The following is a 72,089-nucleotide window of genomic DNA, read 5'->3' as shown; positions in this document are numbered from 1 at the left end:
TGCCTTAAGAATACCTTACTAAGGCCAGCATCCATAGCAATTGTTAAGGTAGGTCTTGCAGCATAAAGGTTTTCATTGATCTCCCGAAGTGTCTAGCATTTCTCTTCAACCAAATGCCCCACAAAAGACCAAAATAAATCCCACCCAGATTTATCCTTTGAAAGTTTATCCCTCTCAATTCTCAAGTTAACAAGGCAGTGATATCTAGTTCAAAAGACATGAAGCAAGGCCTAACAAATTTTTACTATACTCAACTCTATTGTCTACTGCTTTTGTAAGGAGGATAATTTCCCTTCTTTGCAAAAAAAAAAAATAAAAAAAAATTCCATTGAAGTAACGCCTAAAAAATTTCAATACTCCCCTGCACTTTTTAACACTCTTATATCTATTGTATAATGACTTATTTGGTCCAAAATTGTAGCTTTGGATTGCCTTGGAAAAAAACATCGTCTGGAATTCGGAAAGCTACTCAATACATTAATTTCAATTACTTCCATAAAGTAAAAATTCATATTGCAGGATAACAAAAATCACATCATCTAAAGAAAAGCAAAGTAAAATCCACAACATAGAACCCTATAATTTAATTTGGAAGATGAAAATAAGTAAAATTTGCACAAATTACAAAATCCACCATATAGCCTAGTAAAATTCATCATATAAAACCCTAGAATTCAAATAAAAACACGAATTACCTTTATTTCAATTGGTCCTCTATGATTATTTCTAATGCGTGTAAAGAAAAGTGAAAAACAGAATAAGTAAAATAAAAATTGAAGAAAAAAAAATTACCTGCAGCAGCTTCATTTGCATGACAAATTTCCCATAAAAAAAGAAAAAAAAATAGTAAATTAAGAGAAAAAATTAGAAAATAACACCACAAAATTATCACGATATTGATTATAACACCACAAAAAAAAAAAAAAAAAAAAAAAAAAAAAAAAAAAAAAAAAAAAAAAAAAAAAACCTTTTATTATAACACCACCAAAAAACCAAAACTTTTGATTTCACCACCACTTAACTTTTCCAATCCAAAAAACCGTTAGTGGGTCCCACATTGTACATATGTCAATTATGTTTGGATTAAAGAAAAAACAAAAAAAAAAAAGAAAATTTAAAAAAAAAAAAGAAAACCCTTAAAATTACCCGGCCACCATCGGCGCTGCCGATTCCTACCGCTGTTCTCCAACCCAGCCTCCACCGCCGTCACCCAATCCCAACCGACCACCCTCGACCCACAAAACCAGCCAACCGACCACCGTCGACTGTCGAAATCAGCCCAACCGTACCCACGAAATAACCAGCCCCGATTTGGTTTCAGGTGAGGGTGAGAGGAGTAGGGCGGTTAGTGGGTTTGGGTATGGGTGTGCCGGTGTGGATCGGGGTTTCGGCAGTTCAGCGACGACTTTGGGTAGGGTATAGGAGTTCGGCGACGGTGGCTGGGCTGGTTAGGGTTGGGTTTGGGTGGTTTGGCGATGGATTCGAGTCGGGGAGACGATGATGGGGGCTGGCTGGTTTGGGTTGGGGTATGGGTGGTTCGGGGACGATTTCAGGTTGGGGAGACAGCGATGGTGGCTGGGTTGGGGTGACGGCCGTGGTAGGGTAGGGTTAACGGTGGTGGGAACCGGCGCCGGTGGTGGTGGCTAGGTTAGGATTATAGGGTTTTTCTTTTTTTTTTAATTTATTTTTTAATTTTTTTTAATCCAATAGTTGATTAACACGTGTACTGTGTGGGGCCCAATTAACGGTTTTTTTGGATGGAAAAGTTAAGTGGTGGTGAAACCAATTTTTTTTTTGTTTTTTTTTGTGGTGTTATAATATTTTTTTTTTTTGGGTGTTATAATCAAAATCATGACAATTTTTGGATGTTATTTTCTAATTTTTCCAAATTAAGACAAGCGAAAAAATGAGTAAACTGTAGACACCAAATTTTGATCTTATTGTTGTGATTAATTATTATTATTATTATTATTGTTATTATTATCATTATTATTATTATTATTATTATTATTATTATTATTATTATTATACCATTATAATTGTTATTTTTGCAACAATTATCATTATTTTGCTTCTTGTTTTTTTAATTATGTGGTAAGTATATGCTAAACTATTTTCATAATTTAATAATACTTTTTTAAAAAAAAAAATATTTAAAATGAAAAAAAGAGCAATAATAATGATTTTATTTCATAATTTCCAAAATACATGTTACAATTTGTACTTCTAAACTACTAAATTACAAAACTTTGAAGTACAGCTAACACCACATGTTTTTTTTACCCTGCTACTTTGAACTAATTTCGGGCTTCAATTGTGGATTAACAAGTAAATTAATGCAGCCATTAAGAGGACCACTAGCCCCACAATGTACATGAAGTACACCCGTATCATCCTCATGTCTTCCTCGAAGGAGAAGACATGCTGATCTTTTGGGTTATCTTGAAACATGGTGGCCGAAATTAATGGTGGTTTTGTTTGGTTTTTTAGGTAAGGAGGGAGATAGAAGAAGCTAAGAAATAAGTGGTGAATGGAGATTTGGATAAGGGTAATCTACCTTTTAATACTCTTCTTTTCATAGTAAAAAGTGGGTATTTATACCGTATTTTTTTGTATACGTATAACAATCGTATAGTATATAAGTACGATATTTTTTTTGTCTCGTCAGGGGAATATGTCATTTTCATTATAAACAAGTATTGTTTAACTCTTTAAAAGTATAGTAAGTATATTGGTATGTTCATTTAGAGTGTTAGAGTACTTTTTATTTTATCTAGTGTTTTTTTTTTTTTTTTTACAATTTGTGCAATACCCCATTATTTGGTAGACTTACCTATAAAAAGTCCACTAATCTAAAGACTCATGACCAACCAAGGTAGGAAAATGACAAATATTCCTTTTTCTGCAATAAAGCTTGTCACACCTAAAAAAGTATTACATGTCATAGTATTAAAGGGACCTCCTTTTATATACACTTGTTTTACCGCAGACCAAAATAACATTGTTTTTTTTTTTTTTTTGTCCCACGGTTAATACTTGATCCAATAAATATAAGTTTGGACCAAACACATCAATATTTACCTAAGGATAATTGAGTATTGTATGGACAAAAGTAAAGGAAAAATACTTGTAGGATATTTGAATACAACGGTAGAAGAATAGTAATAAGTATGTATATGGGAATAGTGAAATCAGCGCAAGAATCGGATCTTGCGTTTGATCCGTTATTGCGCCTGATCAGTTACCTTTCATGTATTAGTGACTTTCCCTTAGTCTTTGGTGGAAAGTGTAAGAAGTTGGACTTTCTGACTTTTTTTTTTTTTTTTTAGTTCGGTTTTGTTTCGTCTTTTTTTCTTTTAGTTTTCCATTTTTTTTTTATTTATCTTATTTATTTTTTATGTCTTGCTTATTTCGGTCTAGCTTGTGTCTTTCGTCAATTTTGATGAACAATCGTCAATAGTGAAATAATGCTACTTTCTTTTATCTCCCACGGTTAATATGGTATTTAATAAATTTCAATTTGGACCAACCGTAAAAAAAAAAAAAAAAAAAAAAAAAAAAAAAAAAAAATAAATTGATGATAAGTGAAGCAGCAAAGTAAGTAAGGATATTGGTGAAGCCTTGTACGTATACCATACATTTTCCTCCTTGCGCCACTTCAAGTGCTTTTATCATTTTATGTCAGCTAGAACTTAGGACCTTGTTGTTTTGTTTATCCTCTTTTTCACTCCATGGTGCACTATAGGTACTGTGGCACTACTTATATTTCGGTTTGTTACGATTGTCAGTAATAATAAACTTCTTATTGCTGTCAGAATGAGTTGCGGGCAAATTTTATTTGTACCATGCATTTTACTGATACAGCCCTAATAAATATAAATTTGTCTTTTAATAGGGTAAGATAATTTAAAAGTTTATACTTTTTAAAGTTTCCCAATTAAGCGAATGATTTTTACTTTTAACCTATGACGGATCTTCTGCAGGGGCCGTTAGGGGCCTGGCCCCTGGTAGGAGCCCAACAATTTCATTTTAACAAGCCCAAAAACTAGGAAAAAGTTACAGGGAGTAAAAAAACTCTAGCGAAACTTAAGTTACTAAGCTACCTACATGGCCACATTACACATTTACACGCTTATTGCTTTTGCAATTTGGATGAACCATTTGACATGTTTCCCCAAATGTCATTTAAATTTTTCTTTATTTATTTTCTTAGACAAATATCATTTCTACTTTCTAGGTTTTATTTTTCTTTTTCTTTAGTTTAATAAGAGTACTCATTAGTTTGTACTCCGTATTACAGAGTTCATAGTTCTATTCCATACTATAGCAGTGTTATCTTTTTTAAGTATAAAGATGGTTAATAATTTCATTGAACTTTTTTTTTATTTATATATATGTTATGGAATTAGTATCTTATTTTTTTTTTACCTTCTGTTACAAGATTGATTGATATATTAGTTTTAACATAAGTTGTTTATTAAAGACTAAATTTTTTATGTGACTTTTTGAATACTAAAAATCAACTTACACTATATACACAAAATTGATAGAAAATCCAAAATTATAGTATATATATTTTTAAAAAAAAAATTAATATATTGGCCCCTAGAAGAATTATCTTCAAGATTCGCCACTGCTCTTAACCATGTCAACTTTAGGTTGTATGGTTTCACATAGTTTTTTTTTTTTACTTTGACCATGTCAATTTCATGAATTTATATAATTTACTTTACTTTATACTTTTTTTTAGTAAGGATCATTGTTTATAATGCTCGTGCGTATAAGATTTTGTTGTATGGTTAGATGTTCTTTGGTAAATTTATGTATACTGTCTAATAAGGGCAAAGGCAAATTTTTGTTTTTATATATAAACTCTGAAAATATTTTGTCCAACCCTACTAGTACTGTAACCTTAGGTTTTTGAGTAACTTTCAGAGCTGACATTTTAGGGAAATATTTATTTTATAAGTGGTGAGCATAATAATCACTTAGTAGGTTTAGGTACTCTGTCATACGTATACCACATGAGTATTTTTGAGTTTTGACATGACTTAGTTATATACATTTTTTTTTTCTTTTTGTAATGTCGTGGTATTTTAGAACCTTTTTTTTATATCATTATTAGAGTATGATTTAGTTACGATTTTCTTTATTTTATTAGTTTAAGTGTTGTAAAATTGATTAATTAGTTGGTTACATAAAAAACAAAAGAATTTAATATCAAGATCTTTATTATCACCAAAATCTTGATATTTACCATTTAAATCCTTGAATAACCTTTTATTTATTTTATTTTATTTTATTTACAAATCAACCCCTTTATTTTCCTATAAATACCCCCTTAATTTTCTCATTTTAAGACACCAAAAAAATCCTACTAATTCTCTCTAAAATTTCTCTCTAAAAAATTCTCCTCTAATCTTTTGCTTTAGTAAAAATATCTCTAATTTAGCTTTATTTTTAAGTTATTAGCTTATAAAAAGCATCATCTAGCTAAGTTGTTATTATATAATTCCTATAAAAAAAACATAAAAAAAAAAAATTTAAGTTCAAATATTATTGTTATTTCTTATCTTTGTTTAGACCAAAAAGAAATTAGTTTAATTGCTTAAGTGTTCCTAGTCTATATTAAAACCAAATAAAAATGTTTATCTCTTAAGATTTAGTTTTATTAATTCAAGTTTATTTTCTCTAATCAAAAATCCAAAAAAAAGGGTTCATTAGTTTTATTTTCACTAGCTTCTCTAAATATCTCAAAATTCTAAAAAATATCACTTAGCCTCTCTTATTTCGTTTTAATTAAGGAAGACTCATCTTTTAATGCTTGGTAAGCAAAAGAAGTCATCTAAAAAATAGCTACATCTAGCTCCAGGCATTATTTTCTACTTTTCTCAATTTCCTTAATTACTATTATTATGCTAACTAATGTGTTTGTTTTCATGTGATGTTATCAACAGGAGTAATGACGATATTAGGTGCTAAATTAGCCCAAAATCTTTCATTACTCCATATTAGAAAGCCAAGCGTACTAGTGAGGTGATAGGTTATAAAAAAGGGGGGTTAATTGCATTTCATTTTTTTATGCATTTAAAATATAAAGTGTTAATGCATTCATGTGTTTGTCTAAGATATATATTAAGAATAATTTTCTTTTTAAGTGAGTCTAAAGACCTAAGGAAGTAAGAGTTTATGTAAAGAATGTTCAAGGATAAAGTGTAACTTACCACCGTCCTAAAGATGGTCTATGCAACAGCCCTTACGCCCAGAAATAGTTCCATTTCTTTATCTCAAGTGATAGAATTTTTCAAGAGCTTTCCAACCATATCTCACTATAATTTTTTTTCGATTATTCTATGATTTTTAATGATTTTTTTTGTTCAACATATCTAAAACGAGAAAAGGCACGTTTTTCTTAATTACCTTCTTTTAAAAATTTGAGTTAATTTCTTTTAAGAAACTAATGGTATGAAACCTATATTACACTATAATATGTAATTTTAACTTATGGAACTTTAATTATTTTTTTTATTATTATTAAGATGTCTTAATTTAATCTAAAGATGACTTTCGAAATAAAAGAGTTTTAAGGAACTTTAATCTAGAAATGACTTTAGAAATAAGAGTTTTAATAAATTTTAATTTTCGTTCTTAAATGATTGTTTTTGAGGAAACTTAATCTTATATTAAGATGATATCGGAAATAAATGATATTTTAAGAAACTTTAACTTTATTTTAAGCAATTTTAGAAATAAAAACTTTTATAATTTTATGGACTTTTTTTTTATCTCAAACCCTTTTCATAACACAAGAATGAATCATAACTTTGCATACTTGTTTTTAATAATTAATTATAGTTAATATAAGGTTATGGCCTCATTTCCAAACATGAGGTTAAAATTAAATTAATTATTTAGTTGTATAAGGTTGTAACAATATATAGTTTTTAATATTTGGTTATTTGTAATTAAATTTTGATAATTGATATTGACTAAAACTAAGAAATCTCATGCCAATAGTAATAAAAACAATTTCTTAAATATTTTGTGCATGTCTTTGTCTCTTCTTACAAGTGGAAGATTATTTTTTATCACAAGCACTATATAATTGATGACAGATAATTTTTAGACCTTCGCTATCTCTTGTGTGAGTATGATTAGTGTCGAATCCATAAAACTAATTTTGAGAAAGTTATATGTTATTACCACTTTCATTTAACACCCATAGAACATAAATACACTCCATATCACTTGCTCCCCCCTACCACCTTTACTTCTCTTTCCCCTATTCTTTTTATCTCTCATTCTTTTATGGTTTTGCAAATTTTAAGTCTTTTAATACTTTTGTTTATTGTTACCCAATTTTATATTGACCTCAAGTGCTCCTTATCTCTTTCTCTTCTTTCTCTCGCATCGTCACCATCTCATTTTCCCTATCTCCCTCTAGTCCTTTTGTTCCCTCATCATTAGTTCCTCCCTTACCTCCTCTTGCTTCCTATTCTTCTCTCCTTTTCACTCAATAATCAGTTCTTCCTAATTGCTCCCTCACCCTTCCTTGCACCTTTTTTCTATCTCATTTATCTTATATGGTCATGGGTATTAAGATATTCTCCTTTATAATTTATATTTTTGTCATGTCATTAAAAAGATATTATGTTCTATAACGGTCTCCTAAAAGAGCTGTAATTGTCATGACTCTTCTCTGCCTTGTATGAGTTGTATCCTTGAGGACCTCGATCATTCTTTATCATCTTAGCCATCACATAGTCATTTTTTTTTTTTTGCTCTCTTTCTTATTCCCCTCTCATTCCTTCATTCTCTCCCTTTCCCCTTTCTCTTGATCCTTATTCCCCCCCCCCCCTCTCTCTCTCTCTAATGGTTTTAACATTTTTAGTAAACGTAGTCCTACGTACGCCCCCCCCCCCCCTCTCAATGAAATGGAAACCCCTTGTATGGCATGGAAATTGAGTTGAATTCACGTTAAATATTAAATGCCTCGATTCAGGGACAAAATTTCAGTCTAAGTGCATAAATAAACAATACCCAGATCTCATAATTCAAATTCACCAAAATAAATACCAAAAAAATAAACATGAATAATGGACTAAACATAAATTTACAAAAGTAAGATAACAGCCAAAAAATTCAAGGATACCGAAAACTGAATGCCTTAGAGGATTAAGAAACTCACTTAATGCTGCAGTTTCTATGGCTGTTAGCCTTCTCAGTTTAGCTCCGAACCTTTTCGCCTCAGCTTTCATTCACTTTCCATCTTCCCTGGTTATTCTCTTCAAGAAAAAAGCAAAAATCATCGGAAAAAACAGTCAAAATTGGATTTTTACATGAAAATAAATTTCAGCAAAATAAGCAATAACCCACATCGTAATCAGAACAAAAATCTAGATTCTGTGATCTAAGAGAGAGGGAGGGATACCATCAAGGCTAACAGAAGGGTGAGTAATGTTACTAATGTCCGAAAAGTTTTTACAGGATTCGATAGTCTTACGGAAAGCTTATTCAACCCCAGTGATGGCCTTCCTTAAGCGTTGATCCGATTGCATATCATACATCTATTAATTGAACAAAATAATTACAATTGTAAAGAGGAAATATACGAAGTGCATAGATGAGTAATTACCGGCATTATTTCCAATTCGATCAAATAGTAGCCAACCTGAAAATATACGGTATAAATCATTTTCACTCATTTTGGTTAATCTAAAAGTCACGTTCAATGGTAGAAGATAATATATAGAATTTGTAGTATCACACCATCACATGCTCGTATTCTCAAGTCTTGATAGTCATTTAGATGAGAAATCTATAATATCAACTGATCACAAGAGATAAAACATACAATAATAATCTATTTTCAGTGCAATACACCTAAGGTTCCAATGTAGCTAAAATATAAATAACAAACATTCTCATTCAAATCAAGAGATAAATCAGTAAATGCTTCGGCAAAAACAAAATGAGGATAGCTTCTAAAAAATTCATAATATCAATTGTTAATGAAGTATTATTAAGACACCAAAAACACCAAAAAAATAAGAAGACCAAAAATACAGCAAATTACCTTTCTCCATGGACCTTGTTTCAATGTTGATTGGGATAAAAAGTCAGCCTGCATATACCAAAACCTGTAAGTATATCAATCTATAAATGCAAAAAAAAATATAGAACTTCAGCATCACTACAAAGAGGTGAGAGCACCACGTCAAACTTGTCAAAATTATGTATGTTTAAATGGCCATGAACAAATTTATCAAGATTACAGGTGTCATAGTTGCATACTATAGCTACCAAAAGGGTAAAATTTACCACATGAAGGGGCCTTCAGTATGGCACATCAGTAGAGACAGCACTTTTGGTTGACATGTCAAGTTGGCATTTTTTAAAGCAGAGATGTGTCAAATAAACATTCAAATAATGAAGGAAAGTCATCCATATTTCCAGATTGTTGAATCCTGATCAAAATTGATAGCATCCTTGATTCCCCGGCAAAAGAAGTACTACATCTTCCTTTCTCCCCACCCCCTTAAAAAATCAACTTATAAGCAAGACATAATGCATATATATGAATTGGCCTATCCGTTAAGTAAAGCACACAAGCAATTAAACTCAACAAAATAAACACATATTACCTGATGCATTCAATGTCAGCATATATGAGAGTAAAATTAAACAGCCAGACATATTAGACATTTATCCTAAACACGAAGCATGTGCTCTCTACAGTATCTAATTTATTACATTTTCGGTCTCATATTACAGGTTAGTAGGCTATCACAATTCCTATCTACAACAAATTAAGGGCGGAGAAACTGCAACAGCCTTCCACAATGCTGATTCAAAACCTGAATGGCTGGCATGCAAGGAAATTTCCTTTGGGAAATGAACATGTAATGGAACAGCGCAAGGCTATGATTATTTTCAAAGAGAAAGGAACCAGGTAATAGAGAGATTGATTAAACATTTAAGATACGACCTTCAGAAAATACATAGTTAGTAGAACTTGTCTGCAACACCTTACAAGCGGGAAGATCAATCCTACTATGACTTAAGGAAAACAGCTCTATAGATGCAAATTAGGCATAAAAGCCTGCTGAACTTAAGCATGAGAAACCCAAAATATATTAAAAAAAAAATGAAAACATACATTAATTTAAGAAAGCAACATAACTAAAGCCCCGCCTAAAGTGAGTAAAGCATATTAAATGAGCCTACGTATAGTTAGCTATGCCAGAATGTGACCCAAAAACTTTAAAGGAAGAATTCCTACAGAAAATATCTGACCAAAAGTAGGGGAGTCTTAGCAAGAATGCATCCCTTACATTGCCTTTCTGCGCTTAGAAACGGTTTCAAGTTCACCCGAAACAGACAAAAGCGACATAGGATTTCCTACTTCAGCTGTTTATTTCCAAGAAAGCAAAAGAGGATAGTGCTTTGCGCTTCTTAGGGGCAGCAGGAGAAGAAGATATAGATGGAATCCTTGCTGCTTCTTCCCGTAGGGTAATACACCATTCTTCTATTAAAAATAGCATCAGTTGGCTATCATCAACCTGGCATGTTCGCCTCTCTTTCAAAAGTCAAATAAGATTCCCTTTCCAAGGCCATATGAATACCTTCATAGGGAGAACGACTGTAGTTAGCATAAAAAACCTCAAAATTATAGATGTTTATCAAGTAGTAAATTGCCTTCTTTTCTAAATTTTGCTCTGCCAGGTCTGGTGTGTCACAAGAGTCCCCAAAAACACACTCTACTCCATTGAAACCAAGCAAGCAAGTTATGCAAACCCAAGAAAAGAAACAGTTTTCAAAAAAGAAGAGGATTTTAATGTCGGTACGGATAGCTTTGGTCTCCCGAGCAACTATTTTCAATAAGTCTTTGTAATTAATAGCTACCAACATCAACCACAGTCAACAGTTTGACGCCCCAAAATTAAACTAATCAAAAAATTCAAATGCATAAAGAGATAAATCACACATTCAGTATACAGAACATATGCTTTTTTATTGGATAAATATAAAGTGTGTTAAGATTTTATTGTTATTTTGGCTTTCATTTTGTTTATTAGAAGGAACAATCACAATTCTAAATACTATAAATTTTCAGCTAAGAAAAACAAAAATTTGCTGTTAGTTGTAATCAATGATACAAATTATACAACCCAAATCAAGTTTCTTTCAATTTCCCCCCAAAATCCCAGAACCTAAAATCAAAAAGGAAAAGGGCATAAATTCTCCAAATTGGAAACCAACATGTTGACAGGTCATCTATTTAAGCAAATAAACCCATGGATAGAAACAGAAACAGATAGTCATATGTCATTCCCAACATCACCAAAATGATGTACGAATCAGCATATCAATGAAAATCTAAACATACCTCGGTTAGCTTGTCCTGCTAGGAAACTCAGGTCCATATCATATGCTACATCCAAAAAGGAATGGAGTAGGCCGTAGGCGGCGGCAAGTAAAGTGCATACTATTTGCTCACATAGAAAACCTTAAATCATATAGTTATGTAGATAATGACCTCTCTTTACAATTCATGTCTCCACACTTCGGGAATGATTCCACTAAAGCAAGCCATGAGTCACTAGGGAAAATTATTGAATCATACCTTTACTTTTCCTAGTTCTGACCTTACAAAATTGTAAGGAAGGGCTACTAACCCAGCTCGTGGCTAGTAACTAAAGGTTTGGCTGCATCAAACACCATCAATCTCTCGCACAGGAGTATCATGGGACAATAAGTTTGTAACACTCTAGAAATTCCTTTCTTTTAAAATACATGTTTTGCCCTGTTTAAAACCTTAAATAGGAATATCTAAGACATTACTGTCACCGTGAAAACGACTAAGGCGACTATCAAAGACACACAGCGGAAGACTAATTTCAAAACCATTCAAAACAAGTCAACTTGAAAAGACAATCATCGAAAGTAAAGTCAAACGAAGTAAAATAAAATCAACATACAACTTGGAACTTTTATAGGCTCTTATTAAAAACCAAACCAAACTCAAAACCTTTGCGTTAGTCATGCATAATAATAATATCACAATTAATTAAAGCAATAAACACATCATATACTTATAGAAACTAGCATGATTCGCTGTTTACTCATGCCCATTCATGAAAATGCTTTATCACCTGAAAAACTTATCTCTACCTATTTCCACTACTCTCCATTAAAAATGGGTCATCATAGGGCAAAGATAAAGACAAGGCCAACAAACACACAAAACACACAATCAGCAAAGTTGTGTACATAAGCGTAATTAACACACTAACACATAATTTTCTACCAACACACAACTTACCTCGTTGCTCCTGTTTTTCAAGCATACAACATTCAATAAAATTTCTCACTAGACAACTACATAATTTATTTAGCGTTGATTACACATCGAACGGGTTTCCCACTCAACCTCCCCCAAATAATTTGAGGTTACTGACACGGGAGCTAACCGTGCCAGCATCAATAACCACACATAGTTGGCGGAATTCCTGCGCATAGTAATAATAAAAGGAATATACAGCGTCCTGTACTCCAGTAGAAGTTATGGTTAAATGTAAAACCCCATAATTCCCCCCATATGTTCATACTCAAGGTATATACGTTCCAAGAGTTTTGGTGCGTAATCTCTTTTACTTTACGTTATTTACATATTATTAAAATTGGTGATGACTCTCAACCATAATCATTCAATCAACAATAATTATTCGAACAATCAAATATACCAATTTAATTCTTGAATAATTAGTGACCACATAATATTTAGTGTTGAACCCTTTTTAATTCTACCTCGGTGCCAATGACACCTTAAACGCATAAAGCGCCACAAATCCTATCCCTCGGTGTTAAAAACACCTTAAGTCTTAAGTGCACTAAGGCACCAACATACAATTTATTCCTCGTGTACATGGACACTTATATAGCTCTTTCCTCATGCTTATAGCATCAATAAAAATTATATGAACCATAACAAAATTCCTTTTCAATATTCCAAACCAAATTAAACATTTAGTTTAATTAAACATGCTCTCTATCATGCCATAAATATATATGTGGTTCATAAATAATATTTCAAGCTATTATTTTCCATTCAATAATCCATTACAAATAAATCAAGCTTTATAATCCAATCACCAAGAACATCCAAATCATAATTTCTATTCCAAACCCAGCATGATATTACTTGTAATCAATCAAACACATTTAGCATGCTACTACATCAACATAATTATGCTAAGTACGCGAACGTACCTCAAATAAGCCCTTAAAGTAGCCGATTACACTACAACAATTCCCGAATCAAGTCTCCTACATAAAGAGACAATAATACTATATTAATTCTCCTTGTATACACAATTTCCAGCAACTTAAATTTACTTTAGACTACTTAAAAAAAATCTGAAAATTATTTAAAAACCCCTAATTAAACTCCTTTTTAATGGGTAATCACACCCTTTTCATTAAAATCACAATTATACTACTTTAAATAAAATTCCAGCATTTTAAACTAATCAAAAACCTTTTAAAACTTCATCAAAATACATCTTTATACTTAAATTATCCATAGAAACATTAAATTATCTCTTATCCTTTAAACTCAAGGATAAAATTTAAAGCATAAAAAAAAACTTCGTTAAAAATCAAAAACTGCTCGAAAATCATATTTAGAGGCTGAATTTGGCCACGAGAGGGTGGTGCTCACTACTAAAGGTAGCGAGTCTTTTTTAAAACGTTGTTTCCACAAGGAAAACACTACTTTTTTTTTTATGAAAATCGGATGAGTTCAGAACCTGATCGGGATTAAAACGGGATTAATATTAACGAACAGAAATCTAAAAATTAAAACACGAATTTACGTGTTCAAAATAATCTGGAATTAAGTTAAACTAATCAGTAGTTATAATCACCAAAATTTCAAACATCGTTACTATAAAAGCCCTAAATCAATTGTTCGTAAAAACCCTAAAATCGTGATTTTCAATAATTAAAAACCCTAGGTTATAAAATTTACAAAATCTGAAAATTATGACAGTTATAAAATCTGAAATTATAAAGTTTAATCATAAAAATACAATTTGATACTAATTAAATTAATTTCAAACAATAAAATCAAAACCTATTAATCAATAATTATAATTACACAAATTAATAAAACAAAGGATAAAGAAAATAAGATTAACCTTTTTGTGTGGGAAATTTTTGGGGATTCATGGTGTATTTATAGAGTAGAGAGTGTAGGGTTAAATTTGGGCTTATAAAAATGTGGGCTTAAGTTATGGGTTTTGGAATGGGTTATTCCAATAAGAGTATGTAGGAATAATTTACATTAAATTAATAAATGTTTGGCCCAAAATATATTTTACTTTTATAAAACCTTATATTTAATATACTTTAACCCTCTAAAATATTTACTTAAAATACTTGAGCCCTTAACAATACATTTTATTAATACTTAAATACTTTATAAAAATACATAAAAATACTGGGTATTACAAAGTTAGGTAAGCAGCATCCGTGTAAGCACCATGTTTTAACAGCAACCACATTTATTAAGAAAGAAGATATTTTTACTTGGAACCAAAAATTAAGATCTTCATTTTGCTAGACACTCATTAAGCATGACCAACATGGGATGCCTCCATAAGTTGCTGCTATTCTTTGAAAGCCATACCACCCAAATTCTCTAGACCCCCCCCCCCCCCCCCACAATCAACAAGGAATTCCACCATTGGAGACATAGTTGCCTTTCGACGAGATTTAATAAGTCCTCTCTATAGTTGAACCCTTAAAGACAATCCTAAAAATGACACGGATTCCTCATCATCTAACATTGATTCATGTTGTTTTCGGCATCTCCACAAATCATTCGACTAAAATGAACTTCATATCAAAGCCTTATCATACTGGTTATGATTAACCTCATATAATTGAATCATCTCCGACTAAAAATTTGACTGAGATGATTCAATTATACCAGGTCAATTCGAGTGTATCTATTATCCCTGATATTTGACAGGCTAAAGTCGTATCACCTAATCAAAATTAATTACCTAAGTCCTCTAACTAAAGTAGATAGGGAAGTAGGGTCGAATCCACAGGGAAACTGGTCTTTCTATTCCTAATTAATTATTATAATCCAAATTATTAAAGTAACCAATATTTGTTGTGATTATAAACTATACTACGAAGATTATGAGTAAAGAGAATAATTAAGGAAGAAATCAATAATAATAAAGCCTAGGGCATAGGTTCACTAATAAACAATATTCCAGGGTAAAACACAATAATCAATCATCAATGCATTAATTAATCAGATCATAAAGGGCTTTCGCTACGTATTACAATCACATAATTAATTTACCGGTATTAAATCTCATCTCTCGAATCTCGACCTAACCATTTATAAATTAATCTGCCTATTGAAACTAAGCCTAAACATCAATTCTCATCTCTCGAATCTCGAATCAATATTGCTAAACTCATACAATTAAACCTGGCCAAATCTAATTGCATAGCATATAAACAATCAATAGGAAATCAATTAAGCATTAATGATCAACAATCATAAAATTACCCTTTCATATTATTTATTAGATCCCCAAAAACCCTAGAAGGAAAACTACTCAGACATAATTAAAACTAAGCAAAACATAATAATTAAACAAGACATGAAAGAAAAATAGAATGAATAAAATACCGAGATTAATTAAGAGAGAAATCGTACCAAGACGGCGGAATTACAATAGAGTTGAGGAACAAGAAAGAGAATAAAAGTCTAGAGAGAGAAAGTTGAGTAGAGAGAAGGAAGAGAATAAAAACTAGAGTAAGAGAATTATGAAGAAGTCTACAATTTTGTCTCCTAAAATTGCATTAATACTAAGCAAGAAGATTTCCGCTAAAACAAAAGTAAAACGGAAAACTAAACTCCCTAAAGAAAACACGCGCCCGGTCGGGCAGTGGCTCGCCGGACCGGGCCCGCCTTTTCCTCTTCAAATGTCTTCTCGCGCCCGGCCGGGCAGTGGCTCGCCCGACCGGGCCCGCCTCCCTTGCCTTAGATATCTTCTCGTGCCCGGTCGGGCGCGTGATCCGGGCGCGGGTCCCTTCAAGGTATTGCTCCGCCCCGCCCGGCCGGGCGCGCCTTCGGGCGGAGCTCTAGTGGTCCGGGCGAGGCTTCTTGGGCCTCGAGGCTCTTCCTTGGGCTCACCAACTTGGCCCAAACGCCTCATATCTCCAAAACTGAGCCCTTAGTCACTGATTTGCTACCTCCAATCGGTCTTGGGCTATCGAACGTGGTCGCGGTCTTTCAATACTTGTAGATGCTCCTCGAAAAACCCGGGAAAATGCTCCAAGTACGCAAATTCCTACAAAACTCAAGCAAAACTACCAAAGCACTGGAAAACACAAATTAGTAATAAAAGTGGCTCGTAGGAGCCAAAAACACTACTAATTACGACCAAGGGACGGGGATAAATATATATATAAAATGAACACATCAAACTCCCCCAAGCCAAACCTTTGCTTGTCCCTAAGCAAAAAGCTCCTCAGTGAACAATAAAACATGCCTCACCCCAATATAAAAATCAAGCACAAACGATTCAAGGAAAATCAAGTGAGCATGCTTCAAAACCAACCAATCCTATCCATCTAATCGCCCTTCCTCCCCAACAATTGTCAAATAGAGCAAACCACAAGAGCATATAGAATTCAAGACTAGTGCTCACACACTCAACTCTCATTTATGTGGCGAGTAAAAGATGTACTCGATCGCTCTCCATCCCAACCCCTTTAATGTGAACAGTGCCCTCCCAAACTCACAACACTCGTGTGTTTGAAAAGACATACACTCAACCCTATAGTCGACTCGGAATATGTCAAATCATAACTTGCATTGATAAACAACACTTTCACATTTACACAACTCTATGCACAAGGTCGGAAGGTCTTTAAAGCTTGTAATGTAAGGCTAGGGTAAAGGGTAAGATAAATTTGGGAATATGTGAGAGAAAAGCCTTGCTAAAAGGGAGCCATATCCTAATAAACCCATGACCAAATATAATGATCATACACATCTCCAACAAAATTAACTCCAACACAAATCTGTAGGAGATTATAGGTACTAAATGCGGAATTAACATGAATCATATTCATATAGCACCAAACCAAGGATCTCATGCATAACACATAAAGAAGTAAGAATTATACCTTTGAGGCGTGATTCCACGGCGATCGAGCAAGAACAATAGGGAGATAAAGAACCTCAAATGCGATTCCTCTACTTGGTCCACGGGCACAGATTAAGACCTCCACTAATGCTAGTTAGTCGCGAAAGAACACTTCTATCGACCTTCTACGGAGATGGACGAGCGATCAACCAGGCAAGAACCACCGCGCAACACCACGTGACCACTAGGGGTGGCCGGCCGTGGGTGAGAGGTGAGGTGAGAGGCGTGCGTGTGAGAGAGGGAGGATGAGGGCCTTTGGATGGTGGTTGCTTGATTCACAATTCACTGTATTGTTAATTGTGTCTCTCATTCAACCCTAGGCAAGGCTATTATTTATAGATCATATCTCTAAATAATAACCCAAGTCCAAAACCAAGCCCACTTCCTAATCCCACTCAAACTATACTTAGCCCACTTATGCTTATGACTAATTGATTGCTCATGAGGCCCATTAATGGGCCTCTAACTTGCTTAACCCAATACCCTTGTGTGTGACCAATATAGGATCCATTCTAAAGGGCTTTGGGCTATTTGACTAGCCCAAAGATCATCTCTCATAGTCTAGCAACAGAGGATGACGCCCCAATAGAATGAACTTATTATCTCCATAATAGTGATCCTTGATATATCTAGTAATTGCACTTATCGAAGACATAATTCCTTCAATCTCCCACTTGTCTGAGACAAGTGCGCAATATTCAAATTCCTTAAGTCATTTTGTGTCGATTTGATAATATGATTGCATCTTATGCGATCTATATTAATCTACAAATCGTTTCTTGAAATCCGAGTTAGAATTACAAAACAAATGGTTACTATATAACTCATTTGAGCACGGCCATGCATTTTCTGAATTCTCCCTCTTCAAGAGGCCAAAACATGACACATTCCTAATTTAATAGGAAGACTCTATCCAATCTTGTGGCAACCAAAGCTCCCACTCAACTTCTGAAACAACCAGGAAACACCCTTTATAATCTCCAGTTACGGGAAGACGTTTGAATGTACCACAGTTATTTCATCCATTGAATGAAACCAATGTTCCACTCATGTCAAAGGAATCCACTAATATATCCGGAAGTTCTATACTCGAACTTCAAAGTTTGGTCTATAGTTCGATCCTGCATTATTCATGCATATCCATGTGATTGACCGAGCCTTATCACTATGCTCCCATAGCCCATGAAACCGAGCTATCCAATCAATCTTACATGCTAGTCCATTCATTGAAATCATTTATGTCCACTTTAATGATTTCGAACTAGGAACTTAAATAATATATTGATTTTGTTCACCTGTGGGGTTTCATACACCAGGTCTCTATCGAATAGATAACCTGATGAGCCCATCAATCCATAATTATTTTGGACATTTTATTTAATATTGAAACCACAATTAAATAAGAGAAAAGATAATTTCTGATTTAAACATAATTCTGCAAATGAATGTATTACATATGTAATTTATTTTCTCAAAACAAATAACAACTTCTAATTACACCATTCGCTTCAATCCAGTTGCACTAGTATGCTTCTCATGCTTAGGCATTGGAAGGGGTTTAGTAAGCGGATCAGCGATGTTCTCATCCGTGTGAATTTTGCTCATCTTGACATCTCCTCTGTCAACGATCTCTCGAATGAGGTGAAACTTCCTCTCTACATGTTTGGATTTGAAGTGTGACCTAGCTTCCTTGGATTGAGCAATAGCTCCATTATTGTCACAATATATCTCGATACCCTTTTGAGAACTTGGTACAATATCCAGCTCAGTCAGGAACTTCTTTATCCAAACAGCTTCCTTAGCTGCTTCAACAGCAGCCAAATACTCTGATTCTGTCGTAGAGTCTGCGACAGTGCTTTGCTTCGAACTCTTCCAGCTCACTGCTCCTCCATTCAGACAGAAAATGTATCCAGATTGAGATCTGAAGTCATCCCTGTCTGTTTGGAAACTCGCATCCGTATAACCTTTGACAACCAACTCATCTTCGCCACCATACACTAGAAACATTCCTTTCGTCCTTCTCAAGTACTTAAGGATGTTCTTGGCAGCTGTCCAGTGTGCTTCACCTGGATTTGCCTGAAACCTGCTGCACATGCTTAGAGCATATGCAACATCCGGCCTTGTACAAATCATGGCATACATTATCGATCCTATTGCAGAAGCATAAGGAATGATAGCCATACGTCTCATCTCATCTGGCATAACCGGGCATTGAGATTTACTGAGCGTAATGCCATGGGACATGGGGAGAAAACCTCTCTTGGAGTTTGTCATCTCGAACCTGTCAAGAACCTTATCAATATAAGTCTCTTGACTCAGTCCAATCATCCTTCGAGACCTGTCTCTATGGATTTTGATTCCCAAAATGTACTCAGCTTCACCTAAGTCTTTCATGGAAAAACAACTCTTCAACCATTCCTTGACTGATTCAAGCATTGGTATGTCATTTCCCATGAGAAGTATGTCATCTACATACAAGACTAAGAAAACTATGCTGCTCCCACTAAACTTCTTGTATACACAAGGTTCCTCTTCACTTTTGACAAAATCAAACCTTTTGATTGCTTCATCAAAACGAAGATTCCAACTCCTGGATGCCTGCTTTAATCCATAAATAGATTTCTCAAGCTTGCATACCTTTCTAGGATTTTCTGGATCTTCAAAACCCTCAGGTTGTGTCATATACACTTCCTCCTTCAAGAACCCATTCAAGAATGCGGTTTTGACATCCATCTGCCATATTTCGTAATCGAAAAATGCGGCAATCGCTAGAAGAATCCGAATGGACTTAAGCATTGCTACTGGGGAAAAAGTTTCATCATAGTCAATACCATGGATCTGTCTGAACCCTTTTGCAACTAGTCTTGCTTTATGGATGTAGGCATTTCCATCCTTGTCTGTTTTAATCTTGTAGACCCATTTGCAACCAATGGGTTTTACCCCATTAGGCAAGTCAACTAGGGTCCACACTTTATTTTCAGACATTGACTCCATTTCGGATTTCATGGCCTCAAGCCATTTATCTGAGTTGGGGCTCACCAAAGCTTGCTTGTAGGTTGTGGGTTCCTCATTCTCCAATAAGAAGATTTCAGAATCCTCAGTTAACAGAACCTCGACAAACTGTTTGCTTCTGATTCTGGCAGACCTACGTGGGGTAGGAGCAACAGTAGAAATTTTCTCTCCAACTCCTTGAAGATTTTCGCATGAATTAGATTCAAGTGGGACGATAGGAGTCTCGCTGGTGGAATTAGCTTGCTCCGACGCATGATTAATCGTTTCATGCGCCCTCGCCTCTGATGTGGTGTTATCCACATCCATTTGTTGCTCGTCTCGAATTTCTTCGAGAACTACTTTACTCCCACTTGGCTTTCTAGATAGAAATTCCTTTTCTAGAAAGACACCATCGCGAGCAACAAACACTTTGTCATCCTCGCGATTGTAGAAGTAATACCCTTTTGTTTCTTTGGGGTAGCCCACAAAGAAACATTTGTCTGATTTAGGGTGTAGTTTATCGCCTTGTAAACGTTTTACATAGGCTTCACATCCCCAAATCTTGAGAAAAGACAACTTTGGAGCTCTTCCATTCCACATCTCATATGGAGTCTTCTCTACAGCTTTGGATGGGCTTCTGTTTAGTATTCTTGCAGCTGCTCCTAATGCATATCCCCAGAATGATATGTGAAGATCAGTAAAGCTCATCATGGACCTAACCATATCTAGTAGAGTCATATTTCTCCTTTCTGACACTCCATTTAATTGAGGTGTCCCTGGAGGGGTTAATTGTGAAATTATTCCACAATTAATCAGATGTTCATCAAATTCTTGGGTTAAATATTCGCCACCACGATCAGATCGTAGTGCCTTAATTGTCTTCCCAAGCTGGTTTTGTACTTCATTCTGGAATTCTTTGAACTTTTCAAAGGCTTCCGACTTGTGCTTCATTAAGTAAATGTAACCATATCTACTTAAATCATCAGTGAAAGTAATGAAGTAATTATATCCACCCCTGGCTTTTGAACTCATTGGTCCACACACATCTGTATGTATGAGTCCCAAAAGGTCGCTAGCTCTTTCACCTATACCCTTAAAGGGTGACTTAGTCATTTTCCCAAGCAAGCATGACTCACAGTTTTCAAATGATTCATAATCAAAAGAAGAAAGGAGTCCATCCTTATGTAATTTCTGGATGCGCTTTTGGTTAATATGTCCAAGCCTACAATGCCATAGGTAAGTTGGGTTTGAACCATCTGTTTTCTGCTTTTTATGATCTATGTTGTAGACATGAGTTGTATATTCTAAAACATACAAACCATTAATTAACTTAGCATTAGCATATAACATGTTTTCTTTCGAAATAAAACAACGTTTGTCTCTTATTTCAAATGAAAAACCTTCAGTATCTAAAACTGGAACTGAAATAATGCTTTTAGTAATGCTGGGAACGAAATAACAGTTATTAAGTACTAAAATTAATCCAGAAGGTAGTCTCAAATGATAACTCCCAATAGCAAGTGCAGCAACTTTTGCTCCATTTCCTACTCGAAGTGTCACTTCTCCTGGATCCAGCTTCCTACTTCCTTTCAAGCCCTGCACGTCATTGACGATATGAGCACCACAACCGGTATCGAATACCCAAGTGGAAGATGAAGTTAGATTAATTTCTATAACAAAAACATCAAGTAACACCTTACCTTCTGTTTTCACTGGTGCATAATGGGGACACCCTGGTGTATGGACTTGCCATCCACCACAATAGAAGCACTGGCAATCTCTCCTTATCAGGTACTCCTCAGCATGGTTAAGTAAGATGTTGATCAAATTCGCTGATGATCCCTCATCATTATGAGAAAGTCTCACAATGTCAAAACCAGCATGGAGCGAGAACAAAATAATGTCACGTGCAGAATCATCATCGATCGGTTTCCCGAGGACATCCATTTGGTCGATCATATCAACCAATTCATTAACATGGTTCCTCACAGACTGACCAGGCAAGAGTTTCTTTGCCATTATCTTACCATGAATCCGGTAAGTCTCATACCTTAAACTGTCAGCCCAGGAATAGTAAATCTGAGGGATCGAGTTAACGATCTCTCTTACATTTGGATCGTTGACACCTCCACTACCCAATGCCCCCATGCCACCCCTACAGATAGCACGAAGACATTGATATAAGTTGGTCACCTCATACCGTCTGAACCTATTATACCAACAGTTTGGAATAGATTCCAGTATTAGGTTCTTGACCTTTATTGTATCCAAAACTAATTTTGCATGCATTTCAGGGTCCTGACCAGGAGCACACTTGTTCTCAACGGGTACATATAGGCGAGCATCAAGCTTGAAGCTTGTGAGAACATTTCTCAATTCGCCCTCCCATTGCCTGTAGTTTCTGAGATTAAGCCTTAAATTGAGTTTCATTGGTAAATCTGTGTTGTCATATAAGTTATTCATCTACAAACAAAAACAAAACGAGGCAAAATTCAATAATTATGTTTAATAAATTTAAAGTACCATAAGTAATTTAGAATTTATTGGTAACTTTAAAGCATTTTATTCAATATTTAAATGATCCCTATTGAATAAAATGATTCCAAGATCCTTTATTTGTGCAATAATTAACCGGACTGAGGCCCTGCCATCAACCATTACATTTTCAAGGTGAGTAAACTCTTTACTGATTACAACTCTTTGTAATTCTTGGTTGAATAATTAATCCATCACATGTTTAATTATTACTCTTAGCTTCAAGGTTCTAAACTGATCTTTAGGTAACCTTGTTGAATATAACCAATTAAAAGTGTAGAACGTGATCTACCCCCACTTCCCCAAGATATATTATGACGCTCTGCTGAGGCCGACCCATCACAAACGATCAAGGTTTTCGTCGGGTTTTTAATTGGGAAAGCTGTATCAATATTTCTGGGATCTAGATTTATTATGTTGTGATTGTATAGTGAACTCTAGCGTATCATCAAGCAACATAAATAAACCTAAACATGCATAATCTACTAATGCAATAAAACATGACATAGTATGGCCCCTTAATCCTAAGAAAACTAATAAAGTAGAATGCTCCCACTTGGATCTTCATGGATCTCATCCATCTTGCTCCATTGGGTCTTCACTTCATTGGCTTTTGGATCAACTGCAACCTGTAAATTTATTCTATTCTATCTACTACTTAAATAAAATAAAATAAATTACAAAAAATACTCAACGGTACGCAGACCGTATTTAGATTACAAAAATACTTCACGATGCGCAGATCGTATTTTAGAATCTATGGGCCATACTAGTCTATATATAGCAATAAACAATATCATATATTATAAAGTGCCATATAATAAATCACTCATCATGCTTTCCTAAACTACAACATCGAATGTCTATAATAAAGGAAACATGGCTATAAATATCTCATATTTTAATTAATTACTGTAATTAGATAATATCATATATTAATCATAACCAATTATAAAATATCATATATTTTAATTTAGGTATGAGATAGAATCAAATCTTATTTGAAATTATGGAATATAAATCATATTTATTTTCCATGATTATCCTAAATAATTTAGGAATTCTATCCTAATTACTTGCCAATCACATATTTTAAATCAATTATTATCCATAAATAATTATGAGATAATCACATTATTTAATCAATTATTATCCTTATAGAATCTTTTGCTCCATAATTATCCAAACTTAACAAAAATAACAACCTTAAATTTGTTAATTATCTTTTCAAAATTTAAGCTTATCTTTAATATTTTTTTTTTAAATTTGAAAAACTGATTTTATCCAAAATAAAATAAAAAAAAAAATTTTTTTTTTTAAAATGGCCGCGTCGGCCACCGTGGTGTGGCCAGCCGGAGCCGGCCACGGTGGCCGCACACCTTACGGTGTGCGCTGCCCCTGCAGTGACGCAGGAACAGCAGCAGCAGCAGCACACGCAAGGCTGCGGCACTGCTGCGCTGCTCCTTGCTGCCTGACCCAGCCCCGCCCCCTCCCTCCTGGACCACCAGCAGCGGCACCACCGTGGCAGCGCCACCCAGCCGCGGTGCTGCTGCTGTTCTTTCTCTTTTTTTTTTTTTTTGATGATTTTAATTAATTAAAACAAAACATATTTTGTAAAAATCAATTAAACTTTATGTGGTCCTATTAATCCCAAAATTAAATCATATTCAATTTTGAAATTAGGGTTCTTGATGAAATTAATCCCCAATTTAATTTAACATTTAAATTAAATAATTTGATCATGAAAAATTCATAATTTTAACATGTAATCAAATAGATTAAATTCCTTAAACATATTACCATCGAAATAAATCAAAATTTAAACACAAAATTTCACAAATTAGGGTTAAAATTCGAAATTTTCGAAAATTAGGGTTTAGGGGTTCGAATTTTTTCGAATATTTTGGGGCAAAATTCGGATCAATTGATGGCTAATATGGAGCAAATTAAACACCTTTAATGATTCTATATTGTTAAATCATATTTAAAATAACAATTGACTCATAATTAAATTATTCTCCCTCCTAATTGAATTAAAATTGTGGATTATCAAAGAATTATTACTCAATATATGTAGATGCAAGAGGCTAACTGATACCACTGTAGGAGATTATAGGTACTAAATGCAGAATTAACATGAATCATATTCATATAGCACCAAACCAAGGATCTCATGCATAACACATAAAGAAGTAAGAATTATACCTTTGAGGCGTGATTCCACGGCGATCGAGCAAGAACAATAGGGAGATAAAGAACCTCAAATGCGATTCCTCTACTTGGTCCACGGGCACAGATTAAGACCTCCACTAATGCTAGTTAGTCGCGAAAGAACACTTCTATCGACCTTCTACGGAGATGGACGAGCGATCAACCAGGCAAGAACCACCGCGCAACACCACGTGACCACTAGGGGTGGCCGGCCGTGGGTGAGAGGTGAGGTGAGAGGCGTGCGTGTGAGAGAGGGAGGATGAGAGCCTTTGGATGGTGGTTGCTTGATTCACAATTCACTGTATTGTTAATTGTGTCTCTCATTCAACCCTAGGCAAGGCTATTATTTATAGATCATATCTCTAAATAATAACCCAAGTCCAAAACCAAGCCCACTTCCTAATCCCACTCAAACTATACTTAGCCCACTTATGCTTATGACTAATTGATTGCTCATGAGGCCCATTAATGGGCCTCTAACTTGCTTAACCCAATACCCTTGTGTGTGACCAATATAGGATCCATTCTAAAGGGCTTTGGGCTATTTGACTAGCCCAAAGATCATCTCTCATAGTCTAGCAACAGAGGATGACGCCCCAATAGAATGAACTTATTATCTCCATAATAGTGATCCTTGATATATCTAGTAATTGCACTTATCGAAGACATAATTTCTTCAAAATCCACCAAATATACTCCAATCATAAAAACCAAACTCAATACTTACAAAATTCACTCATAAAAATATGATAATATAAACTAGAGCGAATAAACAAAATCAAACTCAAATATTTACAATGAAACTCAATTTTTTCTTTCTTTTCTTTTGATCAACCTTCACTTAGATAATTTGAACATCAAGCACTTTTTTTTCTTTTTGCTCTTTTTTTCATTTTTTTTTCTTTTTTTTTTCATTAGAAGTTCACTTTCTTTTTTTTTTTTATTTTCTCACTTTTCTTTTTCTTGAACTTCTCTTTTCTTTTCCTTTTTTTTCCATCACACTTTTATTTTTTTTCTCAAATATATACACAATAAAACCCATCAAAACAAAAATATGATCAAAAACAAATAACTTCTCAAACCCACCCAAATTGTGCAAATAATGTGCACACTACAAACTCCCTCACCTCACCTCACTCACTAATAGCTCCCCCAAGCCAACCTTGGGACTAGTAACCAATGGGGCAAACATGGCTTGTAATGTGGCTAAAAACAATAAAAAGTCAAGGCAACAACATGGGTAGCAAGAAGGGAACAAATGTATCTAAATAAATCTGAAGGTTACCTAAAAGAACAAATGTCTTCGTCCTCCTCATGTGCATAATAATGAGTTATGAAACACTACTCATCGTTGCAAATCAATACTCAAATTCATTGACATACCAGGAACTAACACACATTCCTAACCAAATCAACTAGTCAAGCACTATATTCACAAGTAGTTGGACAAAATTGACGCATGTTTAGGAATCCAAGTAACTAAACTTCAAATCATGATCAACTAATCCACAATGCTCAAAATCAAATACCAAGAATCAAAACAATTTTTCTCAAGTATGGGGCACAGGGAAGCATGATTTACAGTTCATTGGTTCGTATTTTTTTTATTTTTTTTTTATTTTTTCAATTTTTTTGTATTTTTCATATAAGGAAAGCAATAAACTAATCTAAAAAGCAATAAATCTAAACTAACAAAACACACCAAAAATAAACAAAAATAAAGAAAAAGGAAGAAGAAAAAAAATATATACCAAATCCAAAAATCTCCCCCAAGCCAAGATCGGACAATGTCCTCATTGGCTCGAAAGTAGCCCAGCTGGCTACTCATCCTCATCCTGGTCCATCCGAGAGGGCCCACCTGCTCCACCACTGGAACCTGCACCATCTGCACCAAAAGAGCTACCACCAAAATAGTTAGTATGAAAAGTCCCCCCCCGGCGGTCCCCCAAAAGGAATGTCCTGGCCGTACCCATGGAACGAGGAATAGTCTGTGTAAATACCATGGGCAGTGGGATCCCTATCGTATCCCTGAGGTGGGGGCTGGAACTAGTCTGGGTAAACAACATCGTCGGGAATGTTGCCCCGACGAGCATAATCATCATAAATGGGGTAGAGTCCCCTACCCTGGTTCCTCTCTAGGTAGCCTAGCCTCTGGTCGACAGAACCAATCATCTGTCTGAACTCGGTTTGGGTCTGCTCTATGCGACCTATGGCCTGGCCAATACTCTGCAAGTCCCAAACTGGGTCAGAGTCACCGTGAGGGACGGAATGGGACTGTCGGGGTGGTGATGGTGGCTGTGGAATGGGTTGAACTACAAGCTGTGGTTGGGCCTGGGCCTGCTGTGGATCCTCACCCCTAGCATGGGCAACTAACAGGGCATAAGTGTAGGACTCTTGCCCTGGGGGAAAGGCGGTCAGGTCTGGGTTTGGGCAAAGGAAAAATGGGCAAGGGTTGTTCAGTCCCTGTCCTAATGCACCAATGGGTGACCTAGTTCTCGTCTACCCGCAACCACCCAAGCTCCTCAAGGTACCTAGAGGTCATGTAGGTGTCGGGTCCCATGTTAGTCATCCAGTGGGGTCCACTCTCTACAAAACCGGCCTTCTTGATGGCTATCCTAGTGATAAGGCCACCAAGACGGATGGGGGTAGTGTGGTGGTTGCTGGCCGTAGCATGCCTACCTAGGTGGTGGATGATATACCGGGCTATGTTCAATTTCTCATACCCAAACATGTAATGGCCAATTACAGCTAGTTCATTGGTCTAACAGTTATGGGGTTCATTCCTACCTAGGAAACATACACCGGCAAATCTTTGCCACATTTTAGGGACGGGGTGGTGGATAGGCCTAGCACTAGCATGTTGTGCAGAAACATGAGGAATACTAGTCAAAGCTAAATACACATCCTCCATTTTAAACTCAGCATGCCATTGTCTGTTTAATTCCGGTTCCAGTTCAAACAATTTACAAAATTCCGCAAAAGAAAGAGTGATGTTTTTATTGTTAAGCCTAAAAATTAATTTTGGACCACTTTTATGGTTTTGAATAACAAGAGAAGACAAGAATTCACAGGTTAATTCACGGTATGTCGAATAATGCATATCTACAAATTTGCGCATACCAATATCATTCAAAAATCTCTTAACAAAGCCATAAATACCTAAAGCCTCTAAAGTGGGACGGTGTAACCACCGTGAGGGAATTACCTCTCGTCCGTAGAGCACCTCCAATTTCTCCCGTTGCTCCGCCGTCGCGATCTTGATCGTCGGCCACTGAGGGAGTTGAAGAGCCGGGTCATATTGTTGGGATGACCCGCTTGAGCTTCCCCCGAGAAAATTCCTCGCCCTTTTAGCCGCCATTATGAGTGGTCAAAAATTAAATTTTGTGGAGTTTGAAAATTTTTGATGTAGGAGTGTAGAGGATGAAGAAAGGAGTAAAAATATGTGAAAAGTTTTGGATTTGGGTAAGAGATGAAGGAGAAATCTTAGAGAGAAGTCAGAGAAAAATAAGAGTTTTAGAGAGAGAAAGTGAAGGAAAAGAAAGAAAATGAAGGAAAGAAGAAGAAGAAAGGAGAAGAAGAAAGAAAAGAAAGACGGTGCAACGGGGAAGATTGTCGCGCCCGGTCGGGCGGACGTTCGCCCGGTCGGGCGATCTGATTAAGCCGTTCTTTTTTTCCACTTGCGCCCGGTCGGGCGCCAATACCGCCCGGTCGGGCGATCAATTCGTCTCCAAAATTTCTTCTCGCGCCCGGTCGGGCGTTCCTTCGCCCGGTCGGGCGATTATTAAACAAATTCTAAGCCAACTCTCGCGCCCGGTCGGGCGAAGCTCCGCCCGGCCGGGCCAAATAAATGCCCGTATACGTCAACTCTCGCGCCCGGTCGGGCGAAGCTCCGCCCGGCCGGGCCCGAGAGTAAGGTTTGACGATTCTACTTTCTTCAAATTTGGCTAACTCTTTTCCTGTAAACTGTACCAAAAAACTCATAAAACTCATTAAATTCCCTCCTCTCTCCTCTCATAAGAAAAAGAAGAAAAACAAAAATAAAAACAAGCAAAATACGGGTTGCCTCCCGCAAAGCGCTGGTTTATCTAGGTCCCGCACGACCTACTTACCATAGTTTTCTCAAGGTGAACTGGAACTAGTTAGGTGTAGCAGTTCAACTGCACCAATTGTAGCCCCTTCGTGATATATCTTAAGCCTCTGACCATTTACCTTGAACTCATTACCATGCTCGTCAAACAACTCTACAGAACCGAACTTGTTGGCCCTTTTCACTGTGAAAGGACCCGACCACCTTGACTTCAACTTTCCTGGGAAAAGTTTAAGCCTAGAGTTGAACAACAACACCTTGTCACCCTCTTTGAATTCTCTCGGAAAGATCATCTTGTCGTGTCATCTCCTAGTCTTCTCCTTGTAGACTCGCGCACTATCATAGGCCATCAACCTAAACTCATCAAGCTGGTTAAGTTGTAGAAGCCTCTTTTCTCCCGCTAGCTTAGCGTCCAAATTGAGCTCTTTAATAGCCCAATATGCCTTGTACTCTAACTCCACCGGAAGATGACATGCTTTACCATACACAAGTCTATAGGGAGTGGTACCTATAGGGGTCTTAAATGCGGTTCTATATGGCCAAAGGGTGTCATCCAACTTATCGCTCCAATCTTTCCTAGATTTTGCTACCACCTTCTCTAAGATGACCTTAATCTCGCGATTAGACACTTCGACTTGGCCACTAGTTTGGGGATGGTAGGCTAGCCCTGTCCTATGGTAAACACCATACTTCTTTAGGAGGGTATCTAACTTCCGCTCATGAAAGTGGGATCCTCCGTCACTGATTATGGCTCTAGGCACTCCAAATCTAGGAAAAATAGTTTTCTTGAAAAGCCTATGGACCACCTTGGCATCATTGGTAGGAGTGGCAATGGCTTCTACCCACTTGGATACATAATCTACGGCGACTAGTATATAACGGTTCCCTCTAGAGGAAGGGAACGGTCCCATGTAATCAACACCCCAAACATCAAAAATTTCTACTTCCAAAATCCCAGTTTGAGGCATCTCGTGCCGCCGCGAATGTTGCCGGTCCTCTGGCAAGAGTCACAAGCCTGCACAAAAATGTTAGCATCCTTGAACATGGTGGGCCAATAGAATCCTGACTCGTTTATCTTGGCCACTGTTTTAGAGGGACCATGATGTCCTCCATAAGGTGAAGTGTGGCAGCTAGTGAGAATACCATGTACCTCCCATTCTGGGACACACCTGCGAAATAATCCATCTGCACACTCACGAAACAAAAAGGGATCATCCCAAAAATAATGTTTGACATCATACAGGAATTTCTTTTTTTGTTGGTAGGACAAGTCAAGAGGTAGAGTACCACCCACTAAATAATTTGCAAAATCGACGTACCAGGGGTGTTGCTCTACAACTGCATACAGGTTGTCATCAGGGAATGAATCATCTATAGGGAGAAAATCCTTACCCTCATCATACCTGATTCGTGACAAGTGATCTGCCACAACGTTCTCTGCACCCTTTTTATCCCTTATTTCAATGTTGAAGTCTTGGAGCAAGAGAACCCACCGGAGTAGCCTAGGCTTTGATTCAGCTTTGGCTATCAAGTACTTTAAAGCTGCATGGTCAGTAAAAACAATAACTTTAGAACCAACTAGATATGATCTAAATTTTTCTAAAGCATAAATGACAGCTAAAAACTCCTTCTCCGTAGTGGCATAGTTGACTTGAGCCTCATCCAAAGTTTTACTAGCATAGTAGATAGCATGTAAAACTTTGTCCTTCCTCTGTCCAAGCACGGCTCCTAGAGCAAAATCGCTTGCATCACACATGATCTCGAAAGGAAGATTCCAATCGGGAGCACATATGATGGGTGCCGATATCAAAGCCTGCTTAATCCTGTTGAAAGACTCAAGACACTCATCAGTAAAAATAAAAGGGGCATCCTTAAGTAAAAGCTGAGTCAGTGGTTTGACAATTTTGGAAAAATCTTTGATAAAACGGCGATAAAACCCCGCATGACCCAAGAAACTCCTAACTCCCTTAACATTAACTGGGGGAGGTAATTGCTCAATCACTGAAATTTTAGCTTTATCTACCTGTATGCCCTTATCAGATACAATATGACCTAGGACTACTCCCTCCGTCACCATAAAGTGACACTTCTCCCAATTTAAGACCAAGTTGCATTCTTCACATCTTTTAAGGATTTTAGCTAAATTTATTAGACATGAATCAAATGAAGAACCATAGACACTAAAATCATCCATAAAGACTTCCATGATAGACTCTATGAAATCAGAAAAAATGCTCATCATGCAACGTTGAAAAGTAGCAGGTGCATTACACAAACCAAAAGGCATTCTACGATATGCAAAAGTGCCATAAGGGCATGTAAATGTTGTCTTTTCCTGATCTTCAGGGTGGATCGGAATTTGGAAAAATCCTGAATACCCATCCAGATAGCAAAAAAACTTATGGTTAGCTAACCTCTCAAGCATTTGATCAATAAAGGGGAGAGGGAAATGGTCCTTTTTAGTGGCAACATTTAATCTACGATAATCAATGCACATACGCCACCCTGTAACAGTTCTAGTGGGAATTAATTCATTTTTATCATTTTTAATAACGGTCATCCCACCCTTCTTAGGAACCACTTGTACAGGACTTACCCATTTGGAGTCAGAAATAGGATAGATAATACCTGCATCAAGTAATTTCATAACCTCTTTCTTGACCACCTCTTGCATATTGGGATTCAACCTCCTCTGGGGTTGAATGCAGGGCTTGTAGTTGTCCTCTAGGTGTATCATGTGCATACAAAAATCTGGGCTTATACCCTTGAGATCATCAATACTGTACCCGATTGCCCTTTTGTGGGTTCGGAGAACCTCTAGAAGTTGGGAAGTTTGTGGGTTATCAAGTGCAGTACTAATGATCACAGGGTGCATTTCCTGCTTATCAAGAAAAACATATTTTAAATGAGAAGGGAGAGGTTTTAGTTCAGGTTTCTTTACCTCTGCAGGTTTCGATTCCTGAACTAATTTTACTACCTTCTTATTTTCTTTGTCATCAAGTTCTTCCATGGCAAGTGCTTTCTCAATAATATCCACCTCCTTGCTCCAGATACTCGCATCATCTGCAGACAAATTACCACAAAGTATTTCTTCCAAGGGATCCCTTGCAAGAATCTGTGTCAAGCTATCATCACAAATATCATCCATTATATCAATAACATCAATCAAACAACAGTTTTCCTCAAGCATAGGACCTTTTAAAACCTTCCCTAAATTAAAAGTAATATTATCATCACCAACAGATAGGGTTAGTTTACCATTTTTAACATCTATAATGGCTCCTGCAGTATGGAGAAAAGGCCTACCTAATATAATGGGTATTTGTGTGTTCTCAGCCATGTCCAATACAACAAAATCAACAGGGATGAAAAATTTACCAACTCTAACAGGGACGTCCTCTAAAATACCTAGGGAATATTTAACAGAACGGTCTGCCATTTGCAAAGTGATATTAGTAATTTTTAAATCATCCATATTTAATTTAGCACAAACAGACGATGGCATTACACTAACAGAAGCACCCAAATCACATAATGCTTTATCTATGAAGACATTACCAATATGACAAGGGATAGAAAAACTACCAGGATCCTTTAATTTAGGAGGAGATTTATTTTGTAACAATGCACTACACTCCTCAGTAAAAGCTACAGTTTGTACCTCATTAAAGGCCCTCTTCCTAGTCAAAATATCTTTCATAAATTTAGCATATGCAGGAACCTGTGTAATAAGTTCAGTAAAAGGAACCGTTACCTGCAAATTTTTAACAACCTCCAGAAACTTACCAAACTGCTTGTCCAACTTAGTCTTTAGTTGGCGATTAGGGAATGGTAATTTGATAACTGGTGGTGCTTCCCTACTCTTCCCCTGGGGTACATCCTTCCCTGGGGTTGTACCCTGCAATGAATCATCAAAAATATTAGCATCAGGAATTTTACCCTGCAGCCCTGCAGGGGAAATTGGTACAACGGAATCAGGATTAGCAATATTAGATAATTCAGGTTCATCCTCTTTGGGCATCTGGGGCCCATCGTAGTGTGAACCACTCCTTAGGGTGATTGCATTTGCATGATCCGTAGGTTGAATTCCCTGCGCTGGTAGAGCTCCCTGCTGACGAGATTGAAGGGTAGAGGACAATTGTGCTATTTGGGTGTCCATGACTTTATTATGGGCTATAATAGAGTCAAGTTGTTGGTCTCTACTCTCCATATGTTTTTGCATATTGGTCAGCATTGCCCTAATTTCTGATAAAGCAGGGTCAGAAGATGTAGTAGGGGGCTGTGATGGGGGTTTCTGATTAGCATGAGGATGGTAATATTTCTGCTGTGGAGGGGGTGCTTGTTGTGGTTGTTGTGGAGGTGGAGGATTTTGAACATTGGTGCTACGGTAAGATAGGTAGGGATGGTTCCGGTAGCCAGGATTGTAGGAATTGGAGTATGGGTTATTTTGCTTGTAAGTTTGGAAAGCATTAACTTGCTCCATTGAACTCCTGCAATCTTGTTCAAAATGACCTACACTTCCACAATTTTCACAGAAAGCATCATTAGCATTATTAGAAACAGCAGAAACATTAGCAACAGAATTAGGATTGTTAGTAGTAAGATTATCTAGTTTCTGACAAATAGAAGTAAGCTGGGCTTGCAATAAAGTGACTGAATCAACATGATGCTTGCCCTTGTTAGCAAAACCTCTAGCATTCCCATATTGGGAATTATGGATTGCCATATCTTCAATAACCTGACCTGCATCATCAACATTTAAATTCATAAATCTACCGCTAGCTGCGGAATATAAAATTATCCTAGATGCATTTCCTAAACCATTGTAAAAAGCTTGAATCAACTGCCACTTCGCCAAATTCTGGTGGGGACACTCCCTCTGCAGATCCTTGAATCTTTCCCAAGCTTCATATAATGCTTCATCTGCCTCTTGGGCAAAATTCTGGATAGCGCTTCTCAATAAAGCTGTTTTCTCTGCAGGGTAATATTTATTATAAAAATTCAACGCAAGAGTCTCCCAGTTAGTAATACCAAGTGCAGCTCTATTCAAACCATTAAACCATAATTTAGCTTTTCCACATAAAGAAAAGGGAAAAAGAATCTCCCTGATTTGATCCTGCGTTACCCCATTCTGCCTAATAATATTGCAGTATTGACAGAAATCTGCAATGTGAAGATTAGGATCTTCACCCTTTGCTCCACTGAATTGCTTTCTTTCTATCATCGTTATGAACTGGGGCTTGATCTCGAACTGGACTCCCTCGAGGTCGGGCGTAGGAGAAAGATGTGGAAAATCCGTCAGCGATGGTTGCGAATAATCGCTAAGCTTGCGAGGTGGAGGTGGTGGTGGGGTACCCATCTCTAGTTCTGAATCAGAAGAATGCTCTGAATCACTAGAAGTAGGTGATGGATTTCTAGGAATATTATTACTCCCAGAGTCTGCTGAGATCTGCCTGTAGAAATTCTTCTGTCTATGAAACGAGCGTTCGATCTCAGGATCGAATGGAATGTAACCTGATCTGGAACACCTGGGCATAAACAAAGAACTAAAAAGACAGATATTAGAACTACCTCAAAGAACTAATGTCCTTTGAGGCAAAAGGGAAAATAATCTAAACTACAAAAACAATTAGAAATAAAAATAAAACAATTTCCCCGGCAACGGCGCCAAATTTTGACAGGCTAAAGTCGTATCACCTAATCAAAAGTAATTACCTAAGTCCTCTAACTAAAGTAGATAGGGAAGTAGGGTCGAATCCACAGGGAAACTGGTCTTTCTATTCCTAATTAATTATTATAATCCAAATTATTAAAGTAACCAATATTTGTTGTGATTATAAACTATACTACGAAGATTATGAGTAAAGAGAATAATTAAGGAAGAAATCAATAATAATAAAGCCTAGGGCATAGGTTCACTAATAAACAATATTCCAGGGTAAAACACAATAATCAATCATCAATGCATTAATTAATCAGATCATAAAGGGCTTTCGCTACGTATTACAATCACATAATTAATTTACCGGTATTAAATCTCATCTCTCGAATCTCGACCTAACCATTTATAAATTAATCTGCCTATTGAAACTAAGCCTAAACATCAATTCTCATCTCTCGAATCTCGAATCAATATTGCTAAACTCATACAATTAAACCTGGCCAAATCTAATTGCATAGCATATAAACAATCAATAGGAAATCAATTAAGCATTAATGATCAACAATCATAAAATTACCCTTTCATATTATTTATTAGATCCCCAAAAACCCTAGAAGGAAAACTACTCAGACATAATTAAAACTAAGCAAAACATAATAATTAAACAAGACATGAAAGAAAAATAGAATGAATAAAATACCGAGATTAATTAAGAGAGAAATCGTACCAAGACGGCGGAATTACAATAGAGTTGAGGAACAAGAAAGAGAATAAAAGTCTAGAGAGAGAAAGTTGAGTAGAGAGAAGGAAGAGAATAAAAACTAGAGTAAGAGAATTATGAAGAAGTCTACAATTTTGTCTCCTAAAATTGCATTAATACTAAGCAAGAAGATTTCCGCTAAAACAAAAGTAAAACGGAAAACTAAACTCCCTAAAGAAAACACGCGCCCGGTCGGGCAGTGGCTCGCCGGACCGGGCCCGCCTTTTCCTCTTCAAATGTCTTCTCGCGCCCGGCCGGGCAGTGGCTCGCCCGACCGGGCCCGCCTCCCTTGCCTTAGATATCTTCTCGTGCCCGGTCGGGCGCGTGATCCGGGCGCGGGTCCCTTCAAGGTATTGCTCCGCCCCGCCCGGCCGGGCGCGCCTTCGGGCGGAGCTCTAGTGGTCCGGGCGAGGCTTCTTGGGCCTCGAGGCTCTTCCTTGGGCTCACCAACTTGGCCCAAACGCCTCATATCTCCAAAACTGAGCCCTTAGTCACCGATTTGCTACCTCCAATCGGTCTTGGGCTATCGAACGTGGTCGCGGTCTTTCAATACTTGTAGATGCTCCTCGAAAAACCCGGGAAAATGCTCCAAGTACGCAAATTCCTACAAAACTCAAGCAAAACTACCAAAGCACTGGAAAACACAAATTAGTAATAAAAGTGGCTCATAGGAGCCAAAAACACTACTAATTACGACCAAGGGACGGGGATAAATATATATATAAAATGAACACATCAATATTCATAATACAAGCTACTCTACATTTTGGGTCTTGAATTTAGATGATTCATAATACAAGCTACTCCTGCATTTTGACTGTATCTAATTTCAGTAAAATTTAACTAAGATGATTCAATTAACAAGGAATTACAGCGTCAACCATGATATTCATAATATTTTATAATTCTACATTATAGCTTGTAATACAGTCATACATAGTCATTAGCAATGTTATTAAAATCACGATTCGGATCGTAGAATCGTACGATTCTACGATCCTGTAGGGAATATTTCAAGCCATCCCACACTTGAGCCCCACTGTGATCATACACTTAAGCATGGTGGCGTCCAAAGGGAAGGAAGCTAGAGCAAAAGAGTCGCCAAGAAGTTTTAGGAACTTGTAAACCGTTCACAGGGTGAAGGTTACACCCCTTAACGATCCATGAGATCGTCAACTCCAATAGGTCTGGAACCATGACTGGTGTTCGGGGATAAAGGTACAAATCCGATCTAAAAGAGAAAGAACCTACCCTATAAAATAGGCCTCTACTTTATTCTTCTCGTATTCATGTGCGCTTTTCTGACTAACATGCAATCATTAGGTTAACCCTAAACCTGTTTATCTATGTTGGTTAAATATAATGCACAAACAAAACTATTATTGGCGATCACTTGAATTATAATCATATTAACCCTAAACAAGATTATTAATTATCTTGTTAAGCGTGATTACAAGTACAAATTCCCTTTAAACATGCATAAAAAGCGTGATCAAGCAATAACAATAAATAAGCATCAAGCAACATAATAACAAATCATAATAATAATATTCTCAATCTCAAAGCATAATAATATTAGCAAGATCCTAGGCATGATACTAACAAGATTAATAACAAACCCTAGCATGTCACTAAGCATTAAAGATCAAAGCTTTATTCCTAGCATGATACTAGTATAATATTAGGAAAGAAAATAGGAAGCATCATAGAAATCATAATTGATATTAGAAAGCATAGGAAGCACCCTAAACATGATACTAGAAAGCAATAATAACATCCTAACATGATGGTAGGAATTAATAAATAATAAACATGCTTTCTACAAGAATAGAGCAATAAGACTACATACTTTGATGCCTCGTGTCTCTTTCTAATAACAAAATACACGCGTTAGTAACTTCAAGGAAAATATAAAATCAAACAATTAAATTAAATAATTAAAATAGGGATTTGAGACCAAACCCTCAGAAATTATAACCTTTCACGTCTAGGGCGAAGACAACTTCGAACTTGGCTAGGTGTGTCTAGTGCTAATGTATGAGGAATTTTGTTTGAGGGAAGGTTTAGAAAAAGAAGAGAGAGAAAAAAGCTTCTAGCTTTTAGAGAGAGAAAGAGAGAGATGATGATTGTTGATTGTAGATAATTAAAAACGGAGGTTTAAGAAGGCTATTTATAACGAAAATCAGCCGGAATATGATAAAAAAGAATCAGAGTTTCAAGAAGAATAAAACACGACGCTGTCGCCACACAAGCATCTGTCGTCAGGCGACAGCCTGTAGTGCGGCGCTGCAGGCAGTTTTTTCACACGTTTTCATATTTTTGATAAAATTAAGCGCACGAGGGGTAAAACTGTGATTTTATTTAAAACACTTCTTTTATTCTAAATAAAACTCAATTATCAATGCTAATCACATTAGGATTCAAAATAACCTTCTAAAAGATTCTAGAAGACTATAATCAATCCCAATTGCATTAGGAATCATAAATCATAATGAGTCCTCCTCTAGATCATTGGGACGCATATAAAGGTCAAACCGGGCCCAGTTTAGTATTTTGGCCATAACTTCCTCATTATTCATCGGAATTGGGCTTATAATATATCGTTGGAAAGCTCTTTTCGAGCCCAATCCAACTACACTATTATTGGACCCTTGCCATGGAGCAAACTAAACTGGATTGGCTATTTTCATAAAATAGGTTTTCGAAAACAGAGAGAAAGAAGAGAAATAAAAACTAACCGCAACACTAGACTTTCCACACTTTTCACTTCATTCGATCATGATTCGACGTGAAAAGTATTCATCACCGGGTTTGGTTTTGGGGAGACACATTTGGGTGTCTACAGATCCTAATCCACCTAAACGATGTGAAACGCTGGTAGAGTCGTTATGCTGTGGAATCGCTCATAGAATCGGTAGAATCGGTTAGAATCGGTGGAATCGGTACCGATTCTACGATTCTATACCGATTCTACCGATTCTACTCCTGCAAAAAATCTGATTTTTCGAAACCCATAACTTTTGATTCCGAAGTCGGAAGTAGGCTTATAATATGTCATTGGAAAGCTCTTGAAGTCTGCTTTCTAATAGAATTGGTTTCGTACCTATATCATTTATATATTTCATGTTATAGACTAAAGAGTGTAAGGGTGTCATAGTTGAACCTAACTTTAGTCAATGACTTACATATTATTCAATCTAAATCATAATAAAACTTATGAAACATCAATTTAAATAACTTTTAAAATTCTATCCAACCATTTAAATTTTGTGGGCATAAGAATGTATTCATGAGTCTCATGCAATCAACTTTGGGCATATAAAAAACACTTTTATAACACGAGTTTGTTGTAGTTGTCATTCTTTAGCTATCTCGTTAAATGAACTAACTTGACACTTAGTTTTCTATCATTATTGGATTTTTTTTATTATGCATGGGTCTAGGAAAAACAACTTTACGAGTCAACAACGTTATTTTTTTTCATAATTTAACAACAACTGTCGTGTACTCTCATGGTTAAGAATGTGTACCAATAATCCGACTTTATAGTTTATATTGTATTGTTTGAGTTATGCGAGTGCGAAATTACTTGAAAAACTATTTTATGTTTGTATGTCAGTATTATGTTACTAACAATATATATTATTATCATTCTCATTGCTATAAAATTATGTATGTAGTCATTTGTTACATTTTGAAGCCCAATTTTACATTTTGGTAGAATCGTACGATTCTACGATTCGATTTTACCGATTCGATTCTACCCCACTCATTGATTCAAAGTAGAATCCCGATTCTGATAACTTTGGTCATTAGAGTGTATGATTATCCCAGAATTAGTCACTCAAAAAGGAAGGCATTTAGAAACTCCTACTTCCATTCCATTTTAAGTGCACCCACAATACATATATCATTGTATAGATTTTACTCCACCCAAAGCAAAACTTATACAGTAAAAAAAATTACATAAGAGTATAAGACTACAACTTTAACATGAGAATATAAGGCATAAATCAAAACATGGGTAATTAAGGAAATTAAGGAAATGGCAAATAATTCTAAATAAATCAAAGCATGGGTAATGAAGAAAATAGCAAATAATTCTAAGTCAAGAATATATGATTTCAAATTGAGTATATGGTAAAAATTAGAGCAATAAAAAATGGCAAATTATTCACAAAATAAAAATAAACAACAAAAAATAAATAAATAAAGTTACCTTTTCTAAGGCAAATATGATTGCCTGTGAAATTAATAGTGCAACCTGAAAGAAAAAGAATAAAAGTGGAATTTAATTGGCTAAACTACAAAATCTAACATGCCATCGCATAAAAATCCAGCAATCAAAACCTAATCCTAAAGAGGGGCAAAGGGCAGTGTGGGTATTTCCCTGTTCCTAAGGAACAATAAAATTTGGAGCAAAATTATGCTACATTAAATGAACTTGGGGCTTTTATAAGGGTTGTAGATTATTATATCATTTTACGTGACTTACATGCCTTAAAGCTTGACTTTAAACAACGCATTAGTAAGAGCCCGTTCTTTAGAATGGAAGAGAAGACGAGTTCCAGATGTTCGATTCTCTTAACCTAAATCCCGAACCCAAGACTATGCCTTAAAATTTTATGGAGTTAGCAGTTAGTATTTAGTATTATTTCTTAAAAATTGACTATTTTACAATCTGTCCTTATTCGGGTAAAAATAAGGTGGCGACTCTAACTTTTTAATTAAAAGTCTTATCAGACACTTAAGTGGAACCTTCATAGACTAATTTGTCCACTAAAAAACCATGTACCACAGTAAACAAACCTAGAAATTGATGGAAGAAAGCTGAAACAAGCTTGTAACAATGGCGGAAACGGGAGCAAAAATTATGGCGGAAGAGAGAATGAGCAGAGGAGAGAGAAGTAAAATTAGAAGAGAGAGGAAATAAAATACTATAAACGACACTGACACATGCGAGCAAAAACAAGGAAAGTAATTACTTCCTCATTCAACCCGCCACACAGTACATTAATGTAAATCGGTTTTTTTTTTTAAATATTTGTCTAATATAAAAGGTTATTAATCTTATTATGCATTTTTGATTGTGTCTAACACTCTAATGGTGATTAATTGATTTTTAGGAGTTTAGGACTTCCTTTGAAAGAGCCAGGAGGGCACTTATGGAAGCTAAAATAACAAATTCAAAAACTAAAGCAAGGCGGGCATTTTCATTTATGGGCATCTGATTTATATTCTTCTAAAAATTCGTCTTCTTTCAAAATTCAACTTCGCCAATTCTCGAAAGCCTAGATTCAGAAAGATAGTTGGAAAAATGGAAACTAATAATCCCACCTTTGTCACTTCTGCTCAAAACAATCCCACCATTTCAAAGTCTGGAAACAATCCCACCTTTAACCTCCATCTGCTCAAAACAATCCCTTTTACCTCCACCTTGTTTAACAAGTTAAATTTTAATTTTTAATTTTTTTTTATTTAATCTCTCCTAAATCCCTAGTGTGTGATTAGTTAAAGAGTAGCTAACTTTAATTGTCATACTGGATTGCATTATGTGCCTACATTGATACGGACCATTGATTTGTAGTTCACATTTATCGATCGAGCTTGGTTTGTGATGTTCTTAGTAGAGTCTTTCGTAGTTGGTGCTACTTAGACCTCTAGGAGATAGCTTGTTGAGCTCTTTTGATTGCATTGTCTATCTTCTCTCGCAATACTTGAATTAATCAATCTCCAACCCGATTAGTGTGTGTCCATTGCAAGAATATGTGGATCCTAAATCCCTAGTGTCTTGATGTATTGATTTACTTTGTGATTTACTTTGTTGTTTAGTTGAACTTTGATAACCTACACTACCTTTTACGCTTCGAAATAACTTGACTTTGGCAACAGCTAACTTCCCCCCATTCCTAGTGGTTCGACCCGAACTTGCCCTATTACTAGATGTAGGTTTGGTTATAAATTTAGTTTGATTGGAGGAATTTTAGCTTCAACGACCTAGAATCCAGCTCTCGGTCAACTGCTCAGAACTTCAGGCGGGATCAAGAAAAGGGAAGGGGAAAGTAGATGGTTTTTTTTTTTTAATTAATTTTGTTTTTCCTTTTTTTTTTATTAATTTGTTTTTGTTTTTTTCTTTTTTAAAAAATAGACTAATCAGATGGTGACACATGGCAAGTCACTTTCTAAAACAAGTTACCAATTTCACTAACCGGTTAAAGGACTATTTTGAGCAAATGGGGGTTAAAGATGGGATTATTTTCGAATTTTGAAAAGATAGTATTGTTTTGAGCATAAATATCAAAGGTGGGATTATTAGTTTTCATTTTTGACGAAAAAAAATGATCTAGCTCTATTCTTCAAGGTACACAAACCATAATTTTTATTTCAATTTCTTACATTTCGAATCTAAAATTACAAATTACTGCAATTTTTCATATACATTTTTTTTTATTTCGATTGAAGAGAGCAGGAAGAATCAGAAGAAGCAGCAAAAATGGTGCTTCTCAAGGTGTTCATAAGCCCTAATTTTTGTACTAATTTGATTTTTTTTTTTTTTTTTTTTTTTTTTTTTTTTTTTTTTAATATTTATTGTGTTTTTGAAGGGAAAAACTGTTACTAGGCAAACCAAGACTACAGAGAATTGGGGAACTACTAAGAATGGTAATGTATTTGTGTCGTTTGTTCATTTTTGTGTTTTTAGCATTTCAGTGAACTAGTGAAGTATAGTAGTTTATTGATTTGTGCATTTTGTTGTATTGTTCTTGGGACAGTTGGTATGAGTAAATTTAAGGTTTATTCGAATAGACAGAAGGTTAATGGCCGTAGTAGCGACGATGCCGATGCTAAGCTTCTGTAAGTTCCGTCTTTTAATTTCATTTTTGTGAACTCTATACTCACCTTTTTCAAACTGTTTCAAATGATTATTTTGTTATGTCCTTTTCTTTATACCGTACGATTTCTTATGACAATTTATGTTATCCGAACCCAGATCATTTTGGGACTAAAGCTTTGTTGTTGTTGTTGTTGTTGTTGTTGTTGTGGTCGTAGTATGTGTGATTGAGAACACTAAGACAATTGATTTGTTTAGTTTAGGGCTAGTGGATTTGTTAAGAACAAAATCTTTGATAATGTGGTAGATTTGGATGGATTCATCATGAATTATATGGTCTTTTGTGTGACAGGAGGACATCTCTTGTGTCAAAAAAGAAGGCGACTGTACCGCCTAGTACCGTTGGGACTAAGGTATTAAATAGCCTTGCTCGTTTGTGTATTTGCTGCAGAAATTACTTTGGTAATATTTGTGCTTATGCATTCGGTACTTTGTTTTCAAGACGAAGATCCAAGTCAGTGGTGCTGAGTTAACTAGAAGCTGCCATGGTGCTCTTGGTATGGATTTTGGCTACATGAATGACTTAACTTTTCTGTTTTCTGTTCTTTGACACACTTTGCTTTTAGTGCAGACAAGACAAAGATTGGAAGAAAAGCATTGGCCGATGTCAGCAATATACGGAGGCAATCATCTAGATTTGAGAAACCTAGTGGTTCGAGGTGAGCGCGACTCATGGCTAGCATTGTTTTTACAAAATCTGTTGGATGTTGTAATCGTATTAAATGGACAAAAAGAGATCAGTTGTACTTTATATGGGGGTTTTTCTCTATTCCCGTGGTTAACAAGCTAGTACCTCACTAAAATTAAAAATAATTCGGTATGGACAAGTAAATATTTTTTCTGCTGACTACATCAAAATGCCGCAGGCTTAAAGTATACAAAAAAGTTCAAAAAGGACATTCCTTTGACTTGGTTGTATAGGTATCCTGGTTATGCCAAGTTTGCTTTTGCATTGTCAATTGTTGTTTGAAGGTTCAGCAAAAATTATAATGCAATTATATGTTTATTGACAAACCTTTTCCAAATCTCTAAAGTGGGTTATTCTATCTGCAAATCTATTTTCTCATCTTGAATTTATAAAAAGAAGAATTCTAATGTGTATGGGAATGAAAGCATAGTTGAATACACTAACTGTAATCAATTTTTCAGGAATTCAGTGGCTTTTGGCACCCTTACCAATACTTCTTCGTCTAGTCGATCTCAAGCGGTATGCCAATTGTTTGCTAATTTACTTTGAATGGTCTTATTGCTTTAGTTTGGCATATTTAATATTGAAAGTTCATAACAAGTCTCTTTGTTGGTTTATATTGAACTATTATGAACATTATATATTACTTTCAAGTATCAACTCAATATTATTCCGATGTCTGAAACACGGTTTCCTATTTTAGCTTGGGTAAGGGATACGCATGTATGGAATCTTTCCATTATGCAATCTTACCATTGCATAATGGAGTGACTATTTCCAATTGACCCTTAATCTAAAGAGCTACTATAGTCTACTGCCCGATGTATGAAGCATAGACAATGTAATGATCCAATTTTCTATTTTTGTCCATAATAATCCAAATAAACCATGTATTGTTTTATGGTTTTACCAAAGAAAAGGAATAGCGTGGTATGCAATGCTAAAAGATCGATTTATATGTTTTATCATTGTATGCTCATATTGCTCAAAGCTCTACATTAGGCTACAGTCCGAGAATTTAGACCTTTCTATTCTCCTACAGTTTTACAGTTTAAGGGCTATGGCCATTTTAGCTCTTCTGCCTTCTGCATAAATCTGTCTCTGCAAATGCCGTTTTGGCAGCCAATTCTGAGAAAGGAGATTTTATTTAGGAGCATGCATATTGGGTATTTCGGGGGAGGGGTGTGTGTGTGTGTGTCTGTTGGGGGGGGGGGGGTATGGAGTTGGGTTTAGAAAATTATGCCGTGTTTATGAATATCATAAAGGGAAAAAATGACTTTAAGTTATAAGTGAGTCATTTTCCTTATCCCTTGCGTCCTTTTCCTTATCCCTCATAAATCTTACAGAACTGGTTCTCAAAATTTTCTACAACTTTGACTCTATCTTTGAACAGGGAACTCTTAAGGGAAACTTAACTCGAGGTGTTTCTGTCTCAAACACTGCTGTAAAAGGTAAGAATTAATTTGTAGTTTTATATGGTACTATCACCATGTCTTCTTTTTTAGTAACCGCTATCCTGTGCTTTAGTGGCTACAGCTACCACCAAAGCTCAGAGGACATCTTCAAATTTCCACAGGGTCAAAGTGAATGAAACTATGGAAAACATAACCAGGTTTTGGCTCTTTTGTGCCTTGTATTTTCTATTTGACGAACTACAAACTTGTTTGTACAATTAATTGTTTCTATTCTCATAAGCTGTAGCATAATGCATATTTTTTATTACCCTTTTTGTCTTCAGGCAGATTTCTAAGAGTAGTAATACAATTACAAGGTTTGTTGCTTTCATGAAACTTGTGATTTGACTCTCTGCAAGTTTCCTTCTGTTATATTGATGCAACCTTTCTCATTATCTGTTTTGTTCATGTCATGATTTAAAGGAAGTCTTTTCCAGTGATGAAGAAGGCTAGTCAGCTGGATTCCAGTGACATAAAGGTAGCTTCTACTGTTGCTCCTCATGAAGATAAAAGTCAGAGTATGCTTTAGTTTACTCATTATATTTTCTTATTCAGGGAGCACATCCTTGCTTATGTGTAAAGCCTAAGGTTTAGTTATTAAGCAGAACAAGTTGTTCCCCGGGCAATGCTTTGGGTGGTCGAGTTGTTGTATACTTGTATCATTGTATGTAGTTTGACATTACTCCCTCCGTTTTTAAATACTTGCTCTACTTTCCTTTTTCGGCCGTTTTTAAATACTTGCTCCATTTCCTTATTTGGAAAGCTTTTACAATATTTAATTTATTTCTCTCACCTAGTGGACCCAACATAAATCATATTTTATTAATTTCATATTTTCTCTCCTCCGATTCTCTCCACTACTTTTGCTTTTTACAATTTTTTATTCTTTCACCTACCCCACTACCTCCATATTTTATTACTTTCTCCAATTTCTCCTAAAACTCTGCACATAGAGAAATGGAGCAAGTATTTCAAAACGGAGGGAGTATTATTTTTTGTATTTGGTGAAAAATAAAATTTTAAATTTCGAGTTATGTGATGTTTAAATACAAATTGGTTAGCTAACAATTATTAAACTACATTTTGAAGTAGTTTACTTGATTTGTATAGAAAATGACTCTTTTTGCATTCCACATGTAGCTTATAAAATTTATCTTAACCTGGAAATTGAACATTAGTTTTTAAAAAATGGGCATTGTTTAAAAAGAACTATGTAAATTAGGAAACGCATAACAGATTTGGTTATCTAAAGATTGCAACATTTTTTCCTATTCCTTTTCCAGTTACCTATTTACCTAAGTTTTGTTTATGATTTTAATAACTATAAGAAAAATAATGTATTATTTTAGTAAATGAAGAAGTTATTTAGGCATTAAAGTTGTAATATTTATAAATAGTCCTTTCTCTTTATTGAGTGATTCAGAGTCATAAATTCTATCAATGGGTAGTTAAGATTTTAAATAAATGAACGCGTGGTCATGACTTTGAGTGCTGAAACCAACTTTTTTTTTTGTGATGACGCAATATTAGTTAATGTGTGCGCATGACATGGCACAACGTCATGTCAAGTAATAGCGATACATATAGAGATGTCATGGCTTTCCTTCAAGTTTTAACATTATATATAAATTATGTGATATAATTACTGGTATATACTTGTATGACAGGTAGACAAAACAAGTGAGGAGAAGTCTACAAAAAAAATTGGTTTCCCAAGTGAGTATAGTACTTTGTAAATTTCCCTCGGTTGAACATATAGGTATAATGCATGGAAAGATTCTAACTTACTCTCTTTATTGCCCAAGTAAAAGCAAAGGTTGGTGGAAAATTAGCTCCCCAAATGAGCAATCTCAGTGGCAAAGTTTCAAAGGAAAAAGTGAATGACAACTTCCCACCAAAGTGAGTATTACTGCAGGAAACCTTTACCCATGGATGTTATTATTTTAAATTTATTTTGGCACCTATAGCGCCTTTCCATGTTATTTTCTGCATTGGTTTATGTCTGAAGTTTGAAGGAAACTTTTGCTGCCTCTTTTGTTCTGTCAAACCCAAATTTCACCTGTCATTTTTTCTTCTTGTTTAGTGGTCAGACTAGGTGTGGTATATATTAGGTAGAGGTCAAGAAGTTAGCAATGATTGATGTTTTTCTTGGATGCTCTTGCCTCTTGGCATGATTATTGAAAATTAGCTTAATTAGATTCTTTAGTTACGACTCTATGTTGTCGTTTGCTTTAATATCAGCTTCTCAGTGGTTTAGGAACTATGATGAATATGCTGTTGTTTATGCTGTTTATTCATTAGAGTGCAATGTTAGATTTTTCCCAGTTTAGTGTGATAATTTATTAGGATAAGATAGCATACCAGTTCCATTAAATAGCTTTTTGGTGAAGATGTCAGTCTAGGAAGCTCTCTAATTGAAAGTTCATCTTTGTAGATTATGAAGAACCTTTTCTACTCTTACATGATAGGCTGAAATAAGTATAACTTACTTTTACTACACACCTGGAGGCTGGAGCTTTTGATGTTAATGAGTTGTGTGTTTGTTTATACGTGCATGCTTGATTAGTCGCCCCCCTCCCCCCATTTCTTCATTTTACCATTATGAATGAAAGTAACACCTTCAAGAATTCTGTATTGTCCAGAGTGATGTTCCTTTTATGTTTGATTTTTTGAAATGTAAGCTGGTTATTGGTAATAGATTAAATAAGGGGTATCTTAATTAAGTGCATGTTATCCTGTCTTGGTGTAGGTCACTGAGAATTCAAACTAACAAGGATGCTTTTGGAGGGGTAAAAATACCAGTCAAGGTACTTGATGATTACTGTATTCAATGAATCTCTCTCTCTCCAAAAGTGCACTTGAAAAAACTTTAGCCAATTTGTAGTAAACCTTACATAATTACTTGATATTGCAGCATTTAGAGCACCAAGTCTAGTTGAATACTAACGCACCACAATATCATCGTATCTGCTGCTCACAATGTTTCATGATAAAGCACTATTTTTTGCTTATATTTTTTTTTGGAATTTGGGGGTGTTAGTGATAGATTATTTTATGTTTGTTTGAACTAAAGAGTTGCCAATTTTCTGTTTTTGGATATCCTATTAAATAACATTCCTTATTATAACTACCATTACTAAGGTGACATAAAGTAGTATCAAGCACCCCTAATTTGGATCAAGTTCAAACAGATGAATTGATATTTTTTACACCTAAATACCATTTATATGGTAATTCTGCTAAGATTTTAAAATAAAGTACTCTATATATTTATTTATTTTTAGATTTTTCGTATAAATATAACAATCACCATACTGCCCTTTAGCAACAAAGTGATGACCAACTAACAATTGATCAGGTCATTTATCAGTTTTAATGTTATGATCACTAAGAAAATGAACACACAACACAAGTATACCTTTTCTCTCTCTAGATTTCTAGAGCATCTCTCTCTAAACCCCCTTTTTCCTATGTCCCTGTCTTCTCCTTTCTTTCTCATCGCTTCTCTACTCTCTCTTTCAAACTCTTCCTTTCTTATTCTACTCTCTTTTCTTTCCCTTTATGGCTGACCTTGAAGATTTTACCCCACCAAACAGAAACCTGTTTTCGTTCTCTAATATCCGCCAAATAGGGCCTATAATTCGCCCTACAGCAGATGAAAAACTAAGAGCTCATGCAGGTAAAATGGTCGTGGGGAAGTTTAAAGACTAGAGAAACAAGGGCTTCTCAAAGGAGGAAATCCAGGCATGGGTTTTCTCGAATTGGAAGAAACTTGGATGATTGGATCTTTCAAATGGAAGATTTCTTTCATTTTTTTCACTTAAGTGAAGAGGTGAAACTTAAGGCTGCCATAATAGGTCTTAATGGCAAAGCTTTGCAGTGGTTTGAAGGTGAACACAAGTGGCTACCAATACGTGAGTGACCGGTTCTGAAGGGAGTGTTGGTGAGTCGTTTCGGCTCGTCATCTATAACGTCCTGGCAAGAGCAACCAACTCCAATTTTGAAACAATCAATCGAAGAGGAAACGAAGGTGTCATCTCAGATTTATTCAAAGGAGGTAGAGGAAATCACAAAGATAATCAACGGAAATGTTCTAAGGGATTTGGGCAAAATCACTAACAAAGCCTCTTCCCCAATGAAGATGAAGGAAAAAGGCTATCAAGCAAAATCAGAAGAGGAGATTGCAGATAAGGAAGAGGAGGAGCATGTACACTCCATGTCAGAAGATGAAAACAGAGTTTTTGTTGGGGGTGTAACTTGTGGTGGCTCCGATAACATTAACGACGAGTTGGGTTGCGGAGTTAGAGGTGTCGCAAGAAAAGTTAAACCTGGTGGAAGGCTTGGTGATTACGAAGCAGGTTTTACCGGTGGAGGTCGAGGTGGCTTCGCCGGTGAATTGGGTGGGGGTGTTGGTGGGTATGCACAGGGAACTACCGGTGCTAACTGTGTTGCTGGTGGAGCAATAATTTCTGAAAGTGGCTTCCCCGGTGATTTGGGTGGAAAAGTGACCACTTTCGAAAGTGGTTTTACAGGGGGTTTTGGTGGGCCAAGAAAGCCAGCGGACAACCTCAACAGTGGTGGGAGAATTTTCGTGAAGGGAGGTCTAGACAACTTTGCCGGCGGTTTTGGTGGTGGGACTAGTGAATTTGAAGGTGTTCTTTTTATCGTACGGAGAGGAAAGGCCGGTGTGTTCGACGGAGGTAGGATAGAAGGGATTTTTGAAAAAGGCGGTGTCGACTGTAGCGGATACAGCGGTGGTCCAGGTAGGTCCGCCGGAGAAGAAGGTGAAGTGTGCCGGCAAGTTGGTGGGAGAAGCGGTGCAAGTCAAGGTGGGTCTGTTAGGGGAACAGATTCACCGCCACCATTGGTTGCAAAAAGGGGTGGTGACTTCTCTAGTGGTTTTACTGGCGGCGGGTGTTTGACCGGAGGTGAAGCAAAAGGAAGGTTTCAAGAAGAATGGTTACTTGGTGGGTTCTTCAAGTATGCTAGGAGGAGCAGCTTTTGGCAGAAGTTTGATTGCAGTCGGCTTGTTGAGGAAGCCAATTCTGAAAATTGTTTGTAAAAGCATTTTTGTAAAACGTGGGAAAGGAGATAGGAAAAAGGGGGGCAGGTGTAGGGGTCTCATGGGTCCCCACTTAAGTTTACAAGGCAATTTTGCCAAATTTTTAGCAAAGCATAGCATGTGCCCAACTAGTGAAAATGAGGGTAAAAATTCTGAAGCAGTCAAGCATATCACCGGGCCTTTCTCTGGTAAAATCAACATACAACCCATTTTCTCAGTCCAAACTTTTAAGCCCAATTTCCATGATCCAAGTATCACAAGTCAAATAAGCCCACTTTTGGTGCCACATCCATATCATTCCTTTTGCATACTCATCATCTTGACTAAGTTTCCTAACCCCTCATTTTTTCAACTACTCCCAGTCAATAGCTCCCAATGTCTACTCACAGTAGTTTCTTCACATAATTTATCAAGAGATTTCACTGCGGAGGAGCTTAGTCGGTTGTGGAAGCTGGGCAATAAGGATGATAGTGACTATCATTGTTGAGGCCGTGTACTAAGTGCTGATTATAAACCACCTTGAGGACAAGGTGAAAGTTAGGGGGCCGGTATTGTAATAGATTAACCTTAGGAAGGGCAATTTGGGAAGTTTAGATGGTTTTAGGTTAGTAGTCCTTACTCCTTAGTATAAATAGGAGATAGTATATGCATTAGGCTATATGTGAATTGTGAGGAAAAATGTTGAGAGTTGTAACCTCAAGTTAGGAGAGTGATAACCTAAAGTTATCAAGAGAGTGATAGCCTTAAGCTATTAATATATCCTTTTGTATCCAAATTTTGCCATTATTAATCTAAATTATCAAGCTTTTATATCTTAATTAGTCCTTAAATCAGAAAATACTAAGTCAGTCCTTTACAACATGGAGCTCCCCAACTCTGTTCAATTTTTCTCCCCCAACCAGCGACATTGAGTTGTTGCTTTCAACCCCCTCGGTCCCCTCCAGCCTTGATAAGCTCTTCCTTCCAAAATTAGGTGACGTAGACCTCTTGGAGATGGGTGATGCGGCTTGTGTTATTTAAGATGTTAATGGGCCGATGGGCTCTACCAGTTTTTCAAGCAAAGTGATCCACTTTTTGGAGGTAAGTGTTTCTCGGCTCCTGATTTCATTTATTCTGATGATTCGGACTCCTCTTTTGAGTCATGGGATGAGCTTGGTAGGATGATCGAACCTTTCCTAAGGCCCAAAACTAAACAAGCCCAGAAAGTAGCCCATTTTGATGCATTAATTTCAAAACCCCAACCACATAAATCAGTGCTTAAAAACCTTACCACCTTTCCTTATTCACCCTCCTCTTTAAATCACTCTTCAAAATAGATCTATCCAAACACATATTTTCATCCTATGCATGGAGGTGTTGTCAAGAAAGGTGAGCTTCCTACAAAGGGAGGGCACACTAACAGGCATAAAAGTCCTTAAAAATGCTCCACCAATTACCCACCTGTTCTTTGCGGATGATGCTTTGTTCTTCTTCAAGCCCTTCATAAACTCATGTGCTGCCATCAACAAGTGCCTGGACGAGTTTTGTGTTATCAGTGGGGAAATGGTGAGCAAGGAAAAATCGTATGTGATCTTCAGTCCGAACACTCCAAGTAGGTTTCAAAGAATCCCAACGAAACCACTGCAAGTAAAGCAAGAGAAAAATTAGGCACCTACTTGGGCTGCCCCTTGGATGTCGATGGTAGATCATGTGGAACTCTCAACTTCCTAGTGGAACGTACACAATAGAAGATTATATCGTGGAAATTCCAAAACCTCTCCCAAGCTAGCAAACTTGTCCTCACAAACTCCATCCTAATTGCCATACTTTCTCACATCCTATCTATCTACATGCTCCTAAAGAAGATTGTGTCCAAACTGACATCGACTTGCCTACATTTCTTTTGGGGACCCTTTTTGGAGAAGAGGCTGATCTATTGGAGAAAGAAGGAGGTGTTGGAGCTAAGGAAAGATCAAGGAGGCTTAGCACTGTGAAACATACCCATGTTAAATACAACCTTGCTCTACAAACAAACATGGAGAATACATAAAGTGGAAAACTCATTAGTGAGTAAAGTACTAAAAGGGAAATACTAATGCTTACCAATTGAGTTTGCAAAAATGAACAAAACCCCGAGAAAGGCCTCATGGATTTTAGAAGCATGACAAAGGCTGCGTTTCAGATGAAGGGGGGACTGGGGAAATGTATTTCCAATGGCACGGACACGAGCATCCTAGATGATACTTGGCTGAAAAGAGGTAGGATTACGTTCACTGGCAAAGACTCGCTGAGGTACAAGAAGGTGTGCCACCTAATGTGTTTTGGGTAAAAATACCCTAGACATGTGGACCAATCCGAGAGGGCCACGTGTCAGAGAGGGCCACAGGTCCACTTGGGCCAATTATCAGCAACTGGGCCAATTATCAGCAGACACGTGTCAACCTGCTAGAATTGTGGCCTTCAAGGCTCAATTCCCTCCCTAGAACGCTGCAAAACGGCGCAGCCCACCAAATATAAGGTCAGGATGACCTAAGAGAGGGCACCTTTCCCAATGACCCTATAAATAGGGAGATATCCCCCATTTTTGGGACACATTTAATCATTTATTACACCTACTCTACATTCTCTCACATCAGTGAAAACATCTGATCTCGGAATCCGAGAGGATCCCACTTTACTTTCTGCATCTTTTTCATTCTCCTACGAGTTCTAACTTGATCGTTGGAGGCGGAGCTCCAACCAACTGGAGTCTCCGTTGCAGGTACAGGCGTAGTCGGACCAGTCTTCGAGCCGTAACTCTCTCAAGGGACAAAAACACCCAAAACATAATGAATGAAGCGGGGGAGTGTAACTGTGGTTTGATATGGCGTCTGTTCGACTTTGATACGGCAAGGGATATTCTTAGTACTGCAACTAGCTAGAACCAGGGGGAGGATGAGGATATTTGGAAGGATGACATTGCGGGAAATTACTCTACTAGGTCGGGATATGCTTGGCTAATATTAGCCCAATCCACAAGGGGGAGAGCTGCAGTATATGGAAGAAGCTGTGGAAACTTGACATCCCGGAGCGATGGAAAATGCTCCTCCGGAACACGAGTGCTAAAAGTAATCTGCGAAAGAGAGGAATTGAAGTCAGCGAATTGTGTAAGGTGTGTAGTAGCTCGTCAGAATCAGCTGAACATCTATTTAGGGACTGTTCAATCATAGAAAGAGTTTGGGCTTGTGGCCCATTGGGAATCTAAACAGGTGGGTATGACCCACCATTAGATGTTTGGACACGAAATATTCTTCAGTACTTGTTGAGGCAGCAATATCAGAGCAAGTCAAGTACTTTACAGCTATGATATGGGCGATTTGGCTGCATAGAAATGAGGTGACTTTTGGAAGGAATACCCCAAATCCGAAGCGTATCATGGCACTTCTGCAGGAGTCAGTGGCAAGATTGAAAGGCAGTAAGTTGGGATGGAGAGTAAGGGAAGGAGCCCAGCAATGCAAGATATTTTCTGGTACGTAGTAAGATGTGCAGAGGGTTCCCTACTGACTGTCTTCACTGATGGTGTGTGGAAGAAGGATATAAAGGGGTGTGTAGCAGCAGGCATAGGCTGGCTAACCAGGTTGAAATGGCGAGGGGTGGGGAATTCATCACAGCAATATCGCCACTAGAGGCCGAGCTCAACGCTATAAAGCAAGGCATCATGAAGGGACGTCAAATTGAGATATGCACGCACAGCACAGTGGCGGTGAAGATCATCCAGACTCCTTTAGCTGTGCCATGGGAAGTTCGAAGACTTGACCAAGAAATCCAGTCTATGAGTAGTATGTTAGATTATTTCTGTTGTAATAAGGTTGGGAGGGGTATAGTGTCCACGGCCCACGCCTTAGCTCATGCAGTAAGGAAGCAACAGTGGGCCTAGACATTACCTCTTATCTTGTTTGCCCGTTGTCAAAAAAAAGAGAGAAAATGAATAAGCAAAGATGGCAGTATGACACTTTTCAAAAACAAAATGTTTTGATAAGGTACTTCCTCCTTTATTTATTTATTTATTTTTTTTTTTTTTACTTGCAACACGTTTCTGTTAAGGGTAATGTCTAATAACTCTAATTACTTGCAACCAAGCCATTTTAGTAAGTTTGATGTGGTACAATATCAACATTGCCCTTACTTGGACACCCTCCCTTCTACCACTCTCTCCTCGACCCTTCCCCTCCCCCTTCCCAGATTGCCCTCCTCCCACCCAACCACTGCAGGGGCTCAACAGCACAACCCCGCCACATAGAAACATCACCCCTTTGCCTCCCACGAACCACCCGAATAACCACAACCAACCCTGAAGTTTATCCCACCCACCCCAAAAAACCATCTCACCATCTTGAAAACAACCTCACCCACTCCAAATACCCCCAATGCAATGCAAAACGGCCCTAACCACCTTACAACCACTCCACCCATGCCAAAACCACCAAGCCACTCCTAAACAACCTTAATCACTCTTGAAAACCACTCGGCCAAACCACCCTCGACAACCACCCCCACACGCCAAAATCACTTCACACACCAAAAAACCATTTCTTCCACGCTAAAAGGCATCTAACCCACCCAGAAACCACACCAACATCCTAAAGTTAACTCTAACGGTGGGGAGAAAGTGGGTGAAGAAAGGCAGCAGGCTGGTGTTTGGGCTGGTGGAGAAAATCAGAAATTGCTTGATTGTTGTTTTGATGGAGCTAGTAAAAAGGAGAGAGAAGGTAGACTTGTGGGCAAATTAGTCATTTTGACTACATATCTACTTTTCCTTGGTTTATGTTCCAACTCATTAGGTTGCAAGTATGAAAAAAAAAAAAAAACAGAGGAAGTTTTTCTTTTAAAATTAAAATTTAAAATTCATATTGCAAGGTTTCACTTGTAGAAAAATTTTACTAGAGGTAATTGATACTAAGTTTCTTAGGGAAGTGTCCCAAATATGTGTACGTTCAGCCAATTACACCAAGAAATGGTCAAGAAAGCCTTCCTTTAATGTTCTCTTAGCGAATATTCTCAGCTATTTATAAAATCCTTAAACTGGAGTGCAAATTGTGGATTTGTAACTTTTCAGTTGATGCAGCTTTGTAATACTTAGTACTCTATCTTTACTTAGCAACTTATAAATCCTGAAGTGAAAAAAAGTTGTGAAGAGATGTATAGAAGTAATTCACTAATTTAGTAGATTTATTTGGTTGAGGACCTTGAGGTATCTTTGGACCTTGATTAGTGATTGGTCCCATCACCGGTGCTTGAATCAAATAGGGTAAGGAAATCCATGCCTTGTACTCCTGTAGTGGTACATAATGAAATTAATATATCAGAGTTGCTTGGAAGGTGATTCTTTCCCTTTGGTTATTGATACTTTCCTGTTAGTATGATTAGTTGTTATGTGTGTATGCAAGTCAGTCACGTGCTCTTGTTTGGGCCTGTAAGACAGAGACCCAAGGGTGCACCAGTTCGAAGAGTGGGACCATGGAGGGGTTAAAAGAGGGAGAGAGAGACCGAAAATGACTTGGTTGGAAGGAGTTAGGAAGGATATGAAGTATATGGATTTGCATGAGGATGAAGCATTGGATCGTAAGGGATGAAGGAGGAAGATTTCTGTCGATGACTACACGGAATAATCAAATATGGTTCTTGTTAGCAGACCCCACTTATGGGATTAAGGCTTTGATTGATTGATTGGATTACAACTCTTGCGTATATCTGCTGAATATTTATGTCACTCGAGTGAAATGGCAAAAGCTTGTCTGTAAAAAAAAAAAAAAGGAAAACTTGTAACCAATAAGCATTCCGTGTGAATCAATTTGACAGTTTCTGTTTTGGGTCAGATTTATAATGTAAAAGATTTGAAATCCTAGTCTTAGTTCATTTAACTGTGGGTGGGGCACATTTTCTTGGCTCAATGCCCCAAATCAATTATTACTGGAAATCCAGTCTCTATGTTGAACTCAAAGACAGCATTATACTTCCTCCATTCCACAAGTATTGCAACAATTACCATTTTAGGAAGTTTCTCAAATACTACAATAATTCCCTATTTGCACATGTTTTCTTTTTCTCTCCTCATCACACGAGTCCTTATCTTTGTTCCTCTCTCTCTCTCTCTCTCTCTCTCTCTCTCATCTTCTTAAAATTCGTGTCCCATCCCCATGTTGCAATATTTAGGGAACGGCGGAAGTATAACTTAGCAAATATTAAACTTTAAAGTATTGAGGCTGTTGAACATTACTCCAAACTGAATAAAACCATTCGTTTTCATTGTAGCATCTGTGTATTGATGCGGACAAGGGGTTGACAGGGCGTTACTATTTTTCTTTTCTTTTCACCATCTGCCCTTTTCTGGAAGTAGCATAATTGCACTATACCTATTTTAGTAAACCTTTCACATATCAACTACCCAATATGCACTGAGCCCCTGGCTGACAATTCCTCTCTTACCTACTTGGGCTTTTTGGATAAATCAAACAGATTCTGGGTCCCGCCTTCCCCTTCTCCTCCCAACACACATGGTTCAGCAATTAAAAAGGAGGAATAATCTTAGATTTGTGGGTTTGAGATTTGTGCATTTGATTGAGGCTTGTCGTTGTGTTTGATTCTTTAGACTATAATATTTTTCTTTCTGTCCTAGCAATCTGAATGATGCATTTATCTTGTAATTCAGCCAATTGCAAGAAACCGATTACAAATTTCCAATGACCAAAAGAGATCTAAATCCAAGAGCATCTGTAATTTGGATAAATCATTTGGTACAACACCTGCCAGAAAAGTCAAGGTTGACAATTCTGTTGCCAAAACTTTGAAGAGTACAGGTTCTCTTGAAGAAGTTGCTGGACCAGCAAAAAGCAGTTACAACTTGAAACCACAGTCATCAGAGACTACTGTCAGCAAAAACACGGGGCGCAGAAAATCATACACATATTCGCTTATATCAAGATCAAAGGTCAAACCCAATATTTATTATTTATTTCCTCAACTAGAATTTAGCAGAATCTAATTTAACAAAAGAATGGATTGAGTTGTGCAGCTTCTAAAATCGAGCAGTGAAGTCAGGGAACATGAACTGTTGCCGAATATTGATGATGAGGGTAATCCTCTTGAAGTTGCAGAGTATGTTGATGACATCTATGAGTATTATTGGATAATGGAGGTGATTATCATCCTCTTCATCAATTTCTTATCCATTTTTGTATATTTGATATGTTTAGGTATCTACTTATATTTCAGTCTCTAGAATATGCAATGCAGCTAAGCAGAATTCTTAATTAACTTGTATAAATTGCTACCTTACTAAGACTATAGACTAGCTTGACTTGCTACAGCTATAAAACCTGATATTGAAAGTGTCTTCTTCTGAGTACTTTGAAGCATAGATTTTTATTTTGGCTACATAGCTGTTAAGATAATCTGTTTATGTAAAACTTGCGGAACTCTTCTGCATTTCCCTGAGGAATAATTTCTGACAATTAGCTGGTGTAATTTGTAATTATATCTCGTAAAGATTTTTCATGAACATATGTATTTATTTTAATCTGGAACTGTGAAATTCTGATTGTTATCTCCCTGGGCTTTTTAAGAACAATGATGTAGGTCCTTGGAACACAGGAAAGCTTTGGACTAGAGAGTGCCTTCTGACAATGCTATATATTTCATGACTTGGACAGTGGCCATTTCTCTTTAAGAATGTTTTTAGACAAGATAATTGATTTCCATTATCAGTATGCAAGGGATGCCCATCACTTTTTGCCTAAAAAAATATTTTACTACTGGAAATTGTCTCGTACATGAAACTGATGGCATGAATTGCTTATTGGCAGAATTCTCTGATAGTTACAAAATATCATTGCTCTTCTTAGCTTTAGGCAGGTCTTGATAAGGGGTTATAATTTTTATTCATTCCAATTGATTTGTTTTGAAGTAATCATTTTATTTACAAGAAATTGGTCATTTTTTTCCAGGCACAGAGTACACTACCAGAAAATTATATGATGATTCAAACAGATGTTACTCCACAAATGCGGGGCTTATTAATTAATTGGCTTATAGAGGTAGGTGGCTAATAGTCGGAGAAACCATTTTATGCAATTCTCTTAAGCTTTACCTTATTCTATACACATGTTTGTTCTTTAACAGGTACACTTCAAATTTGATCTGATGCCAGAAACACTTTACCTCACAGTAGCTCTGCTGGACAGATATCTCTCAGTAGTTACAATAAAGAAAAATGAATTTCAGTTGGTTGGTCTTGCATCCCTTTTACTTGCATCAAAGTACGAGGATTTTTGGCATCCAAGGGTGGGTAGTGATATATATAAAATTTTTCCTTGTGCTTTTAATGTGAAATAATTTCTTACATTGTTTATTTGGGTTAGGTCAAAGACTTGATTAGCATCTCAGCAGAGTCATATACCCGAAAGCAAATGCTTGAAATGGTATGTCTTTGGATTTGGTGAAGTGGTAAACTTTTGCTACTTGTAATAGTATATGGCAAATATAACATGTCAATTGAAAATTCATACAGCTATCAATGCCCATTGTTCAATTAGATATTTTATGCAGGGGATTCTGGGAAACTCTCTTCTCCAGTTGGGATTCAATCTAGTAACATTAGATCAATTCTGAATATTATGGCTGTATTTTTAAATACCATTGGGAACTCTAGTTTTGATTTGTGTTTTCTTTCTATATTTATATTTGCGAACAAGTGGCTTTGATGCTTAACGTATTCACAGGAAAAGAGCATTCTCAAGAAGCTAAAATTTCGGCTGAATTTGCCAACAGCTTTTGTCTTCATGCTAAGGTTTCTCAAGGCTTCTCAGTCAGACAAAAGGGTGTGTTGATTATTTATTTATTTATAATTTAATCTTGTATTTACCTTTTTCCAGAATATCTTTAGCTTCTAACTAGCAACTTTTTACCTGGGCTTCCAGCATGAACATCTCTCATTTTACCTGATCGAGTTATGCTTGGTTGAATATGAAACCTTGAGGTTCAGACCGTCATTGTTATGTGCTGCAGCTGTATATGTTGCCCGTTGTACCCTAAATGAGATTCCAGGATGGACTTCATTGCTTGGAAAGCATACACATCATGAGGAACATCAAATCAGGCAAGTTATCACCATTGAGCTTTGCTGTCAAACCTTTATGATTTCCCCCATGACTTCTGCAGTTTACTGATTGATTTTCTGCAGGGATTGTGCGGAGATGATTCTCCGAATCCACAAAGCTGCAAGTGCAGGTCTTTTGAAGGTGACTTATGACAAGTATATACAGCCAGAGTTTGGTGGTGTTGCAGCTATCAAACCTTTGGACACTCTTCCTCTTTGAAGCCTTCTATACCTCCTGTGGATTTTAGTGGGCAGTGTAGCTTGTTAATCTCCTTTTTTTTTTGGGTTTGTGCTGTATCTAAGTTTCTGATTCGGAGATTCCTTGTCAGAATTTGTGGATAATATCGTGCACACATGTACATACACAACACATTAAACATTGAGGCATTGTGCAGTAGGCTATCTGACTGTACGATTGTGTAGACTTGCTCTTTATATATGTACAACTTAAACTCTAATTAGTGAAGTAGGGATGCAACCAATCAACTCATCTATTTGACCAGTTTTAGATTGCTGCAGAATCTAATTAAACTTAGTTTATACTATGTATGAATATGAGTTTGCTCTGTATTACACTTGGGCTTTTGAAGCTCAGCCCAAGTTTCTGCTGCTGTTTGGTGTCATTGTTGTATCACTTCTGCCACGCGCAAATCCTTAGCTACACATTTCTGTAACTAAGCTAGCTGCACCACGACACCCATATTATGAACATATAGTACTTTAAAAATGAACATATGTTTATATTTCCCTTATACCCTAACTCTCTCTTCTTCTTTTTAACTCTATTAATTCTCTCTCATAATTTCTCTTCTTTTGAAATTTTATCTTTCCTCTTTCGTTTGTTTATAAGTTCATTTCTGTTTTACCTCACTTTCCTTCAATCTTTATACTTATTTGTCCTTTTACTTCGGATATTCTCCGATTCGTCACTATTGTAGCATTCTCTATCATCATCTTCGCCGCGATCGCAAAGCTTGAGGTAATTTTTTGTTTTTTTTTTTATTTTTTTTTGTTTGTTTAAAAATATGTGAATGTTGTAAAATTGTTGATTTTTATCAATTTTGCATTTGTGATTCCTAATCTATCATGTTATAGACCGATAATTATTTTCTCTATGATAAACCAAGATTAGATTTAAAATGGATATTCAAATTTTTACAGTTGAAACAATTACAATCAAACTTATGTTCTATAAAAAATAATAAACATGCAGTACTTTAAAATTGAAAATTTTGTACAAAATGAACATTCAGTACACTAAAAATGAACATTAGTATATGAAAAATGAACATATTTTAATGATGTATATATCTTTATGTTTTACTAATAACTATATACTTTGAAAATTGAACATGTAGAACGATTGAAATTGGCTTGTTTTTTGAAAGTCTTCGCCACAGACGGCGCCAAATTGTTTCGGGTGAAAACAATAGACCTTCGGACAGGTCATTTCTGATGGGCTGAAGACTGGGCTCGACTCAAGTGTCGGTTGGGTCGAGGATTTCTTGCACAGTAAACACACGTAAACTGGCCTCGGGGGTTGTGCCGAGGAAGGCTCCTCCGATGCCGAAGTCAGTACGGTGATTTAGAGAGAGAAAGCTATGCAAGATAATTAATTGCTTGAGGCTCTAAGTGAATGAATGCAAAGTGGGAGAAGTGAAGGCTTTTATACCTTAACACAATTGGAGATATGGGCCGCAAGCCAAGTGGGCTTGCCACGTTGACTGGGCTGTTTGACTTGACTTGGCAAGGATGGAGGATTGGACCTTTGATCTTGGCCTTATAATTTAATCATTTATGGACTTGGCCCAATTGACATAAATTGGACCCAAACAACTTGCCCCCCAGACCCGATTTGGAAGCATGACGGGCCGGGTTTTGATTTACAAAAAATGGAGGGAAGTAAATGATTTAATTTAATCAAAATATTTGAATTTGAACAGTTATTAGTGAAATAACTGCCGTTTGGATAATCATTAAGGAAGTTTAAAGGATTAGTGGGTAGTTAATTTGGAGGGAGTATGTTTAACGGTTACTTAATGGGAAGTTAGTGGGATTTAAGCGGCACGGACTCTCAGAATCCCATTTCTGGAAAGATTTAAACAGCTCATCCACTCTCTCTCCTCATTTCTTCACTAATTCACACTCAAACTCGCGCAAAACCCTTGATTCCGACTTCAAACTTTGCTTGTTCCTCGAGATTAAGGTTCCGAAACCAAAATTTGTTGCTCCGGACTTATAGATCGGCAAATTCCCGGCTCCGGATAAAGGTAATTTTCTTTGAGTTTTCTTTGAGTTTCGAAGTACCCCTCTTTTTTCCAATTTTTCTCATGAATTTTCGAGTAATTGATCCATGGCTCGAGGTCGGGTGCTACAGCCTAGGGCTGCTGAGAAGCTTGAGGAAGAGGAAGTTCCTCAGCCTAATGCTGGCGAAGGGATTAACACTGTGCTGATAAATGCGGTACCTCCCCGAGGAACGGAGGAGACGAGCACCTCCGGCCAGGAGGAGAATCTGGCCGCTGCACCTTGGGAAATGCCCCCTGGGGCTGCTAAATGGGAAAATGTTGAGGAGAATTTTGGGCTGATGACCTGCAGGCCCTATACTTGGTGGGTGGCGAATGGGTCCACCTACCGCTTTGCCGAACAAATTGAATTATTTTATGGCATTCTGGAAGAAGACGGATACTGGTGCCGACTACAGCCGATAGAATTCATCGTCCACCCCTTGGTTATGTGGGGGTATACACTCGGCAACTGTAGTACGAGCTTCGGTTTCCCTTGCACTCTTTCGTGACAAAGGTGCTGAACATGTACTGGATTTCCCTGTGTCAACTGACACTCGTCAGCATCCGAAGGGTGATGACTTATCTCTGGGTGTGCCAATTCTATGCCCTTGAGCTGAACCTGCATTGCTTTAAGAAGATACCTAGGCTCGAGCCGAACAGTCAGAGTGGGTATGGTGACCATGGTCCTGGCTAGTGGCGTATTGAAAGCTTGCCGAAGTACCTCAACATGTGGCCGAACGACACTTCGGACAAGGACTGGCAAGGCCAATGGATTTGGGTCAGGGATCCTTCGAATCCTGCTCATTCGAACTTTTTTGGTGCCCCCCGGTACCTGTCAGAGCCTGATCCGAGAATGGATGGGCTTGGTCCTGAAGAGCCCGGGGCAACCAACGACCCCAACTACGCCCAAGTGACTCTCTTCGGGAAGAAGGAGAATCCTGGAGGGACAGACCGAATGAAATTCATGCCCGAGACTTGGCTGCCGTGCTCCTTTAATGCCTTTCAGGAGCGCATGCTTGCTGTTGTCGGCCTCAGCCGGAAGTACCGAGATGGCAAGTACCCTCGGCTGGGGCCGAGGACTTTAATTTTCTTGATATTGCTTTAGGCTTCAGTACTTTCAGCGTCTGCTTTACTATACTAATGTATTTGATTTCCCTTTTTCAGTGCTGCACGAAGGCAACGTTGGAGTTGACTACCCACGGCTTGGTATCAATGCTGATAGGGTTGTGATGAACAACAAGCCTGCCATTACTGGGTCGAAGGAGCGCCCTCTGTCTCTACATTCCAACAAGTGGCTGATCGCTCCTGCTTCGGATTATCTGAAGCAAAAGCCCTGGTGGGAGAAGAAGGATCCTTTCTTCCGCTTAACTCCTGAAGAAGAGGAGGCTACTGCCACCGCTGCTGAGGTAGCTCGAGTAGCCGAAGCTTTTGAGAGCGGAGTTGGGACTTCTGCTGCTGCAGAGGGAGAGGACGAAGCCGCTGAAGACGAACGTCTGTTGAAGACTTCGGTGAATTCTCCGGATTTTTGACTTAGCAAATTTTTTTTTTTTTGACGAAGGATTTTCTTCTCCGTTCACTTATCCTGCTTCCTGCCCCCCACTTTCTGCAGTCTGACGAGGAGGAAGGCGGTAAAAAGAGGGGTAAAGGAAAAGCTCCTGCCACAGCCGAAGACTTGTCTAACAGTTCCTCGGATTCGGACGAAATGAATCCAGATCTGATGGGGCCGTCGAGAAAGAGAAGGGCGGTGGTCCTCCCTAGAAGGCTCAGCTCTACAGCTAGGCCAACCGAGGGAATCAAAATCCAGGAGCCCGAGGACAAGGCCCCTCCGAAGACTCCTGCTGGGAGTCCTCCGAAGACCCCTCCTTCGCCCCCCGTCACTCAAGATGTGGAGGTGAATAAAAAAACTCCTGACCAAATGGAGGGGGTTCGGGAGGAAGAGCAGAATAAAGAAAATGTTGCGAAGGAGCAGCCGAAGGACCCTTTGCTGATGCTATTCAGCGAGAAACTGATGCCTTGCTGGGGCTTTAGTCTGAAGATGTCGGAGTTGATAACCTTGGGGGTCAGATGGGGGAGGAGAAGGACGAGATTGAACAGAACGAAACTTCAAAGCCTGATGAGGTTCCTTCGTTCTCCATTCCTTCTTTCCGGACCTTCCAGTCCGGTGACATGGGCTTCTCTGCGCCCCTCGTCCCTGTCCCTTCTGGTGTTCAGAACACCATCTGGGGAAGGCATCGGGACGAAGCTTCGGTCTATTTTGGGGACCTCTCGACTTTATCAGAGGTTGACAGGGCTAGGGAGTGGTCTATCCGAGCCACTGCTGGGACTAGAGAGCCCAGTCGAAGAGTTCCCGACCCAGCCATTGAGAACCAAAGGCTGCTGATGCAGGTAACTTCGATCTCTCCAGTTAACTTCTTTTTTTTTTTTTTTTTTTCAGCTGACTTGAATTTTCCTTGGATTTTCAGGTGGTGCATAATCATACCCTTTCTGTAGAGATGATTGACACCCTTCAGCTGAAGGTGGAGGAAGCCGAGACCAGGGTTAAGCTGGCCGAGCTGAAATGCGAGGTTGCTGAAGAGCGACAAAAGAAAGTAGATGAAACCTTCAGCACCTTCTGCAACGAGATGGAGGAACACATCCTCCCTGTCATAGATCAGGGCAAAGCTCTGATAAGTGAAAATGGGGCCGTCGATATCCCTGGTTTTCCAGCCCGAATTGAGCAGAAGATTGAAGAAGAAACCAGGGTTCGGATGGCTAGCCGAGAGGAGAGGTTCCGGAAGAGGGAAAAGAGTCCGGATGAAGAAGTGAAGCGTCTCAACCAAGCTATTGAGAATAGAGATACCCAGCTCCTCAATGCCCAAACCGCTGCTGAAGCCTAGGACAAGAAGCTGCATGATCTAGATGCTCAGCTGAAAGAAAATGAGACAGAACTGTCTCAAGCCCAAACTGCAGTGGGCCTTGTCCGAGATCAGCTTAAGAACCAAGGGGAAGAAGCTGCAAGGGTTCAGCTCCAGCTCGACGAAGCTAAGAAGTAGATGGCGAATGCTCAAGAGCAGCTGAAGGTCAAGATTTATACTCAAGCTCAGTATGATCTGGGCTACGAGTATGGTTTCAATGTGGCTAGGAGGCTGGCTCATCATGCCGATCCTAACATCAGCTAGGATCAGTGTGAGGTCTGGGCCTTGGATGCCGAAGATCTTCACATGGTCTATCCTAGCCAGGCTGAGCTAGATCTCCTGGTCAGACTTGATGCTGCCGAGCAGATGGAAGCTCAGAAGAAGAAGGAGGCTGAAGATAAAGAGAAGGAGGTTGAAGATAAAGAGAAGGAGGCCAAGATGAGGGCTCAACCTGCCTCTTCAACAGCTGGAGCCGAAGCTGACAAAGACCCTAGCACTGCTTCTCAGCCAGACCCTTCAACTGAAGCCTAGGAACTCGGGCAGTCGTCTTCAGAATCTTGCGGATCAACATGCACTTAATTTCTGACTTGCCGCTTTTGAATTTTTTGCCTTGAATGTTTTTTGCTTCAGCTTGCCTTGATGTACAAACACTTTATTTTGGATTTTGCTTAAGTAGTTGTACTTAGCTCGGCAGCTGTAATTTTCAGCTTGTGGGCGGCTGCCGATATTAGTATTTGTTCTGAAACACTGATTTGATGTAGCTCGATTTCCGAGCATGTTTCTCATGATATGCACTGCTTTCCTTCTATTTCATTGCCTTGTTTCAATTATTTAACTGCTTGCTCTTTTCTGATTTTTGAAAATTTCGCAAAATTTTTCTAAGTATGAAACTTCAGCTTGGAAATCTTTGCTGAAGGATCTTTTCCGAAAGAGTTAGAGCGCTTCTTGCCCCCTAGAAATCTGAAGTCGTTGTCTTCGGATTTCTGAGGTGATTGCTTGTCCTTTATGATTCAGACGAAGCTTTTAACTTAACAATATTTTTAATACTTTATGCTATTTTTTCTTTGCTTTCTGTCTATCCGAAAGAATGGATATCTGAGACACAGGGTCAACTTAAGGCAATGTCTCAAACAATAACCGTCTAGGGTATAAGGCTCAGTTAAGGCAATACCCCAGATTCGTCCATGGACTCATTGCCCTCAGGAACAAGTCTGTCCGAAGCATATGCTTCGGCTAGAAGACCAATGTTCCGTTTCTAGCGGGTTTAGCGGCAATCCGAAACATAATTCCTTTAGGGTGATGTTTCGGACAATGCCGAGGGAAAACCCTTAAAGAGAAATAGAAGACAGAAAAATAAAAGAAATGGTGGCTCGGAGGCCTTTTCATTAATAATTGGAAATGTAATTACATAGATTGTTCTGCCCCAAAAGCTTTACACATGATATTTCTTAAGTACAATCAGCATTCCAATGATTTTTCAGCTCAGTTCCATCCAACTGCCGAAGTCGGTATGTTCCCGGCTGAAGCTCACCATAGATTTCATAAGGTCCCTCCCAAGTGGCTGAGAGTTTCCCATGAATTCGACTTTTCTGCACAGCTGCAGCATTCTGAAGGACACGGTCTCCAATTTTGAGAGGCCTCATGCGAACCCTTCGGTTGTAGAACTTGCTGATTCTTTTCTTGTATGCAGTCATTCTATCTCGGGCTGAGTCTCTGACCTCGTCTAGGAAATCCAGGGATTCCTTCATGAGTTGTTCATTTTCAGCCAAGAAGTGGTGCACTCTTAGGCTTTCAGCACCGATTTTAACTAGAAGGATGACTTCGGCTCCATACACCAGCTTAAAGGTGAATGGCCTGTAGCCTCTTTTTCGGTTGTCCGAAGTGACCAGAGAGTTCCGGGAAGTTCCTCCAGCCATCTAGACTTTTGATCTTCAACCTCTTCTTGAGAGCGTTAAGGATCTGTTTATTTGCAGCTTCGGCTTGGCCGTTACTTTACGGATGACATACTGCTGAGTATGCCAATTTGATGCCGAATTGATCAGTATACCGCCTCAATGGCAAGTTATCAAATTACCTTCCATGATCAAAGACAAAAACCTTCGGAATTCCGAAGCGAGTGATAATGTTCTGCCAGATGAACTTTCTGACAGTCTGCTCTGTAATGTTTGAGGCTGCTTCGGCCTCGATCCGTTTGCTGAAATAGTCGATGCCGACTACCAGCCATTTTTTCTGGTACGGAGCATCTGGGAAGGGACCTAAGATATCCAGCCCCCATTGAGCATCTGGTAATTTTTTGTTTTTTTTTTTATTTTTTTTTGTTTGTTTAAAAATATGTGAATGTTGTAAAATTGTTGATTTTTATCAATTTTGCATTTGTGATTCCTAATCTATCATGTTATAGACCGATAATTATTTTCTCTATGATAAACCAAGATTAGATTTAAAATGGATATTCAAATTTTTACAGTTGAAACAATTACAATCGAACTTATGTTCTATAAAAAATAATAAACATGCAGTACTTTAAAATTGAAAATTTTTTACAAAATGAACATTCAGTACACTAAAAATGAACATTAGTATATGAAAAATGAACATATTTTATTGATGTATATATCTTTATGTTTTACTAATAACTATATACTTTGAAAATTGAACATGTAGAACGATTGAAATTGGCTTGTTTTTTGAAAATCTTCGCCACGGATGGCGCCAAATTGTTTCGGGTGAAAACAATAGACCTTCGGACATGTCCTTTCTGATGGGCTGAAGACTGGGCTCGACCCAAGTGACGGTTGGGTCGAGGATTTTCTGCACAGCAAACACACGTAAACTGGCCTCGGGGGTTGTGCCGAGGAAGGCCCCTTCGATGCCGAAGTCAGTACGGTGGTTTAGATAGAGAAAGCTATGCAAGAGAATTAATTGTTTCAGGCTCTAAGTGAATGAATGCAAAGTGGGAGAAGCGAAGGCTTTTATACCTTAGCACAATTAAAGATATGGGCCGCAAGCCAAGTGGGCTCGCCACGTTGACTGGGCTGTTTGACTTGACTTGACAAGGATGAGGATTGGACCTTTGACCTTAGCCTTATAATTGAATCATTTATAGACTTGGCCCAATTGACATAAATTGGACCCAAACACCATATATATATATATAAACAATTGAACATCATATATATATGCAAGTATATTGCATACCACAAGCATCAGAACTAACATTTATGATGTAAGTTTAAACTTCACAATTAGATTATTAAATAAACAAATTTATTGATTTTACAAATTGAAACTCCACTGTATACACCAGAAATCATACGTAAAATCATAAAAAAATAATTTAGTGTTTAGTATTATCAACGAGTTGATTAAACCTTTCTAGATTCAGAGTAAAACTTGTTGGAATATCTACCTATAATTAATATGTTACATAATGTAACAATATAATTGAAGTACACTGGATTTTTATACTATAATATGCTAAGAGTTCCGGCAATTCAATGGAAAAACACCATTGATGAGTGAAGAACAGTACTTGGCTTAACAGGGGAGAGAGAGAAAGTGATTAAGAGGAGAGAGAAAGTTGATTTTTATTTCTAAATATCATTGAATGTGTCTATTAAAAGATAAAATGCTATTTATATCCTGTAATTACACTAACAATAGGCCTAACAACCTAACAAACTCATAACAACTTGCTAACAAACTTGCTGACTCAGCTTTGACTAACTAAATCCTATTACATACTCCCTCGTCCCTTAATACAAAATCTTTTTTGAGCATTTATTACTCACATAATAAAGAGAATAAGATTTTTAATTTAGAGACGGAGGGAGTATAATCTTATTATATTTATTGATTTTTCATTGTTTATATAATTGATTTTTGTACAGGATTTTGATAGTTCTCAGTTAAGTAATCAAATGTGGCTATCAAATCTGAGATTGATATGTATTATGAAGAGCCACTTATCCCTTGAATCACCAACATTGATATTTTGTCTTATTGAAGAACTTGTTCGCGGTACATTACCCTATTCTAGCTCAACATGGTAAGGATGTTCTTGTTGCCCCTATATCAATCGCGACCTCCAAATTAACTTTTAGCACCGAAAGTCAAGTGCTTGATTGTTATAGAAGTTCTTTAAAATCAGAAACGGTGGAGGCTATCATTTTCTTAAGGGATTGGGCTTTTGGGTATGGTAATAAATTAAATGATTTAAAAACAAAACTTCTAACTTTTATTTTTTATACATGTCATACACTTTATGTTAACTTGGTCCATAATTTTTTTGGTAGCAAATATGGATCCTCAAATGGAAATGTTGTGGAGATCAGTTATGAAGCTTAAGGTAGGGGGGTAACAATGACACGCCATATACATCACTTGAACTTGAACCCGTTGATGAATGTTCTATTGCATCTTCCACAATGTTTGAAAATTGTCATATGAATTTGTGTTTAAAAACATTTGTTGCTTTTGAATTCCAGTTTGTAAAAGCCTTGTTTGATAAATAGCTTTTTGGAGAGCAGAGCTTTTAGCTTATTGTGCCTCATTAGAGGTTACCATTTGAAAAAAATGCTTATTAGGGTGTTTGGTAAATAACTTATTAAAAGAGCTTTATGGACTTCAAAGACTTTTCTTACAAAAAAAAAAAAAAAAAAAAAAAAAAAAAAAAAAAAAAAATTTAAGAGCCTTTTGAAATTAACGTATTGAACAATTAGCTTTTAAGCACACTTAAACAACTAATAGTCAACAACTATGTAGCAACCATATATACACAATCATTTATCTATAACCAGCTAGTTAAACCAACAATTATAACCAACTAGTCAAATCAGCTAATACAATCAGTTATATCCAAATCAATTGTTTTTCTGGAGAATTTAAGTTTGAAAATATCAAGTGGTTTGAAAAAATCAGGTTGTTTAAAAAAATCCAGGTTGTTTTGTCCAATTTCAGGTCCAAGCAATAATTTCTAGTGTGGCCGCCTGCCTATTCTCTTTTCTCTCTTCTCTCTCTTTTAGGGTTTTAGTTTCTTTGGTCGCTTAGGCCGAAAATAGTCATGAAAATTAGACTATTTCTGATCTACTTTCTTTAATTTAATTCAGTTTATATATATATATATATATATATATATATATATATATTGTTTTGCTTTGCTTTGTTCTCTCAATTTGTGAGAGCCTGTCTAGTTTAATGGGTTTTTCCCAATTTTTCTGGGATTTTGATTCTCATCTAGGGATGACAATTTTATTTTTAGGGTTCTAATAATAATTGGAAAGATGATTTGGATTCATATGGGTTTAGGGTTTGTTATCAACTCTATAATCAAATATCATCGCAGATTACAATGGTCTCTACTTAGAAAGATAGGAAAACATCAAAAATCACTACTCGCATTAAGCTTGAAACGTCAAAGCAACCCAATTTAAACCCAAACAAAAAATCAGGTCAAAGCAGGTTCAATTAGGTTAACCCGAACCCTAAAATATTAGGTTCAAGTTAGAGTTTTCAATTCAACCCGAAAACTTAAATGGATTAGGTTTGGGTTGGGGGTAGCTAACCCGAAATCAATTGATCTAAACATGAAGCTGACCTGACCTGATTTGATTTCCATCTCTAATACACATATTGCTTTTTCATTTTTATTTTTAATTTTTAATTTTTTTTATTTTTTAACCTACTTTTATATAATAATAAAGTAATACATTACACTATTCCTCTTAAAATCTTATGCCCAAAAAAATACATATTAAAATACAGATGGAGTATTTCTTATTATCATTCTTACCTTTAACAACAAACCAACGAATCACCATTAACACAATAATCATCAAACAAGAAATGACTAGATCCTAACTCATCTCATCAATCCTACATTCAAGATACTAACTAGAAAATGCATATTATAATGTCTGCTAGTGATAATATATTATAATAAGATTATCACTTCTCATCCATTAGTCTTCACTTTTAGGGTGTACGATTATAACATTAATAAATATTTTAGTTATAAGGTTATGACCTTATCATAATAAATATATAATAAAAAATTCCGGTCATGATAGGTGCCATGGAAGATCCATTTACTAAGAGCATTCTCATCAATGGTCAATTTACTGCCCATGCGGAAAATTTGCGTTAAAAAAATTGACCGAGGTCTACGTCAAAGGGGAATATTGAAAATGCCCATGGTTATTTTTTTCCTTCATATTTTGGGTAAATTAAAGTTCATGGCAATCAAGATGTGGGCCCCACTTACTATAACCCCATCGATTTTTGTTTGGCTGGCCAACCATCAGAGTGATGCATTTTGAGGATGCTAAAGCAACTTCCTTCTCAAAATGTATCGTTTTGATGAACAATGAAACAAAAAAAAAAAAAAAAGGGTTTGTTGACGGGGGGCATCAAGTCGCCGAGGCCTTCCAAAGGAAGGTTTGTGATATATGAGTAAATTCATAACGAGGGGTATTGGGTTCATTTCATGTAAATGCATTTCTGAATTTAAAGTAGTACCATTGGATTATCAATTGTATCACTGGATGATCAAATAGTTAGGGCTGGCAAAAATTGACCCGAACCGGAAACCCGACCCGAAAAAAGCGGGTTAGGGTTGAGATTTTCGACCCGAAAACTTAAATAAGTTGACACGAACCCGAACCCGAAATTAAATGGGTTAGGTTAAGGTTGAAAATCTCAACCCGAAAACGACCCACTTAACCCGAAATAAATTTCAGGTCAAAATCAGGTCGGGTCAACCCGAACCCGACCTGATAACCCGAACTATTTTAAGTAAAAAAAAAAAAAAATCGTAAAAAGCTTTAAAAGTCTAAATTAGCCCAGCCCAAATTCCTAAGAGGCTTCCATATATAAAATGAAAACCCTAAATTCTCTTTTTCTACCCTCAATTTCTTTTAGCCGTTTTACCCACTTCTCTCTCTTTAATTTTCTCTCTCCTCAAAAACCCTAAAATCACTTCACCACTGTTGAATCAGTGTTCTTCAAGTCTTCACAATTGTTGAATTCGACTACATTTGCTATCTTCTCACTCTCATACGGTATTTTTCAAGCTTATTGTTCTTAATTGATAAGTTTATCCAAATTGATTTTGTTATTGTACAAGTATATACGAATTGATTTATGGCTTTATGCGAATTTATGCTGGTTTATGTATTTATACGAATTGATTTATGGCTTTATGCGAATTTATGCTAGTTTATGTTATGCTAGTTTATGTAATTATACGAAGTGATTTATGGATTTATGCGAATTTAATGCTAGTTTTTGTAATTATACGAATTGATTTATGGATTTATGCGAATTTATGCTAGTTTATGTAATTATACGAAGTGATTTATGGATTTATGCGAATTTAATGCTAGTTTTTGTAATTATACGAATTGATTTATGGATTTATGTGAATTTATGCTAGTTTATGTAATTATACAAATTGATTTATGGATTATACGAATTGATTTTGTTATTTTCATGCTAGTTATTGATTTTATGTAATTATACGAATTTATTTATTGATTATACTAATTATATGAATTGATTTATTGATTTTGTTATGGATTATACGAATTGATTTTTTTGTTTATTTACAAGTATTCGATTTTTTGTATGATAAAGGAAGTAATTCTAGTTTATGTAATTTGGCAGGAAGTAATTATGTCCAACAATATTCAAGAACTTTCTTCGGGAGAGGAGGAAGAAATTGATTCAACAATGGATGATAAAGGAAAGAGCAAAAGCCACAAAGCTTCCCCTAAAAAACCTCGTGTGCTTCTTACAGGTAAGAAACGCCAACGTCGCCTTTCTTCTGATGTTTGGGTGCATTTTGAGTTTTCGGAAGAGCCCGATGAAAATGGTAATTTGATTTGCAAATGTAAAAAGTGTTGTGTATGCTTTAATGGTAATAGTAAGAATGGAACAGGAAATTGACGTGGGGAAAACTAGGTCGTTGGGCTAATTCTCCCTAAGCCAAACAAAATTTATAAACACTCAACAAACCTAAATACAAGTATAGAGGTAAGTCAAGGGTCGAACCCAAAGGAACGGTAATGCTTAAGTGCTTCCAATTATATGCCTAAGCTAGGTCGAAGACAAGAGATAAAATGTGACTCTAACAACTACTAAAACGAAGAAACCAAACAAATATAAGAGCTAGGGATTAGGATTCACTTATATTAGCAACGAACAAAGCAAATTGGTTT

The 72,089-nt window shown here is 37.0% G+C and overlaps 2 protein-coding genes and 1 long non-coding RNA gene across 4 annotated transcripts; 1 reads left to right on the top strand and 2 right to left on the bottom strand.

Annotated features, from left to right (window-relative positions):
* Positions 1-70: 70 nt before the first annotated feature.
* LOC145591604 (uncharacterized) lies at positions 71-11,707 on the bottom strand. Its single transcript, XR_014102338.1, has 7 exons — positions 11,390-11,707; positions 10,335-10,625; positions 9,077-9,124; positions 8,636-8,671; positions 8,432-8,567; positions 8,189-8,285; positions 71-801 (listed from the first exon to the last, which is right to left on the bottom strand). It is a non-coding gene; the product is annotated as an uncharacterized LOC145591604 (long non-coding RNA).
* A 29,747-nt stretch (positions 11,708-41,454) lies between these two features.
* On the top strand, positions 41,455-59,118 carry LOC145590599 (putative cyclin-B3-1). Of its 2 annotated transcripts, XM_081647026.1 has the most exons (23): positions 41,457-41,850; positions 41,952-41,997; positions 42,092-42,149; positions 42,260-42,341; positions 42,671-42,731; positions 42,821-42,875; positions 42,950-43,037; positions 43,528-43,585; positions 44,460-44,517; positions 44,594-44,678; positions 44,805-44,837; positions 44,944-44,998; positions 46,188-46,236; positions 46,326-46,419; positions 47,270-47,327; positions 56,250-56,528; positions 56,613-56,735; positions 57,544-57,633; positions 57,719-57,880; positions 57,958-58,017; positions 58,318-58,416; positions 58,516-58,694; positions 58,779-59,118. In XM_081647026.1, exons 2-23 carry the CDS (start codon positions 41,983-41,985, stop codon positions 58,912-58,914), a joined length of 1,977 nt encoding a protein of 658 aa, XP_081503152.1. In that variant the 5' UTR covers positions 41,457-41,850; positions 41,952-41,982; the 3' UTR covers positions 58,915-59,118. The 2 variants fall into 2 exon arrangements, with proteins under 2 accessions (XP_081503153.1, XP_081503152.1); XM_081647027.1 differs by having other exon boundaries at positions 41,455-41,997; positions 44,603-44,678.
* Positions 59,119-64,948: 5,830 nt separating this feature from the next.
* Positions 64,949-65,789, bottom strand: LOC145591964 (uncharacterized). Its single transcript, XM_081648441.1, has 2 exons — positions 65,405-65,789; positions 64,949-64,968 (listed from the first exon to the last, which is right to left on the bottom strand). Exons 1-2 carry the CDS (start codon positions 65,787-65,789, stop codon positions 64,949-64,951), a joined length of 405 nt encoding a protein of 134 aa, XP_081504567.1.
* Between the last annotated feature and the right edge of the window lie 6,300 nt (positions 65,790-72,089).

This window comes from Chenopodium album, chromosome 18 (assembly GCF_948465745.1).
Source record: "Chenopodium album chromosome 18, dcCheAlbu1.1, whole genome shotgun sequence".
NCBI classification, from domain to species: Eukaryota; Viridiplantae; Streptophyta; class Magnoliopsida; order Caryophyllales; family Amaranthaceae; genus Chenopodium; species Chenopodium album.
The sequence above is the reverse complement of the archived record's forward strand: the minus strand, read 5'-3'. Positions and strand labels throughout refer to the sequence as shown.

Coding starts and splice junctions, on each gene's coding strand:
- LOC145590599 (XM_081647026.1), top strand. Junction 42,732..42,820: donor CTAGTACCGTTGGGACTAAG/GTATTAAATAGC, acceptor TTTGTTTTCAAG/ACGAAGATCCAAGTCAGTGG. Junction 57,881..57,957: donor AGGATTTTTGGCATCCAAGG/GTGGGTAGTGAT, acceptor TATTTGGGTTAG/GTCAAAGACTTGATTAGCAT.
- LOC145591964 (XM_081648441.1), bottom strand. CDS start 65,789: ATGGCTGGAGGAACTTCCCGGAACTCTCTGGTCACTTCGGACAACCGA. Junction 64,969..65,404: donor GGGACCTTATGAAATCTATG/GTGAGCTTCAGC, acceptor CCTGTGTCTCAG/ATATCCATTCTTTCGGATAG.